This window comes from Talpa europaea, assembly GCF_964194135.1.
Source record: "Talpa europaea genome assembly, chromosome: 12".
Classification (NCBI taxonomy): domain Eukaryota; kingdom Metazoa; phylum Chordata; class Mammalia; order Eulipotyphla; family Talpidae; genus Talpa; species Talpa europaea.
In genome coordinates, this window is record NC_140079.1 from 94,971,149 (window position 1) to 95,043,237 (window position 72,089).

A 72,089-nucleotide genomic window follows, 5' to 3' on the forward strand; every position below is an offset into this window, starting at 1 on the left:
CCCCCCACCCCCAGGACCCGAGTACTGGGTTTGGTGTCATTGGTTATCTGTTCCCTCTCTGGCATCTTCTTTCTCTCCACTCTGCTCTTTCTCTGCTCACCAGCAGACACAATCACCTTTGGTGTGCTGCCTGCCAGCTGACTTTTTCTTCATCCGCTAGGTCTGGTTGCTTCTCTGTGGTGTCTGGCCTGGAACTCCCTTCCAGGATGACCAGGGGCCTCTGCATTGCTGCTGGAACGCTGATCAACCCCTAACCTCTAGCCTGCCCTGGAAAGTCTCTCCTGCTTTTGATTCTGGCTGGTGCATGATTCAGTTTCTTCTGTTTCCTCTGTCTTCCCAGCTCCCAAATCTAGGTGTTTCCTAAAGTTATGTCTGTTCTTCTGCTCATGTTTCTTTGCCTAAGCCATTATTTATCCGATGTCAGTTCCCACTTCTGTGCCGATGCTTGTCACATCCTGCCGGGCGGCTGTCCCCCTGCTGGCCATCTCAAACTTGGTCAAAATTGAACTTAATTTTCCTCCCCCAACATCAGGTCCTGCTTCTGTGTTGTTAGTGGCACCATCATTTCTGAGACCAGGCCTGATGATTCGGCATTCTGGGGGTTCTTTCTAGGCATTCATTTTCCTTGCTACATTCCTGAACTGTCGTTCTGAAGCTGCCATTGTAGGCAACGTGGACTCACTGCCTGTTGCCCAGACAGCTCTGGAAATGGTCTTTCCGCCTCCAGCCATTCCTTCTAGGTGGCAGGCTATGGAAGAAAGAAAACAGGCTTTGGAGTTTGAGTTCCTTCTCTGCCACTTATTTCCATCGTGACTTCAATTTCTTGTTCTCTCAGAGGATTGTTCTCCTCACCCGGGAAGCAGGAATAATCAGTACTTCAGTGCATCCTCATTGCCCCCTTAATGGAGTCACTTAAAATACCTGGTACTCTTAAAGTGGTGAATTAATATTAGGTCCTTCTCCCTTACTGCTCCCAGACTGAACTTTTTTTCAGACTTTGATCACAGCCATCCCTTACTCAAACATTCATTTTTGCTACTAAAATGAGAACAAGCTTCTCAAGCCTAGCACTTTCCAGCCACCTACAATATGGCCCCAAGAGTCTCACTTCTGCCCTGCTGTTGTGTCTCTTCTTTAAACACCGTCATTCTCTTTCCCATCTTTGAAAATGTTCTGGCCTAGGCATCCGTCTGATGAAATCCTTGCTACTCTTTAAGACTCATCTTGACTTTCTGCCTCTCTCTGAGGCCTGATCCCTACAACTGGGAGCGGCATCCTCTTTGGGCCTCCAGAGCATTTACACCTCTCTTGTGGCATTTTTATTATTCTACTTGCTCATTTTCTGCCTTTGCTTGGCTTTTTTCTGAGAACAAATGTCCCTTGATGGCCTGGACTATTACACCACGGAATCCAGAGAAAGCTCTCTGCCCTTTGCCATAAATGCCTTATGTTGACAACAAACCTGCCCAGGCCTGTTTCCTTCCCTTCTTTAAAGGTTCTTCTTTTCCTAACCTCCTGTTGGGTGTGACCCATCCCAGAAACAAAACCACACAAAAGGAAAACTCTTACTCAGATGAGGGCATTCTCTTATTGACACCAAATTCTGGAAATGTGTCACCTAATAGCATCCTCTCAAATATACTGTGCTACCATTTCATCAAACCTGGTTCACTATTTTTTACATCGCAGGAAATTCCCTTGTTTGAAATCACAAGCTGATTTTGTTGCCCTGACTCCCAGGGCCTCAGGGAGCAGTGTTCTTTTCATGTAGAAATATTTTCATTATGCATCCAGATCTTTAGGAATATCTAAAATTCCTCTTCTTTCTCATTCATGAATCAGTCTCTGCAACACAGAGTTAATGGTTATGCAGAAAAGGAACTCAGATGAAGTATTCATGAAGTTGAGCTTTAATCACAGATGAGAAACAGGTGTCCACTGAATCAGCATCTTAAAATGAATCTATACTTTTAAAATATTTAATCAACTTATAGTTTTTAATATTAACATCTTAGTGTCAAATTTTAGTTCTCAAATATATTATTCATCTTCTAGCTTACAAATGTTTAACTCGGGAGATATGGGTTTATCATTATAAGGGAGCTCACGTTGGCAACTTCATTTGCAAAGTATAATGTACAAAAGATTAAAAATAAGACTCTCATACAAATAGAAAAAAATAGAAGTCGAAGATCTTATTCAGTTCAATTAATGAGGAAACCAGTAAGATGTTAAAAGTGATTCAAAATAAAGGCCAAAGACCCAGTGATTGGTAGTTGATCAGAAACGAATGTGTAAAATAAATGTGAACCAATGCAAAATGGGCTCAAGTCCCTCTAGGCAATAATGTCTTCAGTGACAGTGGACAGATCATTTGTAGTGCTATCAGTTCTCTACCAGTTAACACCTAGTCTTATGATGTTGCAAAATGGCCTTCTTGCAAGAGAAAGATATAAAGAGGAATCCAAACTGGGAAAGAATTAGCACTATCACTCTTTGCAGATGACATGATAATAATATACATATAAAACCCTGAAGGCTCAGTAAAAAAACTGTTAGAAATAATAAGTCAGTAAAGTGGCAGGCTACAAAATCAACTTACAAAAACAGGTTGCACTTGTATATGCAAACAACAAAACAGAAGAGAAAGAAATCACGAAAACAATTCCATTTACCATTGCATCAAAAATAATTAAATAGCTAGGAATAAACTTAACAAAGGAGGTGAAGGACCTGTACAATGAAAACTATAAAATAATGTTTAAAGGAATAGAAGACAGAGAAATGGAAAATTCCCTGGTATTGGGTTGAAATAATTAACATCGCTAAAATGGTCATCTTACCCAAAATAATGTACAGCTCCAACACAATTCCTATCCAAATTTCAATGGCATTCTTCAGAGAAATACAACAAATATTAATAGAACTACAAAAGACCCTAAAGGGCCAAAGCAATCCTGACAAAAAAGAATGGAGGTATCACAATTTCAGACTTCAAGATATATTACAATGTTGTAGTAATCAAAACAGTATGAAAGTAGAATAAAAACACAGACCAATGGAATAGAATTGAGAGCCCAGAAATGAACCACACTTATATAGGCAGTCAATCTATGACAAAGGAGGTAAGAACACACATTGCAGAATGGAAAGTCTTCAACAAATGACATTGGGAAACCTGGACAGTTACACACAAAAGAATGAAACTAGACCATCACATCATACATAAAAATCAAGTCCAAATGAATGAAAGACTTGAATGTAAGACCTGAAAACATAAAATACACAGGAGAAAACACAGGCAAAATAATTCATGACTTTGGCTTCAGGGATGTCTTTGGGGACTTGACAATGGGAAGAAAAACAAAGGCAAAAATAAACAAATGGAACCACATTCAGTTAAAAAGCTTGCACAGTGAAAGAAACTATCATCAGGGCCTCCCTGGTGGCGCAAGGGGTTAGGACGCCACTGCAGCATGAGTTCAATCCCTGGCCAGGGAGCTGATCCACATGGCGCAGCAGAACTCTCCTGGCTTGCCTGTTGCTCCACTCAGCAGTGTATTTCAGTCAGTCTGCCTGTTCTGTTCCCTACTCTGTCTCTGGTGCATCCTCACTCCCACACCTCTGCCTGCACCCCAGTTCTTATATACATGAATAAATAAATCTTAAAAAAAAAACTATCATCCAAATAAAAAGACACCCTATGGAATGGGAGAAAATATATGCACATCATAGATCTGATAGGAGGCTAATATTTAAGATCAACAAAGAATTCATATAGATCATTATCAACAACAAAAAAGCCAAACAAAAAATGGACAAGAAGAGTGAAAGAGACACTTCTTCAGAGAAGACATACGGGTGACCAGCAGGCACATGACAACAATGATCATCGACAGGGAAATACAAATCAGAACAATGAGATATCACCTCATACCTGGGAGAATGGCCCAGATCAAAAAGACCAGAAACAAGTGTTGGCAAAGATGTGAAGGAAAAGGAGCGCTTGTACACGTTGGTAGGAATGCAGACGGGTCCAGTCCCTATGGAAAACAGTATGGAGGCTTCTCAAAGTATTAAAAAACAGATCTACCACAAGATCCAGCAATTCCACTTCTAGGTATCTGTTACAGGACAGAGAGAACCACCCTGTTACATATCTACCCAAAGTGTGAAGGAATACATGCACTCCTGTGTTCACTGCAGTACTATTTACAATAACCAAGTGACTGAAACGACTTAAGTGCCCAATGACGGACGAGTGGATTAAGAAGATGTGGTGTATCTACACAACAGAATACTCCTCAGCTGCAAAGGAGATGAATTCTTGCCATTTGTGGCAACATGGTTGGAACTGGAGGGGAATGTGCTAAATGGGGTTAAGTCAGAAGGAGAAAGAAAAATACTGGATGGTTTCACTAATATGTGGAATATAGAGAGGGTGAGACAAACCAAAACAAACCCTAGAATTGTGACTGTAGAACTGAGGCTACCAGAGAAGGAGCAGAAAAGGGGACTCTCAGAACTGTGGTGCAGGACTGTGGGTGCCTTGCTGGTGGGTGTGCAGGTAATACACTAAAAGGGTGTGGTCCTGTACCTCTAACTCATATACGGTGCTGTCAAGCAGTGTTACCGCAATAAAAAATACAAAGAAAAAGGGAAAACGGAAGCCCAAGGAAAACAAAATGCATTAAGGATTATGCTTTTAAATACTTAGGTCATAAATAAGATTTTAGACATTTTGTTTTCAACTCTTTGAATTCATATGGAGACTGTTCACTTGTCCAAATCTCACAGGGCTGATGCTTGCAGACTTGGAAAGGTTGCCAAAATAACCCTAAGATCTGGGCTTTATTATAGAAAAGATAGTGTTTCAGCATAATCACCAACTTGTAAATTTAGAAGAGAGTAACAGTGATCATTTCAGAACCTAAATTAAAAAATGCAGTTTTCTTTTAAGGTAAAAAAACAATGATCTTAGTCATAAAAAGGCTCACCACTCCAGAAAACCAGAGTCTGCGGGCAGCCCCTGCTGGGAGGTCACTCTCCACTGCTCTGGCTCTGATCCTCTGCTCGGAGAGAGTGCGCACGCTCTCTCGAATTCTCTTTGGCCTGATTCCAAGTTTTCTGTTCTTGCTTTTGACACTGTTATCGGAGAGAGGCATTTTGAAAACAAACCAATTTGTTTATTCTATGAGAGATTTGTAACTAGACAGAGGAAAAGCTGACACAAACCAGTGTCCCATTCCTGCCCCCCCACCCCCACCCCAGTGTCATCATGGGTTCTGGGGTTCAGATGGTTTGAGTTCTAATCATGGTTCTACCATTTTTTACTGGGTGACCTTGGGCAAATGTCTTAACCTCTCTGGACCTCCATTTTAACTGACATTCTACTGCTACTAAGAAAGTGTTCATTATTCTGCCAACCTCTTTATTCTGACATTAAAACATATTGAGAAATAACCTGTCTCACCCCTTTAGTTCTACATTTTAAGGCAGAAGCAAAAATAAGACATCAAAATGAGTCAATCAGTAAGCTAATATTAAATATGTTGAAGAGATTGCAACAGATTCTGAGGCATATAAAAGGAAGGACAATTCGCTTTTTTTCAACTATGACGTAAAGGAAGAAAAATGATGAGTCAGGGGTGGCAGGAAATTACTTTTTGAATTAAGATGTCCCAGGCATTGTGCTTACCATACATTCACTGCAAGTCAACAAATAAGTACCTTCAGAAGGAAAAGAAATCCACCCCCTCCCCCTCCTCCCTTTCAAGCAGACATGCTACAAAATGAAAAACTCTGAGGGGGGGGGGGCAAAAAAACAAAAGAAAAAACTCTAAGCTGGAGCCTTGGAAAGTGGGCTCCCGCCATGACAAACACAAAGGCAGGGGCTTGGCTTTAAACATTTATTCGATGCAGTAAGAGGAAAAACAAGTGAAGTATTCTCTGAATTTTTAATTATATTTACCAAGGCACTGATAAATACAGTGCACTGGAAATATAGGCCTTTTCTCTCTACATTGTTATTTTGGCTTTGCCTGCAGAAAGTTGAGGAAGAAACTGAATAAATACACATTTTATTAAAAGCACAAATACAACTGTTACAAATTGATATAAATCAATTTTGTCTCTCTCCCAGCTAAATTTTGTCATACATACTCTTAAAGTGAAAACAAAAAAATCAGGGGTGTGCGCCACCAAAAACTTGTTGATAAAGACAACAAATTAATAGTACTGACATTCAAGCTCAGACAGGAAATAGCTACAAACCAAAATAGAAAGCAAAATAATGCAGGAAAATGATAACTCTTGTTAAGTCTGGATAAATTTTGATGTCTTCAGGTCTGAGAAAAGAATTTTCCTAAAATGTTGCTCTTGAAGAGGACACATCTGGGTTAAGCTGAACACAAAAGAGAAAAGAGAATTTCCCTACAGAAGTTTCCTAAGCCAAGACAAAATCAAATTACGCTGGAAAAACAAAAGCAAAGGCCCATAATGCCTGACTCCCTCCCCTCACCCAATTGCTTCTGATTTGTGTTGGAGAAGGTTTTCCTGCAAAAGGTCCATGATTAATTCGACACTCTTATCTCAACGCAGCCGACCTAGACTTACCCGGGTGTCTTAGTGGGATGATGAACGGCACAATTATTTTCAGTCCCTCAGCTGGGAAACTGCATTCTGGGTGGACTCAGACCTCTGCAGACATCCAGTCTACGAGCCTCGGGCCGAAGAAACAGCCACTTGTTGCCAAAAGGACGCTATTTATGACCACTATTAAAAATGATTTCTTCTTGTGTAATTTTAAGGAAATATTGAAAGGCGCTGTGACTTAAACAAACAGAACTGAAGATGATTTCTCACAGTCACATACGCTCAAGGCTTTATGCAAAAATCTTATAAAATAGAATAATGCTGATCGCCAATTTTTAAAAAGTTTTTAAAAAGCTCAGTCTGAGTTCATGAGTAAGCTGGCTATTTACTATTTTGAAAGAAAAAAGCGAAGTTAACCAGATACTAGGAAAGAAGATGAGATTGATTTTGCAACTGCATGCGCGTGCACTTCCGGTTCCCTTGTCAAAGATTCCTAGGTTGTAAACATTTGTAAAAACAAAGTTGATAAAAGGAAATCCATGGTGGATGGATTGAAAACCTTCCACCACCAGAGACACATTACAATTGCCTCGTCGGGAGAGGAAGTGGCAGTGACAGCCTTTCATCTGTACTGACCGGGTTCAAGTTCATTAGGAGCTACTGTTCATAATTCAAATACACAAAATGTGCCCTGGACCTCACATGTCCAAGAGGCCCTAGACCTGCAGGGCCAAACGGCACTGGCTCTCCAGATACGAGCCTCCACTGTGCCAGATAACAGGACTGCTTTCACTGGGAGCTGTTAAGAGCTTATTTCTAAAAACGTGACTTGGATCGAAACCCTTATCCAAGAATGTGCTACGTTAGGATTCTCCTCTACTGTCACGTAAGGAAAATAAAAGGCAGGTACGATTATACAAGGAAGAAAAAAGGAAATCACATGCCGCCAGCAGAGGTGCTAGGACAGGGTGAAGGCAAATGAGATTGACCATCACCTTCTGAGGTGCTGTCTGTTCAAATGGCCTTTTAACTATGACTGAATTCGGAAATAAATAACTACAGAAGTGACAGTTACTGTAATGACCCGGCACGTTGTTTTCTATTCTAGCAGGTGTATTTTTAACCCGGGGCAAAACTGTAGCCTAAATCTTTATTCTACCTTAAACTAACCTGTGTTTGCCCCTTGTCTGCTCTTCAAACCCTTGCACAGAGTCCCCTGATCACTCCTATGGCTCCTATAAACCCCTCGGTGCATCCCTGCAGCGCTGGGTATCAAACCTCACACATGCCAAGAAACCAAGCTGTCAGGAGGTTTGGAGAAGATGGTGACAGCACTTCTGCTGAGGCCCAGACCACTGTGTGCTACTCTCCACCGTCTCCTCTGAGCGCAGGTGGTGAGAGGCCGGGGAGGCAAGGCTGGCGCCAGGAACCCGTGCGATGTGGTCAGCGGAGCTGACGCTCACATCAGCTCTTGAGGTAGAAAATTTACTACTCATTATTAAATATGTGAAGAACACTTAATAATGTTTAAATATAAAAGTTTAAAAACTACGCAAAGATGCTATGAATGCCCCTCGGGTATACCTCAGTACAAAGCTAAGTCTAAGTCAATTGGAAGGAGGTTCAGAATGAGATTGTTATTTTGACCTCTTTTCAAATACATACCTATTTCTTCAGAATGTTTCTGTGCTGGATGGTTGATTTTGCTTTTACTTTCAACCCGGCGAAGGAAAACTGCATCGTAACATCTTTGTGGGCCACTCGCTGGCTTGCGTTTGACCCTCACAGACAGAGACTCCAGCACAGGAATGTGGGTCTTGGGGATGGGAGGAGGAGGAGCTCCTATTTGGCACCCCAAGTCCTAGGGTAGAGGCTGGGAGGCCAGGGAAGAGGAGGTCTGAGAGACGCTGTCACTAGCGTGACATTTGGGCCTTAGGGTTGGGATTTAGGAGGCTGGATATCTGCAAAAACAGAATTCTAAGGGTTTCATCACTTACACTGTCACATTCTGGCAAAAGGGTAATTCATTGTGTATTTTAAAACTGGTTTTGAACAACCAAGTGACAGGACATGCCACATATTTTCAGATGGCCAGAAAGTGAAGCGGCCGGGGCCAGGTGAGGCCGTCTCGGCGTGTGGTGGGGGGCCCATGCCCACAGCTGTCCTCAGAGGTGGAGGAGGCTCAGAGTTGAGGGAAACACAGAGGGGGGACGTGGTCTGGCAGGGCCGAGAGCTTCTCCGAGTGTTGCAGGTTCCCCCGTAGACAGGGGGAGCGCACGGCTGAGGGGCCTGTCAGTTCGTGTGGGGAACAGACTCCTCCTGCCGGTTCCAGGAATGGCCTAAAAACACTTGTAGGAACGTTACCTGCTCCAGGCACAATTCAAAAGGGAACGCCCTAAGCCGCGGGGAGGCGCAGGGAGGTGGGGGCCGGCCTGGGGCAAGGGCAAGGCTCAGGGGGGCCTCTGGGCACCGGCGCGCGCTGGGCCGGCCTCCTGGGGCGCTCACTTGCCCCGCCGCCCGCGGGCCGCCAGCTCGGCGTAGGGCGTGTGGATGAAGTCGTGCAGCTGCTTGGCGTTGGCCGCGTTCCCCAGCACGGCCGCCAGCTCGGCCTGCGACAGGCGCGCCAGCTCGGCGATGCTGGCCACGCGGTTCATCAGGGCGCGGCAGTTCTTGGCGTTCACGCCCGGCATGCGCAGCAGGAAGTCCTGCGGGCCCGGCCGGTAGCGGTCGGCCTCGGGCAGCGAGTCCGCGTCGGCGGTGACGGCCGCGGCGGCCGCGGGGTCGGGCTGCGGCCGGTGGCGCTTGAGCTCCTCGAAGAGCTCGGCTGCAGCGTGCGGGGACGCGCACCACAGCAGGCGCAGCCGCGGGAAGTGCAGCGTCAGCAGCGCCAGCCGCGCGCTCACCGCTGCGCCCGCCGCCTCGGGGTGCCAGGCCCCGCGCGCGCTCAGCGAGAAGGGCTTGCGCGGGTCGAACTCGATGAGCAGCAGCGGCCGCGGGTAGTAGCGCGCCATGGCCACGCACTGGCTGTACAGGCGGCCGTTGTTCAGGGAGCCGATCAGGTCGCTGACGCTCTTGCGCTCCACGCACATGTCGGGGGTCAGGATGTAGTCGCCCACCTCCAGGGTCACCGGCTCGATGTCCACGCCCCGGCGGTGGATGAGCGCGGGGAGCTCGCTGCGGAACTCGCGCATGTCCACCACCACGCGCGGCGGCGCGCCCGGCTGCTCCTGGCCGCCTGCGGGGGGGGGGGGGGGGTGAGGAGGGCGTTGAGAGAGGGACACCCCGGGCCGGCGCCGCGCCAGGGCGGCGCCCCTGCCCACACCTCCAGGGGCGCGTGGTGCCACGTGAGATTATTCCCCGGTTTTTCTGTATTTTTGAAAAGCTTTCTTTACGCAGTTCATCAGGGCAACGTCCCTTAAACTCACAGAGCGACAGGAAGGCCAGGAGCCCACGCCGCTCCTTACTGGTCACTCAGAATGTGCGTGTCCCCCCGCAGGCCCTGCCTCCTTCACGTCAGCGCCCCAAGGGCCCCAAGGACACCCACCAAGGGTCTCTCAGTTCCTGGGACAAAGCCTGGTACACAGTAGGTGCTTAATAGTGCTCGCTGCCTTAAGAACCGCTCAGAGCCATATCTGGAGCACTTAGGGCTGCATCAGTGAGTCCAGAGAGGGCAACACGGAGGCAGCAGGGATGCAGGAGCCCCTCAGCTCAGGCTCCTCGGCTCCAGCGCCAGGATGGCTGGGATGGAGGTGCAGGGCCGGTTGTGCTCAGTAGATCGGGGACTGGGTGCTTCCAGCAAGGCCCAGGTGATGCTGAGCTGCTGGACCACACGAGGGCTGCTGATGGCGGGAAAACAGCCCTTAAAGACCATGCTCTAATCCCTGCAGCCTGTAAGATGCACCTCACGTGGTAAAACGACTTTGCAGATGTGACTAAGTTAAGGATCTTACGGCTGGGAGATAGTCTGGATTAGCCAGGCACGCCCAGCGTCCTGCCCAGTGAGGGGGCAGCAAGGAAGGTCAGACAGAGTGGCTGGCTGTGAGGGTGGAGGGGCCAGAAGCCAGGGGACTGCAGGTGGCCGGCCGCCAGAGAGGGGGAGGCAGGGGACGGCTTCTCCCCGGAGCTCCGGGGGAGCGGGCCCTGCTGACACCTGGACGGTAGCCAGTGAAACCCATCTGGACTGCAGAATTGTGAGACAACAAATTTGTGTTGTTTCAAGCCACTCAATTCGTGGTAATTTGTTATTGCAGCTATAGGAAATGTTTGAATACATGGGCTTGAGGGTGAACTCAAAAGCACAGATTTCTGCGAGTAGCCTTCTGTGTGGCACCGAATGCTCACATTCATCTTCCCTCGCACTCACTGCCTTACACTGTGGCTCCGCATGACATGTCAGCAGCCCATCTGGGGAACAGGAGCTTCCAGAAAGACACATGCTCTGAGTCAGTGTTTCCCAAATTCCAATCCAAGGACCACTTCCAGCAGAAGGCCCTGGGGCGCTGACCCTGATGCAAAGCCACCGGGTCAGGGTGCTATGGATCCAGGCCTGGGAACCAGTTTTCACAAGCACCTGGGTAACTCCTCAATGCACTACATCCTGAAGCCCACTGCCCTACCTGCGCGTGACCCTACCAAAGGTCAAGTAAGTGCAATCACACTGCTTTTCTCATGTCACCTGGCTGCTATCAGCTGCTCTCCTGGGCAGAGAGGGTTCTGGGGAGTGGGCTATTCCCGCACCATGGAACTCGGCGTGTCTTGGGGGTACAGAGATGGTGTGCGGCGTGGCTGAACACACATCACACCTCTGACGTGAGAAGTACTAAGACACACGCAGACTGAGAAAGAGGCGTGGGGATATGGCCCTAGGTGACTCCTGTACTTCTGAGATCGCCTGGCTTTTCCAGGCTAGAGGTTAGAACCTTGTCACCATTGACAAAAGTTTCTCTGCAAAAGTTCATTCTGGGTCTCAACCAACCACATTCAAAAGCAATACTGGACTGTAACTAATTTCGAAGTTGGGGGCCCAGAACATGACTCCACGTGTGTTCCAGAAGAGGAGCCTCAGATCCTGAAAGGACACGTGGCTGGTAAATGGCAGAGCTCAAATTAGGGAATGGGAGCAGACCTCAACTTTGAGGGGTTCGAGGAAAAACCAGGCCTCTGAAGAAACTTTAGAACCCCACCATGTCCATCCTGGGTGATGGGGGTGCCGGTGCTGCGGGGGACACTCACCTGCCTGGCGCGTGTCGGTGGAAGCTTGGCTCGACATGGAGCCCCTCGCTAGGTCCAGGTTTGTCTCGTCTCTGCCTTCTCTTTCTTCAGGGATGACCATGCTGGCCTTCTCCCTGGGACAGGGGAACATTCAAACATTCCTTGAACTGATTTCAAACTTCCAGAGTTTAGCTGTTTATAAATTACAGTATGGAAATGACCTATGAAGTAGGCATGTCAAAAATGCCATTTGCAGCAACATGGATGGCGCTGGAAGGGATCCTGCTCAGTGAAATAAGCCAGAAAGAAAAAGAAAAATACCGGATGGTCTCACTCATAGCAGGAATTTAGAAGACCCAAATAAGGGACCAGGAAAAAGACTAATTATAATAAAGTAAAAATCAAAATCAACAAGCAACTATAAACCAAAGACACACTACGGGTTGGGGGGAGAAGGGAGTAGGATCAAAACAAGGGGGGGTGGGAATTTTACGGTGACGATAACCAAGATGAAAATGCATACATTGTGCAAAAATGAAAAATGATTTAAAAATATATATTAAAAAAATGCCGCAGACTACTACCACTGTTTATAAGACAAACATGTCACTGAGCATTAAGAAAATTTAAATAATTATATGCCACATTTTCAGAGCAATCGTAAATAGGCATTGTTAAAAATCACTAATTATAAAAAATGAAAACACAGAACTTTGATTTAAAGAGCCCCAGAGGAAAGGCCCCATTACGCACGCTCCATTTTAAAGGTGAACCAAGGTGAATGCAAGAAAGCAAATTTCCACGGGAGATTTAAGCAAGAAAATCCACGTCTCAGGTTATGCCACAGGAGCAACACGAATTCACTCACTCGTGAATCTATGTGAAAACATTTATGGAGTGGGCCTGTGTGCCACACCAGGTGCTCTGGCTATAGACATGGCCATGCAATCAGTCTTGCCTTCAAAGCTGGTCCTGCATCTTTGAGCTGGTAGATGGACAGGATGATGCAGTCATGACCAAGGCTTATAATCAGGAACCACAGTCACGACAAGACCCTCCATAACCAAAGAAAGAGCGAGCCAGGTCTGCCGTGGCCATATTTTTCAACAGCAGTAATGTACGCTGGGGCCAGTTCAGGAAATGGCGAGAACCGGGTGTCCATCTTGTGCAGGTGTGATGGGAAGATATACAGGTGTACCTCGTTTTATGGCGCTTTACTTAATTGTGCTTTGAGGATATCGTATTTTTACAAATTAAAGGCTTGTGGCAATGCTGTGTGGGGCAAGTCTGTTGGCACTGAGGGGCACACATTCACTTTGTGTCTGTGTCACACTTTTTAGTAATGAATTATTATTATTGTTCTTTTTCAAAAATTTATTTATGCATACAAGAACTGGGGTATAGGCCAGAGTTGCAGGGGTGAGGGTGAGAGATTCACCAGAGACAGTGGCGGATCTAGGCGGATCTACTGAAATAGACTGCTGAGGGGAGCAGCGGTTGAGGCAGGAGAGGTCTGCCGTGCCATGCGGGTCAGCTTCCTGGCCAGGATTCAAACTCATGCCTCAGTGGCTGGCGATAGCTTAATAGTGCTGAGACTTTAACCCCTGCGCCACCAGGGAGGCCCCAGCAATGAATTATTTTCAAGTGAAGGTATATACATTGTTTTTTAGACACTTTTGCACACTTACTATCATGCACTTAACAGACTATTTCACAGGTAACAGACTGTAGCATAATGTAAACATAACTTTTATATGCACGGGGAGACCAAAACCTTCCTGACTGCGGGGGTGCAGGAAGATGCCCGCCTGACTGTGTGGGTCACAAGCCCCCTGAAGCCCCTCTGAGGCATCTGCCCAGGGCTGGGCCTCTGCCCTTGCAGGGCTTGCAACTGCGTTGAGGAAACAGCAATCCTGGAAAAACGATGGGCCTAACCAACTGCCACCGTAGAGACTAGGGTAAGGCGAGATGCCAGAGGAACCTCCAATAATAACTGGTCACTTTGGCCAGAGTGAAAATAACAAACATTTTCCAATGAAAGGAAATGAAATCAGATGAGGAGCAAACCTCCCACCTCCCAGCGCTTCAGAGCAGGAGCCACTGCAGACAGAACTCACCACTTGGAATTCCACACGCTTTGGAACAGTATAAAAGGCAAAGTTATAATTAGGACCCCGTTCTGTAAAGAGATGGCAACCGCTCCAGGCCCACTTCTCCATGTTCTCAGGACCGGCGTCAGGTGTCACCTGGGACACTCACCGCTTCTAGAGAACTTGAGTTGTGGACAACCCACCCCGAACTGGTTACTGCTCTTCAACTTCTTTTATACTGGGGGTTTTTCTTCTGTCTGTATTTCCACTTGCTTTGCTGGCTGGGCCACATATGGCTTGGGGACATATGATTCCCCTGTGACCTGAGCAATTGTAGGGCATGGGCGAGGGGTGGCGAGGAGCGGGGGGCTCTGAATCCACATTTCCTGCATTTGAAACCTTACTAGCTCTGTGACCTTGGGCAAATCATTCAGTGGCTCTGTCCTTCAATTTCATCTGGAAAACGGGACAATAATGAAAAAATCTACCCCAAAAGACCTAGGAGGTTTACAGAATATACGTGAGGCACTGAGTGCAGAGCCGGGCACCCACAAGCACTCTACAAATGCCAGCTGCTATTAGCACTGTCCTTTTGTTAGGCTTGGGTCCTTGTCCCCTAATTATGCACGATTATGCTAAAAACCTGATTGACCTTCAAATGATTCTAAAACTGTTTCAATGTTGTTACATTGACCGTGGACTGAAAATTGAATCTGACAAAAACAGGCTCCTGGGGACGAAAGCTGGGTGGTGAAGAAACTGCAAGTCTTCCGAGCAGCGACTCAGATGAATTTCAGAAGTTTGCCATAATGATACCTCAGCCCCGCGCTCTCACCATTTAGCACACTCATTCCAGTCACCCTGTGACAGGCACAGGGTAATAATTTAAATATTCCGAGTCCTACTTACTACTTCACTGAGAGGACCGAGGTTTCTTATCTTCGCTTGAACAGCTTCAGCGAGAGGTGAAGAGCCCGTGCTGCAGGAGAATAGGGCAGGGGCTGCTGAACTGCAGGCCTCTTCCAACCGGCATTTATTCAAGTCTCATGCTAACTTTGTGATATTTTCAAACTGTAAAATTTCAAATCATCTTACCCTTTCCTTTGAAAAGCAGTGACCTCTCCGAAACTATGTATGTTCGGAATGTTATTACTGATTTTTCTACCCCGGAGCATTTTACTATCAATACTTAGAAGTGTAATCTTTTTTCTCTTTGCTTATCGTTTGTAATCTACTGACCTTTCCTCTAGCCAAACCATCCGTTCACTGCCAGTTTGCCTGACTCACTCTTTTCTAGTTATTTTAAATAGTAGCACTGCTTTTGTTCTTATATCACCCATGGAGGGCCTGGCAGAGGCACATCATCTTATTCTCACATGAAATTGTTCTCTAACTACAGGCACAGTGCAAATACTCTTTCAGCAATGCATCTCACATATATTTTGCTTTTCAAAACAAACACTTCTCAAATTTCCCAAGTTTTCTGGGAAAGTAAGCATCTTACGATTCTACATCGTGTTACCATCTGATTGCTTTGTACCATGGGAAGATTTAGTTTATAATAAGCAGATAATCACCATTGAGAGAGATCAGAAATGATGCCAGACCATAGATAAAATTACATTACAATGTGGTCTGGAAATTATTGCCAATTGAAATGCTGGAGAAGGCCCATGTCCCAGGCTCTGCTGAGTGAGGTTTCCAGGATGTGCCAGGTTGATCCCCACTTGCTACTGAGGCTCTCCTGTGTAGAGTCACTCTTATAAACCAGGAATGGCATCTGGTCCCCAGTACTTTGCTACAATCTACTCAAAGTGCTCTTTTTCTGGATCACAGACTCCAGGGGAAGTCCTGGAGAAGAGGCAGTTGCACGGAGAAAGGCCGGAACACAAGAACTCACCAATGTGGACTCGACCGGGCTACAGCGTTGGGCAGGCAAGGGTTAACTCAGCAGTTCCCAAGAGAGGCCCTCTCCTCAGGACTGGCTTCCACCAGCTTCTGGGAGATAAGCTCTGAGCCCTTAGAACATCCTGCCTGGAAGAGGGTCCTGTATTGGTCAGATGGTTTATGCTGCGATGTGATTTATGGTGAATGCCTGTGTTTACTCTGGGGGCCGGAATGTGGGAACTCCATGTCTGCATAACTGACACCCTCCTGCCCCTCAGCAAAAAAACCAAACAAACAAACCAAAAACACCAGATGCTGAGGCTCCAGCGAGCTCCTCCACTGACAACTTCCCCTCCTCTGCTTCCCCTCACTGCTGCTGGGAGCACCAAGCACATCGGTGTGCTTACAATGGGGAGGATGCTGGAGGCCAGCATGGCTTGGGCTTCAGCAGGGCCTCCTTTCCTGCTGCTACTTTTAATCTGACCCTTCTCTGCGATAAGCCATAACTGCAGTATACCAGTTTTGTGTCTCATCTGGCCTGAGGGTGGTCTCGTGACCCTTCAAGTGAACACCAATAAATAGCCCAATGGATATATTATATTTGGGCTCTGTGTGCTCATTTGTAACTCAAGAGACAATGACTTCAATTAGCGAGGCTTCAGAAAAAAGGCATTTAAAAAGAGTGAAGGAATGGTTAGGTACAACCCAGCATCCATTATTGCCAATTCTTTGGTTCCATCTCCTGGATATCTCTTAAGTCTGTCTACTTCCCTCTGACAATCTCACCCTGGCCACCCCCTGTTCTTATCAGACACTTGCAATAATCTCCTGACCAGTTTCCCTGTTCTGATGCCAGAGAGAACCTAAAAAATATACTTATGTCGCTTTCCTCTGAGCCTTCAAAGCTGTCTTACTGCCTTTAGAGTTAAGTCCCGAATCCTCAGTTGAACCTCTTCTGCCTCTGAGCCTTTACACACATCTTGTTCAGCACAATCCCCTTCCAATCAGCACACATTCTTCACACATCAGCCTAAATATCTGCAGCGAAGCGGCGGTCCCTGATCCCCAGAACAGAGTGATCTCTGATGTATGGTCTTACTACACTTGTTTCTTCTACCTTTGCAGCTGGTGGCTCACTGCACACTTCTATTTATTATAATACTCAAAATCATTTAATGTTTTTCTTTCCCCCCAGAGGATAAGGTCTAGGAGACAGAACTTTTTCTGTACCACTTAACTCCAGCACATATATATTAGCACACGTTTTGGCACATTAATAGATACTCAATGAATACCTGTGGGCTATTTCGGTCTTGGGGAGAGGGGAGGCTTGCCAGACACAAGGGGAGATAGGGAGGTGCTAAAAATTTTGTACAAGAAGTGGCAACCTATCTAATACCTTGTTTTTTATGATACTATTTCTGAAATATTTTTTCCTAAAAATTGATAAACACAAAATTAATAATAAATGATCCCATGGAGCACGTTAACAGAAAATACAGTTTCATGGGCTGAAAGGACTGACCAGTCATTCTATGACCAGTAGCTGGAAGAAATCATGGCCAAGGTACGTCACAATTCCAAGGATTTGAAGGGGAGGGGAGGTCTGCCCACGGGGCATGCTGAGTGCATTCACAGGGACTTGATGGCACCAGTAAGGCGAGCAGCCCTGTTCCCAGGGACGCATACCCTGGACTAACTGAGACATAGATATTTTATGTACATACTGAGAAGTCATGGTCTTGGAGGATGGTTGTTCACTTGGAAATTCTGTCTTGGGCCCTGGCAGGTTAATATTGTTAATGATAATTCTGCCCTCTCACTTCCAACGTCTGAGGTTGGAAGACTGGTGTGGCCCGTTCCATGGTTCAGCCCAAGGACGTCCTGGCCAGCCCTTGTCCCTGGCTTCTGAGGCCCATTTGATATATATGATGCACCTTCCCTTGTAAGCTGCCATTGCCTTGACAACGTTCCTGGGGGAGGCTAGCAGATTCCTCTCACACCTGCAGGTGTTAAGGGGCAGCCAGTCGGCTGGTTGGCAAATATCTCCCTTAGCAACATCTTCCTTATAATAAACTGAAAATACTTTCTATTTGGATTTGGAACGTGTTGGACACTTATTCTCAAAAACATAGACACGAGTTCAGATAAACATCACGCCTTTTAAAATCTTTTTTTCCTTGGAGTGACTACATTGATGGTGAGCTGAACTGCCTAGGTGGGGAAAACTCTTCCCAGTATAAACAGCACAGCTCTCACCCAAGCACAGACAATGGAACTTGCATGAGAATTAAAAAACAAACAAACAACAAAACATACTTCAGAGGGAAAGGACAAATCTTCACATGTGGATGGGTGAGCAGGAGATTTAGGAACATGTTTCTTAGAAAAGTAGTGTTTTAGTTCTCCTTCTGTGACCTATAGTTTACAAATAGAAAAGCAGTTCTTTTGAAGAGTTTGAACACTCAGTTCAACCACTGAAAAGAAGTCAAAATGGCAGCAAAGGAAAGAGGACACGTGCAGATGGACACCCGGGGGGGACAGACCTGAGTACAGGACAGACCTGATGTGATTCCCCACAACTTCTCACCCTCATCTTTCCTGAGCGCCATTGGATACCCCTACTCTCCCAACCTGGAGAAGCTTCTGGATCCTGCATGGCCCTCAACGGAGCTGTGACTTCCGCAGTGGTCTTGCGAGCATTACCTTATGAGTTTCTCAAAAGCTTCCTTTTCCTTCCGCAAAGCAGTGAGATAGCGTTGCTCCTCGGTTGAGCCTCCGTATATCAGAAAGTAAACCCTGCAAGTCAAGACAGAGCTCTTTTAGGTTGCAAAAACATCATTTTTAATCCTTGAAAGGCACAGCATCGCACTGAAACCAGCAAGCGAGAGTGCTCAAACAGTAAATATTTGACTAAGAATAAAAGGTTCCATTAATCACATACTTACTAAAACAAAGTTGCCTAAACCCCACCTGTTAAAGGTCTCATTACCACATGGGTTTTTTTTTCTTTTGCCAAAAGGAGGACAGAGTTTAGGTAAACACTGAAATATAACTAGAGGGAGAGGATAATTCTTTCCTCATAACTATAAACAAATCAGAAAACACACAATCTCAGTGGCTTCTCTTTTTTCAATTTTTTCTTTGCGCTTCTGCCAAACAATCATTTACTAAGTTGGAGAGTAGTTATAAAAACCAGCTTATGAAGTTCATGTTTGTGAAAAGTAAGCAAATGAAATCTATATGACCTCTGTGTTCACAAGGAGTTTCTCATTTTTTTTTTTGATTCGTGTCTCAACAGAACCCAGCCACCTCACTCATTACCCAAACACACCGACACAGGAAGGCGTAGGTGCCACCAGGCATCCCCGGAGGTGATGTATTCTTTTCTCTTACTGAAGGCCAGTTTTTCTGTCTTTGTCACTACCAAGCTGACTAAAACCCCTCATTGTCCTTCTCTTCACCTTGTGAGTCCTCAAGTTTTCCTTCGCCCTCACTATCGTGGATTATATTCCTTGGAAGCCTGACAGGGAGACCACTGGCGCTCAGGCCAGAACCAGGGCGTGCTGTGGCCAAGGGAAGGTCGCTCACTGTTCCTGGGCCTCAGTTTCCTCACAGAGTGAGGGGTTGACCTACCAGACTCCTTGCAGCTGACATTTTATTTCCAAGTGTCATACTATTCTATTCGCAGGTGACAAAGCACTGTGCAGACAAGAGCTAGTGACAAAGGTGATTAATAGCAGAGCATGAAGAACTGACCAGACTAGAGCTAGCATCCCTTGGTCCAACTCAGATGTAATTATCATCTCTTCACCCAGCATTACTTCTGATCCACCTCCTCCATTCAGCTCTACTCGGAAAGGCACACCAGTTAAATCGCAGGAAGGTTTCTTTTGGCTCTGTTTTTGGTTCAGCCTAAGTTCAGGATATTAATTTTGCTGTTTATTTCCCCTCAGATATCTGGAGAGCCAGAACACTATCTTCTTTGGGAAGCATCATTTTCTCATCTGAGATTTCTGTAGCTTTTTCATCTGAGACTTCTCCGGACTCAAGAAAGCTTGGTACAACAATTCCCCAAAGACTTTATAGTTTTATGCGGCTGTAACTTAGTCACTTCTTAAAACTGAAAAGCGGACCTCCCCAGTGGCGCAGGTGGTTGAGCGCCGCACTGTGCTGTCCGCAGCCTCTTCAGCGCGGGTTCGATCCCCACTGGCCTCGGAGGAACCCACATGGCGCGGCAGATCTCTCCTGTCTCGCCCCTCAGCTGTGTACCTCGTCAGTCTGCCTGTTGTGCTCCCCGCTCTGTCTCTGGTGAATCCTCTCACCCCGCGCATCTGGCCTGTACCCCAGCACTTGTATAAATAAAAAATAAATCTTAAAAAAAAAAAACTGAAAAGAAAGGCTTTCTAGAAGACTTAAATTATTTAGCTGCATCACAACTGCATTGACTTTTGGTAGGATGTTCTAAGTTTCTCAGACTTGTCGGGGTACAGCCCCCCATGCGCCCCGACCGACCGAGGCCTACCCAGGGCCGGCGGGGACGGGTGTCCCGCCTCAGCCGCGCTCCCTGGGCCCCGACCTTGGGCCCGACCCCGGGGCCCTCACGCCCCGCCAAGACCGAGGGTGGCGCGGGCCGGCCCCGCGTGAGATCCCCAAGGGCTGTGAGGGCGAAGCCTCGAGGACGCGCCTCCCCCGGCGGCCACTTGCCTGAGCGGCCGCCCGGGCCGGCTGGCCCGGTACACCTCGAGCTGGCGCACGAAGGGGAGCTCGGCGTCGTACAGCACCACGTAGCGGGGCTCCAGCTCGCGCAGCACCCGCGTCAGCGCGTAGGGGTCGCTGCAGCCCAGCAGCGGGTGCAGGACGGTGAGCGGCTGCCGCAGGATCCCGTAGGCCGCGTCCGACGACAGGTTCAGCTCGAACGCCTCGGGCCGGCCGTCCCCGCCGCGGCCTTCCGGGCTGTCGCCCCCGTCCCCGTCCCCGTCCCCGGGGCCGCCGTCCGCGTCCGGCCCGTCCGCGCCCGCCTCCGCCGGGGCGCCCACCATCTGCGTCAGCGTCAGGCGGCGTTTCTTCTTGAGGGCCCGGCCCTTGGCGGGAGCCCGGTCGCCGGGCGCGGGGTCTTTGGGCCGTTTCTTGGCCCTCGCGGCCCTCTTGGCGCAGTCCTCTCTCCGGAACGGCGCCCACACCTCCTCGGCCTTGCTGTCCTTCTCGGCCTTGCTGTCCTTCTCGAAGGTCTTCCTGTAGAGCCGCAGCAGGAAGGCCTCGGCCCCGCCGCTGAGGTACTCCCGCAGCTGGGCGCACGTCCGGTCGTCGCTGGCGCAAATGAGCACCTGACCTGCAACGAGAAAGCAAGGTCAGGGCCCCGGCAGCGCCTGCCCCAGCGCCCTGAGGATCCCATGGAGCACGGTGACAGAAAAGACAGTTTCATGGGCTGAAAGGACTGACCAGTCATTCTATGACCAGTAGCTGGAAGAAATCATGGCCAAGGCACGTCACAATTCCAAGGACTTGAAGGGGGGGGAGGTCTGCCCACGGGGCGTGCTGAGTCCATTCACAGGGACTTGATGGCACCAGTGAGGCGAGCACCCCTGTTCCCAGGGACGACCCCGCCCCTGGGTGCTGAGGCCCACAACGTGTGCAGTTTGTTTCAAGAAAGTTCTTAGGTGTTTATCAAATGCTTCCACCTCTCTGGCAGGATTACTTAAATCTTTTGAGTAAAGTTGAAGCCAGAAATATCTTGTCTTAGGAAAAGTATAGTCGTGGTGTCATGGAGGCTTTAAAGAAGCCCTTTTTTAATTAATAATTTTGCAGAAGATCTTATACGCCAAGATAAATTCCAAATGGATTACAGAGTCAAATGTCAAATATTCACTCATAGAAGAAAAGTGACTCTTCTAACCTCTCTTTGGATGGAGATGATTTTCTTGGCTTAGAAGTAGGGGAAGAAACCTCAGAGAAGACTGGTATCTATAATCTAAGATTGACTCCGTAAGAATAAAAAAAGGGTGCACTGAAGAAGCTAAGACAAAAAAGAAGTGTTCAAAAACTGATAAAAGTTAACAACTTTAATATATAAAAAGTCAACACAAATGCAGAAATTAGCCTCAATTAGCAAAGGAAACAGATAATTCATGAGAGCAAATGATAATGAAAAGCTTACCACACAGTAGCATTTAAAGCAAGATGACACTTTTCTGCAATCAAATTAATAAAACTGTCACACACAATGTAATACACATATGTAATATACATATGTAGAACACATACATACAAATACATTTGTTCACCAAGTGAAAAAGGGGTAAGTTGCAGGGGGAGACAACAGGGAAATTGCTACACTGAGCATTTGTGCACATGCCTCTTTATGCATCTGTTGCTATTATTGCTGGAGGGTGGGGTCTTTGACGTGGAATTTCTGGATCCTAAGGCATGAGCATGTGTAGATCATGACAAATTACCCTCCTCCAAAACTGTAAGATTTACATTTTTGTCAGTGATATATAAATATTAATTTCCCCCCATTTTTTGTTGAAAAGTGCAATCTCTTTATCTTAAAATGTTTTTGCTCTCTATTAAAAAAAAAAAAAACAAGAAAAAGGGGTAAGTTCTTACACTGCTAGAAGAAATGAAAATTGATAAAAACATTACATAAGCCAATGTGGTAACTGTGTCTTAAGGACTGTGTCATTTGACTTATGGATTCTGGATCCAGAAATTCTACCTGTGCTATGACCTTAACAGTGAGAAACAGAAAACACATGAAAGAAAATCTGGAAGGAAACACGCCAAGGCTAACAGTGACTGCATCCATTTCTGCCTTCTCCATTCTTCTTCATCCTTCTCCCATTTTCTAAGTGAGAAGCATGTGTGACCTTGGCTCTAAAATCACAGCACCATAGGTTCTGGGAAAATACCACCCGCGTGTTTACTGAGAGAAGGACTGGTGCTTGCCTTTACTGTTCTGCAGGAGGTCAAGAATTCAAGCCTAAGTTTCTGTAATTGAGTTTCATTTTCCACTTGACTTTATGTTTAAGTGGAGTCGCCCTGAGTCTGCTGTGTCTCGTGCCGGCACACTTGTGTGTGAGCAGAGCAGCCCTCGGATTCGGAATTGTTTTTGATTCCAGAGCCAGGTCGGTGTCACTCCATAGAACAGTTGAGACTTCTTTGGAAAGACACTTGCTGAGAATATAAAATGTGAACTCATCAGCTTTCTCCTTGGGGATTCCAGATTTACAGTCTGGTGAATATGTATGTGGAGATTAGCTTAAATAGGAGTTCCGAGGATGCAACCAGCAAAAAAAAAAAACAAAAAAAACAAAAAAAACACACTTTCCTGAATACACAATGATTCAACCTGGAGAAAATGACATCCAATGAGAAGAAAGGAGGCTGTTGCTAGGATTTCAGTGTTCACTTGGCATTTATTCTTTTGCATTTTATAAACAAAGTACAGTAAGGTGTAGCTAAGCAGCTAATTGAAAGGGCCTCCTTGCTGGATTCTGAAAGCAAAGGCCACCATCTCCTTTTCTCCTACCTGGGCCACCAAGGGCTTCACTCTCCTTGTTTTCTGCCTCGATTTCTTTCAGTACTTCGGTCAGTGCTTCCCACTTTGGGTTGCTTTCAAGGACCAGTTCCCTTTTTGTTTCTGTGAAGAAATAAAAGACAACCTACATTTCATGGCTAGTACTTATTCCAAAGACTATTAGACTAACAGATAACACATGCTTCATTCTATAGCTGAAGAAAGTCCTCTGAGCTTTCTTCAACAGTAAGAATTCATAGAATCTGCCTTCTTGGAAAAGGGTCTACTTCTGGCTTGATTGATGACACCAGCATTAATCTAGGTTTCATGATACCCTGATAGAGGGCTATGTGCACAGTCATTAATAAGAGATGGTGCTGGGCCTCCCTGGTAGAGCACGGAGTTGAGCACAGCACTGTGAAGCTATCTGCAGCCTCAACAGCATGAATTTGCTCCCCAGATGGCCACGGAGCTACCCACATGGTGCAGCAGACCTTTCCTGTTTCACTCGCTGCTCCCCTCAGCAATGGATTTCAATCAGTTTGCCTGATCTGTTCCCCACTCTGTCTCTGGTGAGTCCTGTTATGTCCCACACCTCTGGCCTGTGCCCCAATTCTTGTATGCATAAATAAATAAATCTTTAAAAAAAAGAGATGATGCTGTGTCAGTTGTCAGCTGTGATACTATCTTTAAGTGGCTACACAAAATGAAGGTATCAGTGAGAAAAACAGTAGTTAGTACTTCTAAAATCCCCACGATGTTTATAATCTGGAACATGGAATAAAAGTAGACAACAATAAGGCCTCCTTGATGGCCTCAGGGTTAAGTCTCAGGCTACCACCATGAAGGCCCACTACAATGGCCTAGCCTGAGTTCAATCCCTGCCCAAAGAGCCAACCCACATGGCACAGCAGACCTCTCCTGTCTCACCTGCTGCTCCCCTCAGCAGTGTATTTCAATCGATCTGCCTATTCTGCTCCCCACTCTGTCTCTGGTGAATCCTCTCACCCTCCATACCTCTGGCCTATACCCCAGTTCTTCTACGCAAAAATAAATAAAACCTTTAAAAAAAAAAGTAGACAACAATCAAACTTTTATTTCTACATGTACTCAAACACATCACTATATATTTAAGTTCTGAAACAGACCTTTGCATGAGGCAGAAAGTAAGCACTAACCCAATTCCATACCTTAACAAAAAATACCAATGATATTTATTGTACCTGTTGGAATAAATGCTTACTTGCCTCTTTCTAGTATATTTAGGTTCTCTAAAAGCTACAAAGGATGCTAAATGATACACCCAGACTTTAAGTGCACAAAATAATAATTGCCAGAAGTAAAAAGAAAATGAATCCACAGTTTTTTATGGAGTAGTGAGAATAGTCTCGAATAACCTTTGGCATTTATTTGGAATCTCCTGGCAGTGGATTTTAAGATTTGCCAAGTAAATGCTTTCAACACATATTACACGTTACATATGACACAGATGCACACATTTTCACATGGCTGAAGAGTTACAATCATGCTGTAACTTGATAATTTCCACACCAAGTAGTTAAAGGCTTAGGCCTCTGAGAAACCTTTACCTTGCCCTTCTTTAATCTCCGTTTTTTCTGACACTTTGCCTTTTTTGTTCCCTTTGGCATCTGGAACCTGATAAACTCTTGCTCTAGCATTTATGAACATTGAGGCGCTGGAGTCAAAAAACAGCCAACCTGATATGAAAAGTTAAAAAAACAAAAGACTTTAATTCATGGTCCATTTGAAAGAGTTTCTGATGACCTGCAGATACACCTGGCTGTTGACCTGTTCTCCCAACCACAGCTTCCCCCTCCTGCAGCCTCTGTCCCTGGCCAGAACAGTGGTTTTCAAAGTGCAGCTGGGGGGTGGGGGGCTCCCAAGATATTTTCACAGGCTCTGCAACTTCAAAACTGTTCTCACTATAGCACCAACCCATCATTTGGCCTTTCCCCACTGTGCTGACATTCTCAGAGTTGGTGCAGAAACACAAGTGCCTGAGCATGGCCTGGGTGCTGGGGCCCAGGCATTGGTGGGGCTGGTATTCTTCCTTGCTGTGCACCCGATGTTTGTGACAAGAATGTCCCTGAAGGAGCAGTAAAAACGCTTGGCTGTACTGAATCTTGGCTCCAGGAACCACACCTGGACAATTACTGGGCTGGCCAAATACTGACAGTTGCCACAGTGAGGGGTCGGGGATAAGATGGCTGTCATGAATGTTTCCCTACATATGTCTTCTTGGCCTTGAGCACTCTCGAGGAAGAAACCCCATACTCCCTTGCTGTTTCTTTGGGGAAAATGAATTTTAAGTTCTTAACAACTAAACTTCCAGAACACGTCCTATTTCTAATTTGGGGATGATCTGTATTATATAGTCTTTCCATAAATAAAAGTGCCTGGAATGTATATGTCTGTTTATTGTTGTACAGAGCAGAAGGTAAGTAGGCGGGAACATTAGTTATCAATAAGACCTACACCCTTGGGCTGTGCACATGAACATAATCTGAAATCTCAGTACACCAGGTAGTTAGATACAGCACTGCCTGCATCTGACTCCCTAGCAAAATCCAGCACTTGATTCAAACCAACTCCTAGAATATTAGTATTTTTATACCCTACCTGAGTTCTGACCAAAGGCTTTCTCTGTTGCTCTCAGAGATTCCAGAAGATTAAGAAATGTGACACAATCATACTGGGAGAGATACTGAAGCAATGTTCGTAGAATCTTCAAATCCTGAACCAAGGATTTAGTTCTGGCTCCAAGCTGGTGCCATAAAGGGTCCAGGTAATGGCGGATTGTCTAAAACAAAGACAAAATTTTGTGTTGCTAAAACAGGTTCAACATAGCTATAAACAGTATACTTAAAAATGGTTAAGATGGTAAATTTTGTTATATTTAAATTTACCACACACAATAAAGCATCTAAAACATTATCCCCCAAGGAAGTGAAGAGAAAATTTCAGTTCATAAGATTCAATAACAGTGTAAAGCAGATCGTGTTATTTTTTTCCTTTAGAATTATTTTATTACATGATACACATGTAGAATAGTTTCTAAGTTCTACACACACTTAATTTCTTGTAAAGGGAAAATGTTACCTCTTATTATACCATAACCATGGCTAATAACTTTTTAAGACTTCTGAGAAAAATCTTATAAAAGGTTTATCCTGGCGCTGGAATGTTAACATGCAAGAAGGAACGCTCCCACACTAGGAAGATGATGTCACTGCCGCTTCGGATGCAGCCACAAAAGGGTCTGCGGCAGTTCTGGTGTCCTCTGCCATGCCACTGCATGTTGCACGACACTGAGATTTGAGTTTCCTTCCCGTGGTTATTCTTATGACTGGAAAACCTAAAGCTGTTCTGTGGCCTCTGGGCTCCCACTGTCTCTGAGTTACACAGTGAAGCCCGTGTGGCAAATGGGACCAGGGGCAGTCCAGCTTCCTCCCCCATAACCACCACTTCCCCCACTGCCTCCTAGACCATAGTTCCCCCATCATAAGGCCCCCACAGGTTCCTGCTACCACCAGATTCTCTGCTCTCCACTGGGCCATGGTTAGAAGGCTGCTGGTTATAATTTCCAAAGTCAATATAATTTCTACTTCCAGCCAGAATCTTTATTACCAGACAATGAATTTTTCATTCCCCATGTTTACATTAATACCTTTATTTATATGAACTCTCTGTATTACATTATTTATAAAAATAAACTACAGTATTAAGTACCTAATTATTAATTACATTATTAACCAGGACAGAAAACACCAGATAATCAATCATCTGTTATTATGAAGAGACACATCTGACTTCTGCAGAGTTGGCCCTGACCCTGTCCTGGATGGACAGAGACATGGGATGAGGGAGCACAGAGCACACAGAAGCCACATGGTACCAGGTTAAATACCACTGTACCTTCACTGCTAATGTCAAAGATCTGTTTGTTTATTAAATGTGAGGCATGGATGGGAACATATTTGTTAAATTAACAATGGACTAAATGTGAATAACGACTCCAGGACAACAGACACTGGGAGTGTCCTTACACACTGGGGCATGTAGCTAACTACGTGCCTCTTTCGTAAATCATCTACAAAGGCTAAATTTTTGAATGAGAAGTTATATCTATATTTAGATTTGATTACTCAAAGAATACGTAAAATACTATGTTGATTTTTACTAGCCAGGAAATGAGAAAGCAGAAATTTAGTAGAAAACAGATCAGGTTATATTTTGTTTTTCCTAAAGACAATAGTACATCTTATAAAAAGAATGTGAGGCTTTTTTTTTTTTTTTTTTTTTTGCATTTTGGTATCACCATACACTAGATTATAATAAACTTTAAAAACATAGGAATGAAACACATGAAATTAATTCAGTGTGTTACTTTATGATATGATGACTTTGGGAGAATCAGAGAAATAAGGAGTTAAGTTTTCCTTTTTACATAATATAATCAGTACACATTATTTCCAAGGACAAAGAGAGTGAATTTAAAAGACAGGTATTTGTTCTTCCCCAAAATGAAAACTTAGCTGCTTGGAATTTTTTAATAGCATTTTCTGGGTCTACATTTCAATCTCATATCTGTGCCAATATTAATTTATGATTAAAAAAGTAAGTCAGAATAAAAATTCCTTGAATTGAAGCCTTACCTTTTTCTCAACTCAGAATGTAATTTGAAGATGGGGTCTTACATTCCTCAGTAATGAAAACTCATCCAAAATATTTTAATTCCAAAAAAGAGATCATGAATTTATGTATAATTATGAAGCATTTTAATATAAAACTCTTCTACCTGTTGCTATCCCAATGTCACTTTAGATTAAAAAGGTTATTTATCCTCTTCTTAATTACACTTAAAACAAAAGCTCATCACTGTAACTGCAAAAATCAGAGTTATGTTTTGATGCCAAACCACATAGTTTTTACAAATGATTACCTTCCAGTAAGCCAGAGTGGAGCTATACTTTAAATCACCCCCAATTTAATTCTAAAATAATGGCAAATTCCTACTGAGAACACTGCAATTATTAAAATAACCTGCATTCATTAAACATACAACGTAACGCACCAAACTTAAAAAGGAAAAGAAATAGCATACCTTATCAAAAGGTTTTCCAATAGCATTTTCTAAAGATAAATCTTCGACTTCGAGTGACGGGTTATGGAATTTCAGCTCTTTCAGACATGTGTTAAGGATGTCCAGGATGGCCGTCTGGATAGCAAGCATGGCCGGTGTCATGGAAACGTGAATTTCTACGACTTCAGGTTTGTGCTGTTCTAGAAACGAGTGTACTGCTACATGGAACCTAGGGAGACAAACAGTTTTCAAATATTTTCTATAGTTTTGGAAGCAATGTATTTCTGGTCTTGGTTTAGTATTCTAAAAGTTTTTCTGGTAATTGTAATTAAGCAAAACGGAAAGCAAAATGACGTTTTTCAGGAATATTTTTAACCTCAGTGAGTGGAAGTATTATTCAAGTCAGTCTAGGGTTAGAAAACTATGACCTGGACCCAGCTCAGAGTCTGCTTTTATAAGATGCAGAGACACACAAATCACTTATACGTCATCTCCAGCTGCTTCACTTTAAGGCTTCCAAAGCCCACAATATTTGACTCTCTGGCCCCTTATAGGAAAAGTCTACCAATCCCTGAAATAAGATTAATCAAGAAAGGAAAAAGGCCGCTGCCACTCTTCTCAAGTACCAGCATTTGGCCAAAATATTTATTAGCAGAGGCGGCAGTGTTTGAAAATGGAAACCTTATGTTTTATTTTCCTGAGAAATTTACATAAATTCTTCAAAATTTTTGTGCTTTATTTCCCTGGTGGGTAATTTTCAAAGGGAAGTGGGAGTCTTAGCCAGCAAGTCTGCATCTCACCTAAAGCTGCCATATGTGTCTCCGAAAAAGAAAGTGGCTGCCCTGCGTGGATTTGATGAGCAGAGAAATAACCACCAAGTCGCTCTCCTTTGAAAAGAATCACAAAGGTGGTGGGCACAGATTCATGTGGGCCCTACCTGTTAGGAGCCTGACAGGATACATGGAGTGTAACTATGCTAAATTTCATGTCTCGTGACAGCGCCAAATTAAACAACAGTGGATCCCCTCAGAGCGCCTGACCACAGAGGCCATTACCTGGGCCACAGATACAGCTTCCTCACGAAAAGATTTCTCATCACTCTTTCCACGTGACAGAAACCCGTGTCAAAGGCAACAGCATTGTCCGTGAAGGCTTTGATGAAACCACGCTTGTTCTTCTGGCGGAAGAGGCGCAAGATGAACGCTTCCTGACAAGATTCGATGATTCTGTGAGCTCTGTACACCAAGATGCCTGGGGGAGGAGTGAGATGTTACGGAGACACAGGTCATTTTCATGCTTGCTTCATTCACGCGGCCACCTGTTTCCTTAGCGCCTCCTTGAGCAGAGGGCGAGCGCTGTGCTAGGCCAGGGACACAGCCACCAACAAAACTAAGCCCCCGCCCACCTGGCACACAATACATGATATAAAGTAAAACATTGAATAGGTTAGAGGGGGATGTACGAGCTAAGGAGAAGAAAAGAATCTGAGGAGGAGGAGAGAGAGTGTGTGTGGGGGCGGTGGTCTGTAACTAGGAAGGGTAGCCTGACCCAGGCCGTAGCTGAGTGAAGGCCACAGAGAGGTGAGCGGTGACTTTGGGACCCTCTGGGCCAACAGAGTTCCGGGAAGAAGGAATAATAAGAGCAGAGGGTGGGTGCGACAGGCTTGATGGAGGGAGAATTTCTGAAAGCAAGGTGGGCACTAATTCTCCTTTTGCATACGAATCAGAGGTAGAGGACACAAAATAGCCGCATTTTAGAAGTCTGGGCGACAATGACATCACCCATAATAATTCAGTGTTCAAAACCAGAGTATATTCAACTGAATTAGCCTGCTGATAAGAAAAACCTCTAATGAACGTATTTAATACATCTGTATGGGGGGGGGCAGTGGACATAAGAGTGATACTTTCTTTGTGAACTGAATCAAGCCAGTGACCTTCTATGTGCCTGCTGGAAATACACTTGCATATTTTTGCTCCAGTTCTCCTCACTCCAGGGTCTGGAAGATGATACGTGGAGTATTTTAACCACCCTTTCTAATAGTTCAATAGACCCAATTCAGAGTCTACTATTTTAGTGTTTAAGTTTTGGATTCAGATGGTTACAATTTACTCCAGTTAAATGAATTATTTTTCAATATAACAATATTGTTATTTAGGAATTTGTACACAAAAGATTTTCTATCAACCTAACACATGTACACAACTAATTGACTATTCAGAAAATATTTTCTACCCAGCAGCTGGGATTTTCCAAGTAGTTGACTGGGTCACACTTATTGGCCTAGACTGAAATATTATCAGTTGAAAATTTAAAGAATAAACTTCCAAAGAAGTTCACCTTCCAAAGAAAAGGTGAACCTCTAAGAAAATGTGTGTTTCAAAATGTCACTCTTTTGGAACCCAGAAGGAGGATGAGAACTAGCATAAAATAGCTTAGGTACTAGGCTTAGGTACTTTCATAGATTTTTATCTCATCTAATCCTCACAACAATTCTACAGGATAGGTCTGATCATGAGACCAGGAAAGGAAAGTAACTTGATCCATGCCATCTGATAAGTAAAAGGGAGACAAAAAATTCCAAAGTGACTCCACTTAAGGGTTTCCCCTTAAAAAAAAACAAAACAACAACAAACAAAACAAAACAAAACCCCCAAAAAACAAAAACAAACCACCACGAGTAGGTGAGACTTCTAGGGGTGAACCCAGTCCCACAAAGTATTGGTACTTGCAAGTTGGTCCACATCTACACAGCCTATTAGAATGATTTTCAGTATCAGAGGCTGGAAAGTTTGAAGGAATTAACTTATTTGTACTCCTTTCAGTTAAGCAGCAGCAGCTCCAGTTCAGCCACTAGTTGGGAGCTGATCAGAAATGGAGATGGAATTTTGCACTTCCACTTAGGAACTATCTACAAGCTATACTTTGGACATTTCCTTGATTTAGAGTGCTCTCCGCTTAATTAGGTTGCACTATACTGACATTCACAGCGCAATAGTGGCATCTAGTGGCCATTTCAAGACTCCTCAACCCCATTTTGTCAACTTAGAGCAAAACCCTATACATACCAGAACACATCAAACAATAATACTTTGCAATGTATAGAGATTGCTGGTTATAAAAAGCAGGTCCTTTTTTACTTGCTATTATTTATCAAGTGATTATTGCATACCAGGCACTACACTAATCTATTTATTTTATCCCACTTAATCCTTACAATAACTCTAGGAGGTGCTATCTTCTTGATTTAAAAAAATGGAGTATTAGGTTATACATCTGAAATAATATAATGTTATAAGTGAATTATGTGTCAATTAAAAAATTAACTTGCAAAAGCAATAAAATGATAGACGTATATTAGTCATTGATGTAATTAGTCAACAGCAGAGTATGTGGAGTAAAAAAGCCAGCACAGTTTCCAGCAACAGAAGAGTGGGTTCTACCCCAGGAGGGAGTGTCCCACTGGCCTCTACTCTAAGAACCGGCCAGCTTACTCATTTCACTCGTCAATATATATATATATTTTTTAAAGCCTGAGTTTTTTTTTTTTTTAAAGATTTATTTATTTAATTATACAAGCACTGGGTACAGTCAGAAGTGCGGGAGGGTGAGAGAATTCACCAGAGCCAGAGCAGGGAGCAGAGCAGGCAGGAGGACCGAAGTACACTGCTGAGGGGAGCAGCGGGCGGCAGGAGAGGTCTGCGCACCATGCGGGACCCTCCTCCGGTGGCCGGGGGAGCAGCCGGGGATCGAACCGCGGGGATCGAACCGCGCTGCAGAGGCTGCGGGCAGCTTTGCAACCCAGCGCTCAACCGCTGCGCCACTGGGCATGCCCCGTCAATATATTTTTTAAAGGGACATTAATAAAAAACAGAACTTGTGGTGAGGACTTGTTATAGAAAAGGAAAGAAAGAATGTAATAAATGAATGAACTGGGAGTGTTTCTGGAGAGGGAGCAGTAAAGGAGAATGGTTAAAACCACCCTTAGGAAAGAAAGGGAGTAGTAAACTGAGGCTCAAGCAAGTTAAGGAGCTTGGTTGTAGGCGGTGGAGTTACCTTTTCAAGACAGGCGAACCTGACCAGAGGTCGGGGCCACCCCTGATGGCAACGGTAACTCTCAGGAAAGGATAACACCACTTTTCCTCAATCAGCTCACCATGTACCATGTGAAGCATCCATCACACACATTCATTCATTCAGTATTTGTTGAGGGCCTTCTAGGTTCAGGGCAAGATGACAGATGTCAATAGAAATATGATAATGATGGTTATAATTTCGAGTCTGCCCTCCAGATGTTCATTAAAGATCACAGTATATCCGTGCATCGTTCATCCAACAGATACAAGTCTAGTTGCTACTAGGCCCCAGCTACTCAGCTGGGAGGAACAAGGTATTCCTGGGGCTCACAAACATGAACAAGACAGAGAGACAGACAGAAAAGTGTAACGTGGGGTTCTGGGCACTATGACTGGGCAGAAGAACAGGGTGACCTGAGGACACGCAGGGAGGGCCCCTTTGGGGACATCAGAAAAGGTTTCTCAATGGATAAACAGTAATGAAAAATAATTCCTCTGTATTAATTCTAGCTAAAACGAAACCATCCCCCAAAGAATCAAGCAACTACTTGTTTTAATTTGAAATCATAGAAATAATCTTCAAAGAGGAATACATAAAGAATATTTATAAACCTCTCGAGCCTCACTGAGTTCTCAAAGCAAATGCCAGCCACTTACTAAGTATTTACTGAACATGAACTTAGAAAACAAGGAAAAATGTATCTTTAGCTACGGATTCAGGCCACCATGTTGACTGAGCATCTAAAGGGAGTCAGGTATTAAGCAAAAGCATCCAGTGCCTGGCCACAAGCAGGTCTAGTTTAGAGTGTAGCAGAGGGGAAAGAACAAAAAAAGGGCAAATTTATTTACAAATAGTGATAAGGGGTCACATTCTTACCAGTAATTAAATCAGAAGGTATTCTATCGGTCAGGAAATCAACCACAAGAATTCGACTTGTTGCAAATATCACACCTCCTTGAGTGTAAACCTCATAGCGACTGTTACTGGCGATTTCATTTGTCACCCGGCGAGGGAGGTGTTCAATTCCTTCTATCTTCAGCTGATTGATAAAATACTCCTAAAGCAAATCGAACTTGATTAGTGGGCTATTTAATCCAGAGGAATTTTTAATAGGCTGTGGATATTTGTATTTAAAATGCTGAGCTGCCTTTCTCAAAGACAAGGAACTGGCCAGAGAATAGACAAACTAAGTTATTCCTTTATGTGGATCTACATTTAACTCAGATTTTGTTTTTTTTTGGGGGGGGGGTTTACATTGGGGAATCATTCTGCTTGACTTGTTAGCATTGTAACGAAGACTTTTAAAACACTGGATGCAAGTCTTCGGATACCTACAAAATAGGATTAGCCAATTTGCAGGCAGTTGTGTTGGACCTTCAGCTGCCACCCCATCCAGTCTGGAGGGGACTTCTGCTGAGCACTGCCCCTGACTCTGCACACCTTCAGTTCAATGCTACTTCAAGGCGGGCCTGGGCGTGCACTGGGGACACCCAGATGGATCAGTGAGGGGCCCTGCCCTGGAGGACTTTGTGGTCACTCTCTTCAGCTGACGTTTTCCTCTGGCCCAGACTCTATCAGGGCTCACCAGACTTGTCAGACCAGGCCTCTAGGTGTATCCCCTTCCCTCTGCCTCGGGGCACCACCATCTCCTCGACCCCAAGTAACCCCAGGCAGCCATCCCCAGCATCCCCAGCTCTGACTCCCTTCCCACAGCCCTCTTTTCCCTACAGGGTTCTCCCCAGCCTCAAGCACCCCTTTCAAGTCCCGGCCATCGCCCCCAGAGATTCCCCTGTCGCCTTCCCTCTTCCCTTTTAGGGTACCACTCCTCTGACCCCCGAAAGCTCCTTGATATCATTCTTCTATTCGTGGCCTCCTCCAGACATGTCCCCTTGCCCTTCAGGGATGTCACTCCTTCTCCCCAAACCCTCCTCCTCAGATGACCCCCCCTCCTCTCCGAGCCCCTCGCACCCCTGTCAGGGACCCGCGTCGGTCTCAGGGGACCCCCACTGCACACCCTCCCGCCGTGTCAGGGAGCGGCACGTCCTCGGAGGCCTGGCATGGGCGCCCGGGCCTGCGTGCGCGCGGAACGCCCCCTGCGCTCTTGGGGTACCCTCACCCCGCGGCCGCACCTCCTCGGCCGGCTGCGTGTTGAGCACCAGCACCAGGCAGGCCGGGTGGCAGTGCAGCCGCAGGAAGTGGTAGAGGAGCCGGTCGGCGCCGAGCCCGCGGGCGCACACCACCAGCCCGTCGGTCTCCAGCAGCTCCAGCACCAGCTGCCGCTCGTACTCCAGCAGCGGCGCCATGGCCGCGGGTCGGGCCGGCGCTCCCGGCTCCATGCGAGCCCTTCCGGGGCCGCGGCCGAGCGCAGCCGAAGAGAGCCGAGGCCGACACGAGCGGGGGCCGAACGCAGCCGAAAAGACCCGAGCCAGCGCGGACGCGAGCCGGCCGAGCTCAGCCGAAGAGCAGCCGAGGGCGACGCGACCGCGGCCCGAAGGAAACCGAAGAGAGCCGAGCGCCAGAAGACGAGCGCCGGCCGAGTTCAGCCGAAGAAGAGCCGAGTGGAGCCGAGTGGAGCCGAGTGGAGCCGAGTGGAGCCGAAGATTCGCAGCGTCATCAGGAGGGGCTGGCGCCGGCGACGGAATTCTTACGTGTGGCTGATGAGATTTCTGTAATGTGGATGTAGCCTACTAATTAAATACTTATTAAATCCCGTATTAGTGGGGATTTACTTTGCCTTCATGTTTCTCTCCATTATTGTAAATGCAAGTGAGCAAAATGCAAGGAGGAGAGAATTAAACTCCGGGAGCTCAGTCCCTTGACCTTGACAATTGTGAAAGTTAATTGTCCGTCTTCCTAGTGCGCCTGATGGGAAAATCTATTATTGAGCAAGTGAATATAATAAAGAGTCCAGCAGAACTTCCAGCCCAGGTGCAATGACCATCCAGTGCAGGCGTAATCAACAAGTTTGCTGACTTACGGCTCCTTCCCTTTCAAGACTCATGGCCAGGGCCTCAACACTCTTATCTACAAGGCTGGGCAGCCCCGAATGCCTGCATCTTTCCCCCCTTGCCTTGCCCCCTTGTTTGCGGACTTTGCCACAAATGGTTGTGTCTGCTGAAAAGTGATGCTATCCATCCATGTAACAGATATGGACACAGTTGTGTATAAAAGGAACCCCTGGTCTTTAAACCGGTGCTCAGACCTTAGGGGCTCCCCAGGTCTGGGACCTCACACATGAGTAATAAAGCTTCTCCCGACCTCACCATTCCTGAAGTACTGCTTGTTCTTCCTCTGCCTGGGTAAAGGGCTGGAATTTATTTTTACAACACGCTGAAAATGACTAGCAGCTGTTTCCTAGGGTGAAGTTTGGTCCTTTGCAATTGGCCTCTGCCCCTGTAAATGTTCTTGACTAAGCAGAGTAGTTTGCTAATTTTGGGCTCACTTTTCTGGAAGGACTTTGGGTACAATATGCTATTTTAAAAAGTTGCAGCCAGGTGGCTCCGCAGCACCGCGTCCCACTTCCACCAGGGGACACCTTTCGTGTTTGTTCTATACCCGGAGACACTGGGAATCCAGAGGAATTGTTGTGTGTTGAAATCTCTGTCTTCCATCCTCATTGTTTGAACATGGAAAACATAAGTAAACAAACCCAAATCCCTTCACCAAGTCCTTACCCAGAAATTACTGCTGCTAATATCATACAATCTATACTTGTTAGTCCTTACTTTTCTATCTACACTCGTTTACCATGCAGAGTTCTATGATAGATCATAAATAACCTTGGTTGAACCTACCCCCAAAGTTTGTCATTAATTTTTGACAAACTTTAATATTCTTTTACAAAATCCTTGATATGGCTGATGAGATTTCTGTAATATGAATGAAAGATACTTTCTTACCTTACCCCTCACTAGTGGACATTTATTTCCACTTTGTGGTCCAGTATTTAAATAATATTTCACGGAACATCTTTGTACATAAATTCAACCATGCCTCTAAGATACACTTTAGACATGGATAATTACTGGGATAAAGAGAAAAACATTTATAAGACGTCATTACTTTTATTGAGCCACACTGCCCTCTGAGGAGACTGTGCCAATTTACACTCACACCAGAGTTTAAAGAGGATCTGTTTTTCTACCTCATTAGTGCTTAATCCAGTACTTTCATTTTTATTTTGTGAAAATTAAAACAAGACTCATACTGATTCCTGACTGCTGGCTAAATGGAAAGGGATGGACATAGATGTCTTAGATACAGCATTTCCTATGAGACAAATATCAATCTCTCCAGTTCAGCAAGGGAGAAAAATGGATGCTCAGGGTGGTTATGTAGTGGGCAAGACAATCCAACTTGTTAGTGTGTTTTTCAGATTGAGTTCAGGGCATGGTAAGTCAGGCCTCAATACTTACGTAGCATATATATATATGTAAATGCTGAAGTTCAAACGTGATCCCTCAGCTGGGATGGGCAGATAATGACTCCCCAAAAGCATTCATTTTCTAATCCCTTGACCTGTAACTATGTTACCTTATGTAGCAATAGACTTGGCAGATGGGATGCAATTAAGGATTTCAAGATGGGGAGATTATCTCAGATTATACAGTGGTCAAAATGTCCATATAAGGGAAGGAGGGAGGTGTAGGGGTCTGGGTCAGAGGAGAGGTGGCAATAGCTGCAGAGGTTGCAGTGATGTGGACAGGACCATAAACTGAGGGAGGAATGCAGTCTTTAGAAGCTTTAGAAACAAACACACAACCTTTTCCTCTTTCTCTGTACTGAGTTCTGAGGATGAAGTGCTAGCTTCTCAAAGAAAAACAAACAAATCAAAACATGGCTGGGAGTTTATAAGACAGCAAAGCTTTTGGAGCATGATTGGTCAATATACACAGACAAGTCAAATACCTCTACACATATACATACACCTGGAGATATATTCACCCAACAAATCTTCTTTGGGCACCCACATGCATTGGGCACTGTACTAAGCACTGGGGGTTCACGAGTGAACAGAGCAGCACATTTTTGCCACCATGGAATTTATATTGTCTTTGAAGTTGTTTATTTCACCCTATTTTCTCTCCTATTTTTTTCCCTCCCTCACATCTCTTACAACCTATGGTTGCAGACAATCTGTCATCGCATCCTTTTATGAACTATCATTATTTCTCAGGCATTTCTCCTAAATATCCACTACTAGGAGGCTAGTTAAAATTCCTTCATGCATTCCCAATAAATAGGATATCACACAACCATTTAAAGCTGTATTTGGTAAGACACCTAGTATATGTTACAGCACACTAAAAAAATAAAACCTGTTGCAAGACAATAATATATATTCTCATTTATTGAAAAATCTCAGCAGATGAATAGTATCTTCTTGTGTCTGCATAGAAAAGCTCTGGAACAACCCAAAATCTCTTAACAAAAGCAGGGAGTTGAAATGAGTGGTTGGCATCAGGGTAAGACCCTTTCACTCCCGTGGATTCCCTTCTGTTCAGGTTGACTTTTATTACCACAAACTTATATTGCTTTTATAATAAAAACAAAAGAAAAAACTTCCCAGGTACTGTATAAATACTTTATCAGCACTATAAAATATTACCTTGCGAATTCCAGATTTAATATGTGTGTGGTGAGCAACAGTTGATGTCACAGGTTGGTATCTGGGGAAGCACACTTTTGCAAATTCTAACAGATTGTGTCTAGACATTATAGCTTTGCTGCTGGGCAAAAGTTTTCAAGTAAAAATGATGGGATTTTTCTCTTTTCCCTACACCAAGTGTCACAGTCATTGTCTGAAATATTCCTTATTTTTTAGACTGTTCTGATCAGGAGGACCATCTCCATGCCCACCCAGACACGCAGCAGGTGGGAGAGGCCCAGCGGGCACAGACTGGGAATGAGATGAACACAGACCTGAGGTAGGACCCAGCGCTCCTCTGTTGGCCTTAGCTGGACTCATTTCTCTTAGCAACCAGTGTTTCAGATCTACATGGAATGCCTCTAAATCCAGAGGCTGGGGCCTCCCTGGTGACTCAAGGGGTTAAGCAAGCACTGTGAAGCAATCTGCAGCCTCTGCAGCACAAGTTTGATCCCTGAGTTGGATCTCAGGTAGGCCAGGGAGCTACCCACATGGTGCAGCAGACCTCTTGCCTGCTGCTCCCCTCAGCAGTGTATTTCGGTCATCTGCCTGTTCTGTCCCCCACTCTGTCTCTGGTGAATCCTTTCTCTGGCCTGTACCCCAGTTCTTGTGTTCATAAATAAATAAATCTTAAAAAAAAATCCAGAGGCTGGACTCTGTGCTGAGAACTCAGGGATGAGTGACTTGTTCATATAGACCTGTGCCTTATCAGTCTCAACAGCTCCTACAAACACCTGCAACTCTTTAGAGCAAGACCTGAAGACCAGTGCTTGTTCCTTCCCCAGGCTGTGATTGGTTAACGCAGGACTAGGGAAGCAGGTGCAGGCCTCTAGGGTTCCGCCTGAGCCCTGAGGTCCGTGGGTGGTACCATGTTTTGTCATTTACATTAATTCTCTGAAAATGAAGTCACCTGTGCATTAATGCTGTCTCCTAAGTCTCCATTAGGTTTTGGTGAACTCATTATTATGTCTAGAAGCAGAGGGAATTTCATCATTAAGCTAATGTTTTTGCTTGGAATGGGACTTTTAATGACTCTTAATTAAAATAAAAATTTTTTTTTTCTGTTTGAAAACCTGTTCATCATTAATGGAAAAGGGGAGCAAGAATGAAGCTGAACATGGAAGCCAAATGCCTGCTCCTTTTTGCAACGACAAGTAGTCTTTTCTGAAAACGATAGTGGATTCAACAGTTAACCTTTTGCAGGGATTTTACTAGGATCCCCAAGAAGAAGACTCTCCCATGGGGAAAATAATACTTTACTCAGGCAAACTTTGTGAAGTGTGTTTTTCCTTGTTTTTGGAGGCATTCATTTTCTCTGCCTGCATCCTCCCTCTCAAAATGTAATCTGAGAAGGGGCAGAGGATAGGACTGGCGACAAGATTTGCAGAGCCGGATGTAAAATGAAAATGCTGGCATGGTGTTCAAAATACACTAAGAATTTCAAGACAGTAGAGCGTTCAACCAAGAGGGGGCGCTCTGAGTGCGGCCCCCTGTGTGACTGCACAGGTTACTTTCCTTGAAGAAGACCCTAGCACAGAGCTTTGACCTTGCCAGTGACCATGTTCTAAGAATTGTCTGTCTTTGTCAGGTACTAATGACTCTGTTGGAATCCATTTGCTCGATTTGCAGCTAAAGCCTCTTGTGGGGGAGGGAAAGTTGGGGTGTGTGGTGGGCCATTACCCTGGGTATCTTATTCACACAGGACTTAAATGTCTTTTTGATGTTTTCTCCGAACATAGTTCTACCTGCAGCTTCGTAGAAGCACAGTCAGGGATGGTAGAAGAAGATCTTAAATTTGGGTCTGGCTGCTGGACCACATTGCTTGTCGTGATCCACGCTATATATTAAAATTAAAAGGAAATAAATCTGTAATTTTACTGTTGGATATTATCATTGGAGTGGACCATGTCTACAGAATTAAATCAAATCTGTCAGTTACAAGTAATGCATACTTACCATGCCAAACACACACGTATGATACTAGGATTATCACACAATTTCAAGAAATAATAATTTGCTGCAAAATAACACCCTCCCCCAAAACCCTGTGCTTTCTCATTAGACAAAACCAGTTGGTTTTGTTAAGCGAATAAACAAAGTACAAAACAATATGTAAAACATACTACATTTTGTGTATGATAATTTTTGTGATTATAGATTTATGCTTGAATATAAATAAAGAAGATCTGTCTGGATATAAAAAACGTAGACTCTTGGGGGAAAACTGGACAGAGGAGAATAAGGAGAATAAGAGAATAAGGGAGTTTTTTCCTTCATTGTTTATATTTTAATTCTTTTTGTTGTTTTGAACCATATACTTTAAAAATGCATTAAAGATGAAATAAAATCCATGTAAATAAAATGGAATTCAATAAAAAACAAGAAATCAGTTATAAGATGGACTAAATTTGGGTGTTAAAAACATTCATTTGTTAAATGACTCTAAGTTATAATTTATCTTTCATATCTTGGCCTTTTCTTGACTTCTGAGATGCCTGATTTGGAGTTTGCCTTTTATATTTTTCTAAGAAATGCCATGGGGTGAAGGTGCTTTCTCAATAAGATAGCTTCAGGAAATGCAAAGTTGGCTCATTTCAAAAGTGGAATTTGTTATTTGGTGTAGATATAATCATTTCCCAGTTTTACCTCCACAGGGAGAGATGATCTACAGCATTGACATTTAGAGCAAGAAGTATGTTTAGAAGTCAAGGCAAGGCCTGGAATGAGAGAGAGGAAGAAACCGGGGGACAGTTTGCACATCATTTGGGTAGAGAAAAGAAATAGTGGACTCTCTTATTCCTGGAAATTACTCTTTAAGACAAACACATCAAAAGGTTGATTCTTCACCCAATCTTGCAAAAAAAAAAAAAATCCCAAAGTAAATGACATTCTTTCTCTTTCTCTCTCCTATTCAACTTCCAGGTAAGTCCCTGATTTATTTTCAACCATAAATTCTTTTTTTTTTTTGGTGGGACCCTCACCGGCCACCGGGGAACGAACTGCCGCTGCAGAGGCTGTGGGCAGCCTCGCAGCCCAGCGCTCAATTGCTGTGCCCCAGGGAAGGCCCTAACCATAAATTCTTATCAGAGAATATGACGGTAAGTACAGGGTGGCCTGTTGTGTGAAGCAGACCCCCCACCGCACCCCACCTCTCACACCACTCAAATTTTAAATACTCATTTCCCCATCTGCTGGAAATATTGGGGGCCAACCATTCTCACCGGAGTCTCTCTCCAGGACTTGCTCTCTGCAGGCAGTCGCCTCACCCAAGGTCACCTGCAGAACAAAGCTTATTAATGACTATGCCTTGCCTCTGGCTTAATGGAAGTGTCCTCCTCCAGTTTAATATGCTGCTTCTGGTCTGAAGTAGCCCATACATGTTCTTTCTCTTTTTAAGGAGTTTATTTAAGATCAGGAGTGGATGTTGGATTTTATCAAATATTTTTCAGCAGTTGAAGTGAACATATGACTCTTTTTTTGGTCTCTGGAAGAAATGAATTAGGATTTAGATTTCCTAATATTAACCACGATCGATTCCCATAGGTCTTTTAGTTCATTAGGGAAGAGCATTTTCTGGATGTCTGTGGTGGTCCTCCCAACTTATTGTAAAGGCACAGGCTCTGAAACCAGACAGCCATATCTGTGTGTCCAGGGTCTACATGGAACCCACACACGGTCCCATGTCAGTTTGTGAATTTCAGACATTTTTACCTGTTTTAAAATGGGTGCACAAAAATGAAAATCACCTTATGCTTGGGGATTAACTAAATCAACCAGGTACATAGCTGGTGTTCCATAAATATGAGGGGAAAGATACTTTTGAATAAAGTAGGTTCAAGAGCACAGCAATTTGAGAAGCATAGATGTCAGAAGACAGCACAGAAATAATTTTGCTAGCGTGGGCCACAGCTCCGAGCAACCATATTTAGTATTATTAAATGGTCAGCACTCTAATAAAATACATCTCCCCTAAACTTTTTATTCACTATGCACTTCATTTCTATATTAGGTTGCATATTAAAAGACATTATTAAAATTAAACAAAGAAAATATATTTGGATGAAACTTTCTTCCTCCAGCAATATTACTTATGATCTAAACACTGGCCTTAGTGGTCACAACAGGAGAAACAGCGGTGCTAAAGTTGGCCTCACAGAGTTGTGGTCGGCCATTCAGCATATGGACCGGGCTAGCTTCCAGCAAGGTTGAATTCCCCTTGAACTTGTTTCTTCCTCTGTAAAATGGAATAATCTTAGGTTTAAAGGGAGGAGGTATGTGAAGCTGTGAACAGCTGTTATAGTGCGTGCTAACTAATATTTCTGTATCTCAGAGGGATTTGACAATGGCATTCTTGCCTCTTGATGGAGAGTGTTCTAAAAAAAAAAAAAACCAAACAACAAAATAAAAAAGAAAAACAAACAAGCTAACAAACAAAAAAGAAGATTGCAATTAACTAAATGGAAATAGAATATTAATATTTTGGGTGAATTTATTTTGACTTACAATAAATCCAAGGGAAGAAACTGAAGAATAATTATAGAGGTTTAATTTGGCTTAAATTTAGATGCATTTTAGATTTTATATATATTTGATTCATATATAAGTCAATGAATTTGTGCTTTGCAATACATAGCACATAAGAGTATGTGTAAAAACAGCTGCAAATATTTAACCTTGGTGTGAAAAATACAATTGAAGAAGTGTGAGCCTGTACTTCTAAAATTTATACAGTGATGTAAACCAATGTTACCTCAATTAAAATAAAATAAAATTTCACTTTCTCTGTCATGCACACATACATATTCATATAATTTTATACAATGTGCAGCTGAAATCTTTTGCATGTAATAAATTTTCTTTATGTCTAAACAAACAAAAAAGGTGACCTTAATTTCTCTGCATATATATAGCAACTAGTATGATTTATTATTTTTGCCTTAATGATTTGCATAAACACAGATTTCCACCTTGATGGAATCAGCAATAATTCATTTAGCCTTTCTCATTTTTTTGCATTCTATTCTCCACTATGTAGATAGTGTTTACCATCTTTTTAGAATGTGAGAAATTGCTTGTTTATTTTGATGAAGATAATAAATTACCCTCCCATAATATTAGTGTGAGTCCCTAATCTCATTAGATAAGGGATTTAAAAGACTCCAAAATGATTCAGGAGTAGTTAATAGCATCTTAATTATCTCACATCATTTTAGGAAAAACGAAATGTCCCTCTGGGGTATAATTTGTCTCGGTAGGAATAATGACTGATGAGGATTTAGGGAATAGTTGTGCATTCATGTAGCAAATTCTTCAAAAAGAAGCACATGACTCAAGCCAGAGATATTGATGGACTCTGGAGATGTGATTTGTTGGAAGTGAGAGGGGAAAAACACTGGTTGCCAGGAGGAAGGGGGGCAGAAGTTAGGGACAGAGTGGAGAGGGCCAGGAGATGAACTGAGTTCCTTTCAAATAGAGCAAATCAGACAGATAATTTTCTGGGAGGAGTTTCCCTTCCAGGACAAGGAGAAGGAAAGAAGTGGGGGGAGAGGCTGCCTGAAGTTGAGTGAGATGGGGTGAATTATAATAGAGCTGGTGCAATGGCTTCACACTGCAGCTCATCACTGTAGATGCCCAAGCACACAAGGAAACCCAAAAATGACCTGTGGAAAAATATCAGATTTCAAGAGTAGGATTCAACTTGGCAATGAGAACAAAAATTGTCTTAGGAACTAGAGTTGCTGCACAGATTGGGAGAATCTTAGAGTTTAGGAGATTTCTAAATTATGTTTCAACACAATTCTTTGGAACATTACATTTGTAGACACTGTATTTGTGGGTGCTCTTAAAGAAGAAAGAGGTGAAGATTTGGAAGGATTGTATGGAGACAGAAAACATGATTGCTAAGTCTGCAATGGACACAATTGTCTATAGGTTGTCTTTTGCAGGAAATGGAATCACTAAAGTGGGAGACATGCTCAAGAGCTTCTCCCAAAACTCAAGGGAAAAGGATAAAGACATGAATTGATTCAGACAAGATAAAACAAGTGAAGTACAGGGAGAGAAGAATAAGAATTTCAAATGAGCATCTTGAGAAAGAATAATTCAAAGGAATGATAGATGATACTGTTTTATAAAGTTGAATGAGGACTTTGAGCATGAGCAAAGGACTAATGAAAATAGACTAACAAAGAGAATAATCCATATTAAGACTTAGAGAATCTGAAGCTTTATTTTTCTTGGAGTTGTCATTAGAAGGGATCTACAGATTGACAACACTACTGTCATATGGTAGACAGTCACAGTAGGCTGTATTCTGATGCCAAAGGGCACATAAATGTGAAAAAGGTCATCTTCAAATCAATGAAGTAGGCTATTTTAATGAGTTGTTTGAATTTTAAGGAAAAGGAAAAGAATGTGCTAAATATTCAGACAAAATGAAATACTACTTATTAAAGAAAAATAATAAGGCTGAGGTTTTTTCTTATCTGCAAAATCAATGGTCAATGACAATGGAATAACTTGTACCAAAATTAGAGAGGAAAAGATGCTGAATTAAGAGTGCAATATTGGCTCTTATGTTCATATGAGAGTGCACCAGAAAGACATTCCCAGATGTGCTCAAAATACCTACATTTAGCAGACTCATCCTGAAAATAATTCCTTACATAATTTTCCAGATAGCTAAGAGAGGATCCAAACTGAAGAAATCAAGACTGTGGACTTCAATGGCACCAGGTGGTAAATACTTAAATTGGGAAAGTTTGCTTTAAATCTAAATAATTATTGTTAATGTAGCTATAAAACAATGCAGATATTAAAAACACCTTTAAAGAGAAACATATAATATATAAAGGTATTAATCAGGTCTTTCCAGAGACACAGAACCAATAGACTGTGTACACATGGAAAAAGAGATTTATTCTAAGAAATTGGCTTACATGACTAGTAAGCCAGTCAGGCTCAAATCTGCAATGTGGGTTGATAGGCTTGGGGTCGAGTTCTATCCCAAAGGTAGATAATCTGGAGAACCAGGTGACTGACTGGTGGTGTAGATAAAGTTCAAAACAGTTTGCGGGAGAATTCCTTCTTACTCTTGATGGAGGAGGTCCTTTTGCTTCTATTCAAGCCTTCTATCAATTAGATTAGTTTCACCTATATTAGGGAGGGCAATCCATTTTACCCTACTGATTAAAATGTTAATCTTGTCCAAAAATATCCGTGCAGAAACACCTGGAATAATTTACTAAATGCCTGGGTACCCAGCGGCCCATGAAATTAATGCATAAAATTAATCATCATGATAAATGAAAGTACTTTAATGATAATAACCAGGAACTAAAAGAACAAATTATATTCCATAAAACTGGGAAATGTTGAGGAGTAGAGTGAATACATAGTGGTATGTTGGTAAACTGGCTCGCCAAAAAATAAACAGTGCAATATAACCAAATGGAGAACTGGGAACAAATATGTATGATCAGTTCTGTGAGCCAGTACAAGATGCCTCCCATGCACCTGTCCATGGATTTCTGCAAACAGGCTGAGTGCTCACCTACTTTACCTCTCACCTATTTATTGTTTGTTTGCATTTGTATGATGTACTTCCCTCTACTTATCTTCAAGTACTTCCCTCTACCTCATTTTTACCTGTCCTTTTGGTACATAAGTTTTAAGCAAAACAAGAGTTTTATTTTAAATTCCTAATGATTGCACAAGGAAATTTAACCCATTTATGTTTATTGTCAAAATAAACATGTTTGGGCTTATATCTGATACCTTGTTTTATGATAACTGTTTTTGCATTTCTATTGTAAAAAATGATTTCCTTTGCATTTTTTTCTCTCTATTCTTCAGGGTTTTTCAAGTTTGTTCTCTATACCACTTGCACTTTTCTACAAAGTCCTTTTGGCTTTAAATTATCTCCAATGTGGATTTTAACTCTTCTATTAGAGTTGAACTTTCCTTGAATTATTTTATTTCATTTGGCTATTTTTGTATTTATGCCTTATCTTCAGTTTTCCTACTTTTGTTTCATAAGTATTTCTTTTTTTTTTAAATGATTTATTTATTTATTTTTAACAGAGGTATGTTTCATTTATTTATTTGTTTGTTTATACATGCACTGGGTACAGTCAGAAGCGCGGGAGGGTGAGAGAATCCACCAGAGCCAGAGCTGGGAGCAGAGCAGGCAGAAGGACCGAAGTACACTGCTGAGGGGAGCAGCGGGCGGCAGGAGAGGTCTGCGCGCCATGTGGGACCCTCCTCCTGTGGCTGGGGAGCAGCCGGGGATCGAACCGGCGCGGCAGAGGCCGGAGGCAGCTTCGCAACCCAGCGCTCAACCGCTGCGCCACCGGGGAAGCCCTCATAAGTATTTCTTGACTTTATATCTAGATACCCTGATAGAGAGAGCCCATCTATCTGTCTGTCTGTCTATCTATCTATATCTGTAATATATATACATATGTCATCTTATAATCTATCCATCTACATCTAGATATTCTTATATATCATATAGCTATCCAACTGGGAATCTAAATAAGTAGATATAGATAGACATAAAATTGCTATAGGTACATAGATATAAAATTATTTACTATTTACAAACAAGTTTTTACAAAATTTCTGTCCATTTCTTTCAGGAAATTAATTTAAATTTATACCTTTTCCTTCAGTACTTAGGGTAATGTTCTCTTTCCTTATACTTTAGTACCTTTATATATGCCTTAAATGTGAATCATAATTTTAAGGAAGCAAGTCTTTGCATCATTTAAATAACTATTCCACTAAAATCTTACTTATATTAAGGAGACCTGAGCTATTTTATGACACTGCCTTGTGGGTCCCAATTTACAGAAAACTCAAAGGAAAGTGCATTCAGTGTTTTGTTTTTTTAAGTTACAGTATAAAAATAGTTCTCTAGAACTTATTTTCGTCTACTGAGGTCTAGATGTAATACTTCTATTTGAAGTATGTATGATGGAAAATATTTGATATAAAAATTGCTTCATGTTGCTAGTAATAGTTTATTAAATTAGAACAATTAATTTTTAATTGCGTTTTCCCAATAGTCTACTTTAAAGCTTGATATTTTAGTCTTAACTTATAAAATCTAGGGTTTCAACAACATAAATCAGTTTGGATATTTACAAATTTGTTTAGTGAAGAACTCTCAAAAAAGCAATGCTTATACACAGCTGTCCTGCTTCTTCCTGCCTTTCTCAGGAATGGTAATTTTAAAAACATCAGTACCAGAAATTTATGAATATACAAATACCTATGCTCACACATCAGACTTAGCAAGTCCCTTGAAAAGTAGAACGACTTCATATAAGATGTGTGCCGCTTCCCAAATGTTACTTGTTTTGAAGTGTTCCTATAAGAGAAATATGGAAGGTGCCTATTTTTACAGTCTTAGAAGGCACATACATTTTTGGGCGCCAGGCGTGAGAAACACCTGCTAGTGTAGGAAGAGCCAGAGAATCTCTATTTTGACTTCAGACCAGTTATCAATATTCGACATGAGCACCTGTGCTGAGAATTAGTCAGTTTCTGTTCTCAGACACCCTGCTGCATGATTCTCTGCAGTACTACCTCCTTCTTGCTGTCTGTGAGCAGATGGGGTGTGCTGAATTAATGGACTTAAGTACTAAGTATCCTTCTTATGCATCTGCAGGAATTTCTGCCCTTATGTACCAGGCAAATGTGACCAAGAAATTCCTTCTAATTACACTGCTTGGGGTAGCTCAGTGTCTAATGTGGCAATGTGCTCTTGGGACAGAATATGGACTTTAGTCATGTCCATCTGGACTGAGGTCCAGCATTGCCTTAATTAAATATGTGGCCTCAGTCACTCACATAGCCCATCATTTAAGAAGCACTTTGTCTTAGGTCACATTCCCCAGCAGCAGACCCTGAGATGAGGATCCTTGACTGTATGAGTCATGGTTCAAAAGAGAAGCAGAACCCACAGAGTAATATGGAACCAGGGATTTTTTTTTATAGGGCTGTGCTTGTAATATTGTCAAATTAACTTGATAATGACATGTTCTCTGTTCTTCTCTTTCTACCACGTTGTCTTGGGCAGGCAATGGTATCTAGGCACACGTTGAAGACTAACTGAACTAAGTAGCAACTGAATCAGCCTTCTCTCTTTCACTGGTCTGTGTTCTTTATTCCTCTCTGCTTCTTCCTCATTGGATTTTGAGGAGTCTGTTGCCTTTTTTTAAATTCCATCTTGAAGATTTTCCACTTTGGTAATCATGATTTTCCATCCTCCCATTCTTCCCAGCCTCCTGTGGTTGATGAAACCATGTGACTAGTTCTGGTCAATGGACTGAAAGTAAAAGTATTATCTGTCACCCTTGGATGAAAGCATTTCAGAGCCTCTGTGCCATTCTCCTTTCTTTCCCCCTCCATAGTGAGGCATCTGTTGAAGTACAAAAGCCACAGGTGGAAGCATCTACACATGGAGGATGGTACCCTGGAAAGCTACCCAGACCCAGAGAAGGTGTTGCAGGAGAAAGAGATAGACTTGTGTTAGGACCCTGAGACCATGGTCTTGCTTATCACTTAGTCTGCTGTTACCAACACCAGCTCGAAGATCTGATTGACCCACACAAGCTAACATCTGATTTTCTTTTTTAGCAATTATGACATGGAAATAAAGATCAGTCAGAAAAGGAAATAATTCCTGATCTAAAATTAAAAAAAAAATTTAAACTCCAGTATTTCCTTCCATCTGACCCACACTAGGAAACTATGTCAATTTTTCCCATTAGTGATCTAAATTAAAATCTCACAATCTGGTTGGAGGAAAAAAAAATTCAAGCAACGCTGACTCTATTTTATTACTGAACAGATGTATTTTTTTTTTTTTTTTTTTTTTTTTTTTGCTGAGCAATGTCATTTATTTTTTTTTTTTAATAAATTTTATTGTTATATTCCCCATACAATTGCAGCCCCCCATTCTGACCCCAATCCCTCCCCTCCCGCCCCCACCCCCCTAAAAGTGTCTCTGGTTCATAGTTTTTTGTTGATTTTGATTTTCACTTTCTTATAGTTATTCATTTTCCTGGTCCATTATTTAAGTTTTCTAGATTCCTGCTATGAGTGAGACCATCCGGTATTTTTCTTTTTCGTTTTGGCTTATTTCGCTGAGCATGATCCCTTCCAGCGCCATCCATGTTGCAGCAAATTGCATGTGTTTATCTTTTTTGAATGCTGAGTAATATTCCATGGTATATATGTACCGCATCTTCTTGATCCAGTCATCTATTTTTGGGCATTTGGGTTGTTTCCAAAGCTTAGCTATTGTAAACAGTGCTGCTATAAACATAGGGGTGCAGGTGTTCTTTGGAATTGATGTTTCTGTGTCCTTTGGGTACATACCTAGGAGTGGAATTGCTGGGTCATATGGAAGCTCTATGTTTAGTAGGTCCAGAAATCTCCACACAGCTCTCCACAGTGGTTGGACCAGTTTGCACTCCCACCAACAGTGCAGAAGAGTTCCTTTTTCTCCACACCCTCGCCAACATTTGTTGTTGCTAGTTTTTTTAATATGTGCCATTCTCACTGGTGTAAGATGGTATCTCATGGTAGTTTTGATTTGCATTTCCCTGATGACAAGTGATGTTGAACATTTTTTCATATGCCTGTTGGCCATTTGCATTTCCTCTTCAGAGAAGTTTCTTTTAAGCTCTTCTGCCCATTTTTTGACTGGATTATTTTCTTTGTTGTTGTTGAGTCTCATCAGCTCTTTGCAGATTTTTGTGATCAGTCCTTTATCATTAGTGTTGGGTGCAAAAATGTTCTCCCAGTTGGTGGGGTTTCTCTTTGTTTTTGTTATTGTCTCTTTTGCTGTGCAAAAGCTCTTTAATTTGATATAGTCCCAGCTGTTTATCTTTGCCTTCACTATCACTGCTTTGGGTGATGTGTCTGTAAAGATGTCTTTGATGTGCAAATCACGTAGTGTTTTGCCTATATTTCCTTCTATATATTTTATGGTTTCAGGTCTTATGTCTAGTTCTTTAATCCATTTTGAGTTGATTTTTGTGTATGGTGTGAGGTCGTGGTCAAGCTTCATTCTTTTGCATGTAGCGACCCAGTTTTCCCAGCACCATTTATTGAACAAACTTTCTTTGCTCCAATGCATAGTCTTTGCTCCTTTGTCAAAGATTAGTTGACCATAAATCTGTGGGTTTATTTCTGGATTTTCTATTCGATTCCATTGGTCTGTATGTCTGTTCTTGTTCCAATACCATGCAGTTTTGATGATTATGGCTTTGTAGTATAGTTTGAAGTCTGGGAGTCTGATGCCTCCATTCCCTTCTTTTTTTTTCAGGAGAGCTTTGGCTATTCGGGGTTTTTTGTGATTCCATATGAATTTCATCAATAATTGTTCTATTTCTTTGAAGAATGACATTGAAATTTTGATTGGAATAGCATTGAATCTGTATATTGCTTTTGGAAGGATGGCCATTTTAATAATGTTTATTCTTCCAATCCATGAGCAGGGGATGTCTCTCCATTTCTTTGTGTCTTCTTCTATTTCTTTTAACAGTGTTTTATAGTTTTCTTTGTATAGGTCCTTTACCTCTTTTGTTAGATTTATTCCCAAATATTTGATTTTTTTTGTTTCAATAACAAAAGGGATGGTCTTTTTGATTTCTTCTTCTTCAGATTTATTGTTTGTGTATAGGAAGGCTACTGACTTTTGCGTGTTGATTTTGTATCCTGCCACTTTACTGAACTGATTGATGAGTTGAATTAGCTTTTCTGTGGAGTTTTTGGGGTTCTCTATGTATAATATCATATCGTCTGCAAATAGTGATAGTTTGACTTCTTCTTTTCCTATTTGGATTCCTTGGATGTCTTTCTCTTGTCTTATTGCCCTGGCTAGGACTTCCAGTATTATATTGAAAAGCAATGGTGAGAGTGGACATCCTTGTCTTGTTCCAGATCTTAATGGAATTGCTTTCAGCTTTTCACCATTGAGAATGATACTGGCTGTTGGCTTGTCATAGATGGCCTTTATGATGTTGAGGTATGTTCCTTGTATCCCAAGAACTTCAAGGGCTTTTATCATGAATGGGTGTTGCACTTTGTCGAAAGCTTTCTCAGCATCTATTGATATTATCATATGGTTTTTATATTTCTTTTTGTTGATGTGTTGGATAACGTTGATTGATTTTCGGATGTTAAACCATCCTTGTGCCCCTGGAATGAATCCAACTTGGTCGTGGTGAATTATCTTATGGATACATTGTTGGATTCTGATAGCTAAAATTTTATTGAGGATTTTTGCATCAGTGTTCATTAGGGAGATTGGCCTGTAGTTTTCCTTTTTTGTGTTGTCCTTGTTCGGTTTTGGTATTAGTGTAATGTTGGCTTCATAGAACGTGTTTGGTATTGTCCCTTCCTTCTCAATTTTTTGGAAGAGTTTGTGAAGGATAGGCACTAATTCGTCTCTGAATGTTTGGTAGAATTCATTTGTAAATCCATCAGGTCCTGGGCTTTTGTTTTTGGGGAGGTTTTTGATTACCATTTCAATTTCGCTAATTGTAATTGGTCTGTTTAGGTGTTCTATTTCTTCTTTATCTAGCTTTGGGTGATTGTAGAGTTGTAGGAATTTGTCCATCTCCTCTAGATTGTTAAACTTGTTTCCATATAACTGTTCATAGTAGTTACTGATTATTCTTTTGATTTCTGCTGTGTCCGTTGTGATTTCTCCTCTTTCATTGATGATCCTGTTTATTTGTGCTTTCTCCCTTTTTTCCTTTGTGAGCCTGGCTAGGGGTTTGTCTATTTTATTGATTTTTTCAAAGAACCAGCTCTTGGTTTCATTGATCTTTTGGATTGTTTTTTTAGTTTCAATTTCATTTATTTCTGCTTTGGTTTTTATTATTTCTTTTCTTCTACTGGTTTTGGGGTTTTCTTGTTGTTCTTTTTCTAGATCTTTGAGCTTCGAGATTAGGTTGTTTCTTTGCGTTCTTTCTTGTTTCTTGATGTGAGCTTCTATTGCTATATATTTTCCTCTTATTACTGCTTTTGCTGCATCCCATACATTTAGGATATTGGTGTCCTCCTTGTCGTTCAATTCAAAAAATTTTTTAATTTCTTCTTTGATCTCCTCATTAGTCCAATGGTCTTCCAGTAGTGTGGTTTTTAATCTCCATGAGGTAGGAAAGTTCCTTGCCTTCTTTTTATGGTTTATTTCTAGTTTGATGCCTTCATGGTCAGAAAAGATGGTTGATATGATTTCAATCTTGGTGTATCTGTTGATGTTTGTCTTGTGCCCCAGTATGTGATCGATCCTGGAGAATGATCCGTGTGCGCTTGAGAAAAATGTGTACTCCGTTTTTTGGGGGTTTAGTGTTCTATAGATGTCTGTTAAGCCCAATTGCTCTAGGTCTTTATTTAGAGCTTTGGTTTCTTTACTTATTTTTTGTCTTGTTGATCTATCCATTGTTGATAGTGGTGTGTTGAAGTCTCCCACTACGTATGTGTTTTCTCTGATGTCTGTTTTCAGAGAGGACAACAGTTGTCTGATATATTTTGGTGCTCCTTCGTTTGGTGAGTATATGTTAATGAGTGTTATTTCTTCTTGAAGTATTGTCCCCTTGATCATAATGTAGTGACCATTGGGGTCTCTTTTTATCTTTTTGAGTTTGAAATCTGTTTTATCTGATATAAGTATAGCTGTTCCTGCTTTCTTTTTTGGCCCATTTGCTTGTAGGATTGTTTTCCATCCTTTGACTTTGAGCCTATTTTTATCTTTTGTAGCTAAATGTGTTTCCTGGAGACAGCAAAAGGTTGGGTTTTGTTTCTTAATCCAATCTGCGACTCTGTGTCTTTTTATTGAAGAGTTTAGTCCATTTACATTTAGAGTTAATATTGATATGTTAACATCTGTATTTGCCATTGTGTTTGTCTTTCCTTTGATTTTATTTATTTATTCTTTTAATATCTTTTTTTTTTTGGCCTTCTTTCATTGTTATTCGTCGCTCTGAGGTTCTGGCTTTAGGACTCCTTGTAGTATTTTTTGGAGTGGGGGTTTAGTTGCAATGAAATTCCGGAGTTTCTGTTTGTCTGGGAAGGTCCATATTCTTTCTTCAAAGAGGAAGGAGAGCTTTGCGGGATAGAGTATTCTTGGTTGGCATCTGTTTTCTTGGAGTCTGTTGACTATGTCCCTCCACTCTCTCCTTGCCCGTAGTGTTTCTTCGGAGAAGTCTGATGTCAGCCTGATTGGGTTTCCTTTGAATGTTATCTGTTTCTTCCCTCTTGCCAGCTTCATTATTTTTTCCTTGTCCTGGATTCTTGGGAGCTTTACTATTATGTGTCTTGCTGTATTTTTCCTTTCGTCGTGGAAGTTTGGTGTTCTTCTTGCTTCTTGTATATCAATTTTCAGCTCCTTCTTCACATTTGGGAAGTTCTCTTCAATTATCTCTTTGAATATTTTCTCTGTTCCTACATCTCTCTCCTCTCCTTCTGGTATTCCTATAACTCTTATATTTCCTTTCCTCATGGAGTCAGATAGTTCCCGAAGTCTTTCTTCGTTCTTTTTCCTTCTTACTTCTCTTTCCTTTTCTGTTTTGGTTCTTTTTATTTCTGTGTCTTCAAGATTACTTATTCGTTCTTCCATTTCATCTATTCTGCTTTCATTGCTTTTCCCAGAATTCTTTAGTTCTTCCATTAATTCTTTGATCTCCTGCATTTCTTTTACTTCCCTCTTTAGGGACTCAATTTCTTTCTTCTGACCATTGTTTTCCCTCTCTAGGGACTCAATTGCATTCTTCTGATCGTTGATTATTTTTCCCTTATCATTGTTTTCCTTTATGACTTCTGTCAGTTTTTTAATCACGGCAATTTTAAATTCTCTTTCTGGAAGGCTCAGAAATTCTTCCAAGTTATTGTCGTTGCAATCTGGGGGCTGGCATTCTTTTTGTGGTGTGCTTTTTCTCTGGAGAGTTGCTAGGTTGCGTGTGGTTCTTCTCCTCCCTACTGTCTGTTTTCTAATTTGCCGTATGCGTTGGGACACTGTGTTGTTGGGACTTGCCGGCATCTTGGGTGGGCTTCTCTGTTCCCCTCTGGTTCTTCCAGGAGTCATCTGTCAGTTTCAAGCAGCCTTTACTGGAGAAAGGTCCCTGTTCTAAAATGCCGATGTGGGGACACACTCCCCTGTGCGCCTGGTCTGCCCCGGCGGTGGGTTCCTGCTCCCCTCTGGGCTTGGACTGCAGGCCAGAGGGGGTCTGGCGTGGGCGAACTTCCCCCGCTCACCTCTGGCTCCTGGGGAAGCCTTCTGCAGGTAGTCTTTACTGAAGAAATGTCCCTGTTCTAAAATGGTGATGTGGGACACACTCCCTGCGTTTCTGGTCTCAGGCACACTATTCTGCGCGCCTGGTCTGCCCCGGCTGTGGGTGCTCGCTCTCCCTGTGGGCTCAGACTACTTGTTCAGAAGGGGCCCGGTGTGGGCTAACTCCCCAGCTGGCCACTAGCTCCTTCAGTAGCCTGTGCTGGGGTCAAGTCGCTAGGTGGCACCAGAGATCTCTCCTAGAGCCCTTGGGGAGCTGATTTTCCACCCCGTGGGACAGGGAGCAGAGCGGGGATGGTAGGGTACACCTCAACGGCTTTGGGGTGCTGTGTCTGCCTTGTGCCCCACCGTCGTGGGGAACCCATGCCCCTAATTTCGTGCCCCGGGTCTCAGTTCCAAAGCCCTCAGTTCCAGGACGCGGGCTGTAGCCCAGATCAGTGGCGCGGGAATGGCGCCTTTTGAATCCCGCTCCCCTGCCTGGGCACCTTGTTCCTGCTCACTCAGGGAGGGCCTCCGCCGTCTCCCCGCAAGCCTAGGTCGCAGGCGCAGGGCCCTCGGCAGCTGCAATCCGAGCGCCGCTTTCGCGCAAGCTTACCGGGCGGCCGGGGCTGTGTGCTGGTGCTGGTCTCCTCCTGGGGGCGGGGCTCTTTAATGGCGCCTGGAGCTCACCTCCGCGGCGGATCCTGCAGGGTTCGCCTCAGCTCCCGTTCACGGGGTGTGGTGGCTGAAATAGTTCCTTTCCACTCACAGTCCCGCTTGCTGCATCCGTTTTTCTTGTTGGGCGTTTTGGTTTGTTGTTTCCCTCGTCTCTGCCGGTCGGAGAGTGCCGCCTCTGTGGGCGGGGGAGGGGAGCAGGGTTCTGCGCTTCCCTCCCTTCTCGTCCTCTTTTATGGCAACTTTCTTCTTTGGGCAGTTTGCTGGAGTCGTCCGTTTATCTTCCGTGTCCCAGTTCTCACTGGGACCTGCCGCTTTTCCTCCCTATTAACTTTTTTTAATGGGAGATCTTACTCGCAGCGTCTCCTCGCCGCCATGTTGCTCAGCAATGTCCTGAACAGATGTATTTTTAAAGCGGCTTTGTTGCTGGAAACTCTCAGAATTTGGATAAATGACTTTGTGCTAGCATTTTCCCCAAGGTTTTGTTATTCTTTTAAAGCTCATGTTATATAAGGTGCCAGGTAAGTACCAGCGACCTGTTACTTTAGATTGTTTTAGAAAGTGCAATTGTCAGTTCTCTAGTTAACTTGACTCAAGCAAGTAGCCAAGACCATTCAGGTGGATATTAAAAAAATTCAATTGTTGATTAATATTCATTTTTTCTTTAGGAATTTACATGCATATACTGAATTCTAGTTTCTGGTAAAAGGGATGTATGCCTAAAGTTCAGGATGCCTTAGAACTATGCAAAGGATATTGGGTTTATATATGTGACAAGGCACATATATAAGCATTGACATTAGAAGACACTGACATCCGTGAATGTGGCGCTGCTATTTCCTGGTGGGAGAGAGAATAGCAAAGAATGGCTCTAATGGGCTGATTAGAGGGCTACTAATGAAACCAAGATTGACAAACACTGGGATATCTAGGGCATTCCTCCTTGACCCCGTTTCTTGATTTTGGAGTTCAGCTGTGTCATTTGCTTTAGTCAATAGGGTTTTAGAGCTTGTGATGTGAGCAGAGGCTTGCCATGTGCTTGAACAGCTGGACTTGTCCCGCATTCTAATGACCACGAAAACACTGTGCCTTTTGTTTGCCCTGGAGCAAACCTGAACCAGACCTCCTTGCTGGAGGAGAGGTATCCTGGTGATGCAGCCAAGATCAGCCAAACCGCATCCAATCTGCAGACACAAGAGCCTGAGAGGGGAGGCTTGTTTTGTAAGCCACTGAGGTGGGGGAGCAAGGTATGTGATGTATCAGTATTGTGGCAATAATTTCCTGATATATTTGGGGTTTCTTCACCTTGGAGCTCTGTCCTCTAAAAGCATCAATTCCACATTTTACATCTGGAGCACACTGAGGCAGGATTAGCCAATTTCTACTTTAAACTTGACAGAATTATCACCTCTGATGTAAAATCTGCCTCTGTTTAGCTCTGGTCTGCTTTCCATTGGTGGATGAAACAAATTAGACTGCACTGGGCTATAAGTTCATCAGGATGTTGGGAGGGTTTGTGGCTTTTGCTGGCTTCCTATTTATCTTTGTATGTTTTAACTCCTGCTTGGTCATAGCATTCCTTCAAAAACATCATTTAGTTGCTTTTGTTCTCTTCTTTTAGAAGATCCTCTGGCTGGTGTGGGAAACCACAGGTTTTGGGTTAATGGGGTTGCCACTAAAGCTTGTGAGTCAAATATAAGTTTTTACTTTAATTAATTAAGCATTTTTTCATGTGGTCTCCTTTCCTGGCTGTGAGCAGGATGTGAAGTGAGAATAGATTATTTGCCAGAATTCCTTTTCTTATATCTCTGTCTTCAAATGCATGTAAATATCTCTTTGAGGCTCAGTGTAGACAACACAGTTTTGATTCCTATCCTTTTAATGTCACATGGACACAGTCACATGATAGCATCTTTGAAGACTCAGTTTCAAGAAATTCTTCAAAGGAATCACTGATGCATTGATTGGGAAGAGGAGGTAATGTTTATCAAAATTTTATGGCCTTAAAATGTGTGTGCAGTAGAGAAAAATAGCCTTAATGATACATTATATTTAAAAATGCAATCAGAGTCACCAAATGAGTACATGTATCTAAACCCTCACCGATACAACACGGGAACATGATATATGGATTTTACATTTCCTTTTAAGCATGATTATAACAACAGAAAATGTTAAATTAACTTTAAAATCACAATAACTGTAATTTATAACTGGATTGCCTCATGGTAATGGAGGTGTGGATGGCACTTGCATACCACCAATAATTTTGAAAGATAGAGAGATTAAGAATACAGATCAACTTACCTTGATCTTCCTGCAATTTTCATGATAAGGAACCAAATTTGTCTCATTTCCTAAATGCGCCTCTTGTAATGAGGTGTTAGAGGCACATTTATTTCTGAAGTCATTAGTCTGGGCCTTTATACTCTGCAGGGTTGCTATTCCTCAGCCTCCCAGGCTGCAGTCTCATTACTGTCCAACCTGCTGCTCTCCTTAGTGTGGCCCAATAACCTGCAGCATCAGCCACGGGGGCTTAGTAGAAATGCAGAATCTCAGGCTCTACCCCAGACTTACTGCCTCAGGATCCACATTTTAACGTGTTTCCCAAGGTGATTTATATAGACATCGAGTAAAAAGCTCTGGAGTCGATTTTACCTCCATTGCCAGATCTAATTCTAGGACTTCATCTCCCTGTCACCTCAGCCCATGATCCTGGCCACCCATCCTTATATAAAGGCATCTTTAAATGTTCAAGTACATGAAGCAAGTGCTCAGCATAAATCTTGATTTGTAGGGCTCTTGAGGAGTGAGGGGGAGAACTTGGATTTGGCCCACAGTTCCCTGAAATGGGTGGGAGAGAGGATGACTGCTGAGTGTAAATGTGCAGGGGAAACGCAGGCGTGCAGGGGTGAGGGATCTCCAGGCAGCTGTCACCTGACTATCATGAGCCCACTTCTCCCCTGCAGGGCCTGCAGTGCTGGGGAGGGGCTGGCAGGGGGACATACAGGGTCTCTAGGGACCTGGGAGCTTGTAAACTGCTGACCTTGTGCCTTTTGGATCAAGAAATCTTGACATCAGACTCATAAAATGTCTTAGTTATTGAGCACACACACTCTATCAGGCACCAATCTAGCTCCTTCCATACATCATTCTCATTCAATTTCAGTCCTTCTGAGAGGTCACCTTACTTGGACCATTATACAGCAGGGGAAACTGAGGCTCAGAGAGATTGTTCAAGAGCATTTGGCCTTTGGTGGTAGAATGGGCTTTGAACTCAGGATGGCCTGACCCCAAACCCAGGCTCTTCTTGTGATATAAAGAACTAACTACTTGCTGTTTTCAGAATAATAAGCTAGGAGTTATGGTCGGGGCAGGGCTCATGGCTGTGGTTGCCTCACACACAAGGATGATGGTCAAGAGGGAAGTGACGTTGCACAAATAATGGATGCAGTGCCTGGTACCTTCCTTTCTCGGTGCCCCCAGAACTGGACTTCTCTTATATGAGTGTCTGAGTCTGGAAATCTGAGAGGGCTGGACTGTACTCCCTACAGAATTCATAATGACGGGTATGTAAGCCATTGTGGGCCCACACACCCCTCTAAGCATTGTGTTACCAGAAAGCTGGCAAAGTCAACTTGAGTTATCAGGAAAGACCCAAAGAGCTATTTAGGGCTGTCCAGATTAGGGTGAGACACTCATTCCAGCCCACCCTGACTAAACCCGAAAGCCTCATGCACAGAAAGGAGGTTTGGTAACCTAAGGTTCCCCGAGTTTTATTAACAACCATTTATATAATAAAACCCCCACCCAAGGAGGCACTTGCCCCCCATTTTCTGAACATGGATTCCATGAAGAAGCACAATCTGGTCATTAACTACACTGTTCCTGTGCAACCACGATTCTGGACACTTACTCTGTCCAAATACCAACAATCCTGTAAAAATCCTAACTCTCCTTAACAAGGGAGATAGCACTTGGTTCAAGTAACTAAAACTCTCTTTGCCACAAATCTTTGTGTTTGTCTGGTCAGTTGGAGGTGAACACCAAGCCCCTCGCATTGGATATCAATGGGAGGAGGAGCCAGATGCTGTTTTGTCGTCTTGCCTTGTGATAAGGAAAGGGAAACAGTGAGCGGGAAGCTGGCCCACCATGCCACCTGGGCATGGGAGAGAGGGGAAGGGTCTGCCTGCTTCTTGCCTTGATCACAGCATCTTGCCAACCAGTAAAATGCGCTCCGCTGTCTCAAGCTGTCATCCCCAATCAGGAAGTCTTCCTTCCAGGGGACATGGCATGAGCAGAAGGGACAGAATCATTGGGCAGAGCCAAGTGGCCAATGCCCTAACCTGTTGAGGTGTGAGCATTCCTTCCTTTTCAAGCAGGGCTCTGGGTACAATGCCAAAAAAGTTAAAGGTGTATTCTCTGCCCTGAGAACTGTTGCTTTAGTGGGAAACCAGACAGTGGAATGCTGGAACCAACTGGTACTGGCTTGTGGGGTCAACTGTACAAGTCTTTTTCCAACTCTGCATTTGATGATGCCCCATCGGTAGCCTGAGATAATGGCCACCTGGGAGTATTGGCACCCTGGGCACACCAGGGCATTTTATTTCAGAGGGCCAGTTGCTAAACATCTGTTTGCACACCTCCTAAAGCAATTCTGTACCAACACAGAAGATCCATAAGGCAGGGTAACTCATAAGTTATATTTAATATTCAGGTTAAATCCTCCCGCAACCAATATGTAGCAAGAGAAATTTTTTGAATAGACTTTTAAGCTCTGGCAACTGGTCTTCTGTTTTTTCAAAAATAATTCTAGTGAATCCAGAGTTTGTGGTCAAGGAAATTGATATGGATGATCCATCAGCCACTGAAAGGAGTTAGAAGAATGGTTAGCCCCCTTGAGCATGCATCAAAATCCCCTGGGGTTGCTTTTTAAAATTCAGATTGCTAGTCCTCACCTTCGGAGTTTCATACAGCTCTGGGCTGGGGCCCGAGAATTTGCATTTCTAACATGTCCGCAGGGTGATGAAGTTGCTGCTAGTCTGGGGACCACAGTATGACAACCTCTGGATGAGATTTGGGGACCAGTCCTGCACCATTTTAGTATGAAGGGTGAATGAGGCAAGGATTGGAAGGAAGAGAGTGACAAGAAGGCAAAATGAAGGGGTAAAGGAAGCATCCCATCACTTAAACACTTGGGTACCCAGTGCAGAGGTGTTGTACACATATTTCCCCCAGAACAGCCTTGCTCATCAATAGATGCACTCCCAGAGATGATGTCATGGCAACCGAGGCACAAAGGTCTGGAGGAGCACCACTTACTCCTCTGGGCAGAACTGAGATGGAAGGAGGCAGATGAGGAAGGAGAAATTAGACTTTAATTTTTCTTGATTCCTGAGCTTGGAAAATTATGTCATGATCTGCTTCCGATGTGAGAAACAAAATGTAAAAACTGAATACATTTGCCCTGTCTTGAATGTCAGCCAAAGGTAGAATGGTAGTCCCAATTGCCCAGGGCCTGCCTGTTCCTGGGGCACCCATCCTGCAGATCAGGTGCCAACTGAAGGAAAGGGCAAGTGGGCAGGAGAAGCAGCCAGAGCTGGCATAGTGACAAACCGCATTTTCAGTCAGCCCCACACTCAAGTTTTACGCTATTCTTTTTAATTTTCTCAGTACTGTAATTGTAAATGAAAAGCAATATTGCAACACATCCAATTATAACCAGATTCCTGTCCCCCAGGGCTCATTGAAGAGGAAAAAATATGTATTTATGGCTGTGGGGAACCATCCATCTATCTCTCTTCTTCTAGCTCCACATACAGCAGCTGCAAGACTGGAACTCTCACCCCCCTCTCCCCTCTCCAGTGATGCACTTGATCAAGTCTCAGCTAGGCATTCCGTTATACATCAGGCCCTGAAATATCGATTTCATAAGCACCGTGGTTGAAACCCACTGAATAGGATTTCTTCTTTGGTCTATCCTGGGCTCATCTGTCATTTCCAGATGAATGTCTAATTTGCATGCAACTTCTCTTTGAAATTCAAAAGTGGTGTGTGTTTGGGGGGACACTGAAAGGAGCACCTATTGCTGGAAAATGAGAAATGAAGCATTTTGTGCTTTTTTGTCTATGCTGTTCTGGAATTCTCAAGAATGAACTTCAAGTCACCTTTCCTTACGTAGACCACCTCATCTGTTCTCTTCCCACTACTTAATATATTAATGATGGCATTAGTTACATTGCTGCCAGGTGGTGTCTCTGAAATGTAGTATTAAAAAAAAAACTCATGGAAACAGAGAATAGAGTAGTAGTTCTTAGGGGCCGAGGGGTAGTGGGGGGTGGGGAGATGTTGGTCCAAGAGAAAACTTCCAGTGGAAAGTTCTGGACTCTAATGCATATCCTGGTTATTATGGTTAACCATATTGTATATATACTTGAATGGTGTCAAGAGAATAGATCTTAAATATTCTCCTCACACAAAAAAATGATAGCTAAGTATGTGACAGAGGGGTTAGCTGAGGTGGTGGTGTAATCATTTTGCCAAATATGAGTGAATCTAATCAACACATTAAATACCCTAAATGCAGACTACGCTACCTAGAAATTATATCTCAATAAGGCGGGGGAAGAAAGAAAGAAAAAGATGCTACAACTTAGACGTCTTTGAAAACATTTTAAATGAGATAAGGCAGCTATACAAGGAGGTATGTTCTATATACCACTTGTATGGAATATCTAGAATAGGCGAATTCATAGAGACAGAAAGAGGATTAGAAGTTACCTGGGGCTGGTGTGAGAGAGAGTGGAGAGTGATTGTCAGGTGGGGAGTAGGTCTTCTTCCAGGGTGATTAAAAAAAAAAGAAAACATTGTTTAAAAGTGAACAATGGTGTAAAAAATATTTTTAAAAGTATTAAATATATTTCAGTAAACTCTAAAAAAAAAATTCTGGAACTAGGTAAAATTTCAACATTGTGATAGTCCTAACTGCTGTTTCATTGTACACTGTAAATGGCTAATGTGGTGAATTTTAGGTTGAGTGTATTTTATTATCATAATGAAGGAGATGGTCTCCCTCGACTTGACTTTCTGCCCTGTTGGGCAGAAGAATGTTTCTTCCACCGTGGACAAGATGGCCGTCAGGAGAGGGACGCCTGCTTTCTTTCAGCAACTTTGGTGGAGAAAGGTGATTGCCCCATATTTTCAGCAAGAATGTTAGAACTACCTCTATCTGGTTCTTGTTTGCTGCCCTGCCCTTCCCAGAGCCGACCAAGTGATCGGGGTTATGTGATCTTCTGTAAAATTGAGGTACAGGCACGATTTCATGGGAACCAGAAATAGAAGGGATAAACTTTGAAAGGTTTGAGTAGGGTTCACCACATTGAGAGAGGGAGGCAGCAATCTCCACATGAAAGGAAAATCATGGACAGGACACACATCGGTATCCCAGGCAGAGTGGAGAGTCGGCTGTGGGAGAGTCTTTGGTGTCCACTAAGGGGTCATACGTGCCTTGTTGAGGTCTGTCCTTTACCTAGAGGTTAACAGTCAGATATAAACACTGCAGTGCAGAGGTGTTATTGCTTACACAAGTCTCCCTACCTCCATATTTCTAAATAATAATGCATATGAGGCCTGTTTTCAACTATCAATGAACTCAATTATCAATTTGAAACATTAGCATTGATTTTCTATTCTTACTGAGGATAATTTCTGTCTTTAAATTTTTGCTTCCTCATCTTCCTCTCCAGTTACTTTATAAATATTTTATAAATCAATGGTCAGGGTTTATAAGACGGCTATTATGCAAAATCATTTACAGATGAATTAAGTTTGTGTGGGCATAATCCCTACTCCCCATGCCTAGCTCCTGCACAAATTCCTAATAGTTGGTGGCACCCAGGGTAGTGCATCCAGCAAGGGGTCAGCCACAAGTTCTATCTAGTCCCCCTGAGCTCCAGGCTCTGACACTCTGCTCCCACAGAATCTACCTGTTAAGTCAGAGACTTTATGGGGGTGGGGCGAGCACAGCCCACTGGTTTTCTTTCCCCACTCTGTCCTCTAAAAGGAAAATCATCAATTTTTCACCTCCCTTCCCTAAGAGTACACCCCTTGGAGCCCCTTCAGGAAGGAACCTGCTTATGTCCTCCCTCATCCCCTTAGAGAGACTTTAATCAAGGTTTGTTTGCTTAAGGACTCTTGAGGCCAGCATCTCTGTAGCTCTCAGCAGGCCTTTCCCCTTCCTCCCACTTCTTCTGTATCTCTCAAATCATGGGCTTACTCTGCTGCGAGGCTCTCCCCACCGTTAGGGACACTTTCTTCCTCTTAAGGAATAACCCCTGTACTTGGAGCTGTCCAGGGGCTACTCTTGGTCATCACTTCCTCCTTGCCTGTTTCACCAGCAGTTGAGGAAGGTGGGGGGAGCAGAAAACAGAAGGGAGCAGTTGGCACTGCAGGCCTGAGGGCAGGATATGAAAAACATTGATTTCATAATTTCTCATGGCTCCCATGTCCTCCATTAAAGCGACTGCACTATAAATTAAGACAAAGACCAGTGAGTTGGAGAATATAGTGGACATGTTGACCAGATGTTGAACCCAACGCTGGGCTGGAAATTTCACTCAGCTATTTCCGCATGCAATGTTCACAAAGACCTGTCTACAACTCGGACATGGCCATTCTTATAAAATCCTAAATGGCTGGCTGTCTGATTCTCTCTTCAATGAGAAATAGGAACTAGAGCAATAAAAAAGTTTCCTGATAATTACGGGTCTCAGGAGGCATCTCAGACACAGGAGATAAATCAGATGTCACATACCAAGAGGATTTAAGACCTTAAACCAAATCCTAGGACATGGGGTTGAGAGCAATGAATTCCCCACCATAGTTAGGCTTTTCAATGCATTTCTAAGAATTGAAATGCAGATGAAGACCCAGATTAGAAATCCCCTTGGATGCATTTCTTAAGTTCCTCGCTCCTGCTGCAGAAAGGACTGGGAATTGCTCATGTGGCAGAGTGGTGTCAGAGTGGGAAACCTCATGTTCCCTGAATCATCAGAGGAGAACCCCTCATAGCTTTGTGAAGAATGCCAATATCCCAGAGCATGATGGCCATGGAGTTTCCTGGCCCAATCCTTACTTAGGGAGTCAGGTTTTCGCAAAGATTTCCTAAGTTCCAAAACCCTCTCTTATTTATTCTTCTCCCTTTAGACACAACAGTCTCCCATTTATGTGTGCTCAGGGTTGGTGGTGGGGGAGGGACACTAGTCAGAAGAAACTAACCTATTGGCCTGAACAACCTCCTGGTATTCCAAATAAAACCCTTTGGCACTCTTGCCCAACTTCGGTAATTCTAATTTTAGATTTTACCTGTCAAAGTATTAATTGGCAAGGCATTAGGTGGCATATAGTAAATAGTGACTTAAACATTGCAGCTTTTTTTTTTTCATGTGACAAGAAGCCCAGAGGTAAGCATCCAGGGGGAGTATAGTCAGTTGTGTTGTAATAGGACATATGATTTTTGTTCTCATGATTTCAAGATGACTGCTGTGCTTCCAGGTGTTATTTCTACATTCCAGGCAGAAAGAAGGGAGGGTGAAGAGTTAAAGTTCTCCTTGAGAATCTTTGCTTTGGGAATCTTTGCTTTGGGAAGGGCCACCTTCCCCAGGGACATCCAGCTATTATATCTCATTGGCCAGAATAGTATCTCATCGCTGCAAGGAAGTTTAAGAAGGTGACTCTTTTAGCTGGCCACATTGCTAGGTAGTTTTCTATTATTACCATCTATGGATTTATTACAAGAAAGTTGTAACACACCAAGCTGTAGAGATAGTTTTGTTTAATAAATGAGTTCCTACTCAATTATCTGGAAAGACACCTAACCACAGAGCCAATATGCCTTGGAGATCTTGAAGAAATTGGAAGGCATTATCAGAGTTGATGTTTCTTGTCTGCATCTTGCAATATTTTAATTTTCTCCCTCCATGCAATCATTAATATTACTCCTCAACTTAATAAGCATCTAATAAAACAGTTACACGCTAGGCATTAGGCTAGGTACTGAGGATATTAAGACCATCTTGTTGATGATAATGATGATGGTGGTGATGATGTTGGTGTTCCTGATACTTAATTGGGCCCTTACCTTGTGCTAAGCATTATTCTAAGTACTTTGCTTTTATGAGCTAATGGACTTAAAGCAACACTAGGGTATAGACTTTATTATTCCTCCAAATTTATGCAGGATGAGAACACTGATGCACAGAGAGGTTAAATCACATACTGTACGTCACTCAGCCAGGTAAGCCTCAAAGCCTAGATTTTAAGGAGGGTCCATGTTCTTAAATGCTCTTGAAACTCTAAGGGTCTTAATATTTCATTTCAGAGATAAGCACATAAGCAAGTATGCAGTACGTTGAAGTTATTGGTGGCCCACACAGTATTTAAAACCTTAAAAATATTAGATGCCGATACTTAGAAACTGAGGGATTTGTAGCTGGATCCCCTCCATTCTCAATAGGAAATACACCTAAGCTAAAAATCAGGAATAAGTAGAATCAAACTCTAACTACCCTTTTGTGTTCCTTCTCAGGACTGTTAACTCACTAAGTTGCATTCAACAAGAAACATCAAATCTGATTAACTGTTAACTCTCTGAATTGCATCTCGGAGTCCCTCGTTATGATCAACACTTAACAGGTTCCATCCGCATTGCTGGGAACTTGGAAAATTGATTGTGTTCCATCCCTAATGAAATCCTCTGTGCCCCTCTGGGGTTGATAGTGGCATCAGAAACAAACATCTGCTGGGCAAGTCCAACGCCTTGACTATCATCACCTGGACTGCCCAGAACCTCCTTCAACCTGAACTGTGAAGCCCCAGCTCCCCCACATTCCTTCACCCCTTGTAAAATCCAGGCACTCTCACTGTTTGGGGAGTCAGCTGTTTTGGGTTGTCTGTCTTGTCAACTCCCTTGATGGCTAGTTCAAATCAAACTCCTTCATGTAAAGATAATTCTCTTAATTCAGAGTTTGGCTCTCTGGGCACGATTGGAAGACTGGTTTTGTCGTTTACAGATGACTAGTCAGGATTCACCAGAGAAACAGAATAAATAAGATAGTCACACAGAGAGACTTTTATTAGGAGGAATCAACTCACAATTATAGATGGTGAGAAGCACCATCTCTGGCTGTGTAAAAGCCAAAAGTTCAGAAAAGCCAGTGGTGTAGCTGGCTCAAAACTTAAGGCCTGAGATCCAGGGTGCTGATGGGGTAAGTCCCTGTCTGAGTCTGAAGACTCCAGAACCAGGAGCCACTGTTTCCAAAGGCATAAGATGATGGGTTTCCCAGCTCAGACAGCAAATTCTCCCTTCTTTCACCTTTTTGTTTTATTCAGACCTTCAGTGTGTTGGATGAGGCCCACCCTCAGGGGTCAGGATCATCTTTACTCAGGTTAGCAATTCAAATGCTAGAAATACCCCTGGAGACACACCCAGAAGTAATGTTTAAAGAGGCATTCTTTTTTTTTTTTTTTTTAAATCAAGTTTCTTTCTTTTTTTTTTTTTAATTTATTTATTTATTTACACAAGCACTGGGTACAGTCAGAAGCGCGGGAGGGTGAGAGAATTCATCAGAGCCAGAGCAGGCAGAAGGACCAAAGCACACTGCTGAGGGGAGCAGCGGGCGGCAGGAGAGGTCTGCGCGCCATGTGGGACCCTCCTCCGGTGGCCGGGGAGTAGCCAGGGATCGAGCTGGCACTGCAGAGGCTGCGGGCAGCTTCGCAACCCAGCGCTCAACCGCTGTGCCACCGGGGAGGCCCAGAAGTAATGTTTAACCAGCTATCTGGCCCTCCTGCTAGCCCAGTCAAGCTGTTACCTGAGATTAACCATCCCAACTGGTTTCTTTCAAAAAGACTAAGAATATTTTGCAATCTGGGACTAGCTCTCATAGGTGTCAATAGTTGTTTAGAGCTGAAGCTTCCCTTTTCCAGGGCAGAATCTCTTCTGTTCTCCACTCCCCACCACTCCCTGCTATCTCATGGCTCATCCACATCATTCACCTATGCTTGGTCTCATGGTATTGGAGTTTCCAATCCCTACAGTCTGAAGCATGATGAGTGTACAGCAGAGAGAGTAAAATCAGAATCTTCTGGAATCACAGAGAAGAAAACTGGGAAAAGCATAAAGCTGGCCATGTCTACACTAGGTCTTCTGGGTGAGGGCATCCTTGTTAATTGGGAAGGAGAAGAGGCATTCCAGGCAGAGGAACAGCATGTGTATACAGGTAGACAGACTTGGGACCATGCAGATGATTGTTCCTTTCTGTAGCTACATTTGTGGAAATTGCCATAGTTGCAATCTATTTGTCTAATACCAAAGGGAAAAAGTCTGTACCCTATAATCACTATAACCAGCCTGGGCTTTTGGCACAACGTTAATTTCTCTCTTGTTCTATTGATCAAGCAAACAAAAACTATTTTTTTAGAAAAGATTCTTTGTGAGCCAGCATTTTGCTTCCTTGTCTGATACTTGCTTTGTATAGAAATTGATTTGTTTTCTTTCTAGCTTGCTGGGGGATTTACCTTCCTTGCCCTCATCTTAGTTTGCTCCATGGCTTGAGACTCCACACTTGAAACCTCAGGGCAGAGGAAAGAAGTCTGCAGACTGTCTGAACCTGAGTCCGATCTCCATCTTCCCTAGCTGGGTGTTTTTGGGAGATGCCCTTAATCTCTGCACTTCATTTTCCTCATCTGTAAAATGGGGTTAACTGTTGTTTCCACTTTTCAGAGTTAGTTGGAGGATTTAGTAAGTTAGGACATCAAAAGTCCTTGGAGCAATGGCTGGGCTAAGGGTTCTCAGTGCTGTGGGCTGGCGCTGCAGATGCTGGGGGGCCTGGGTCTGTGCTAGTTGTCAGGACAACAGAAGAGACGAGTTCCTAGCAGCAGGGAGCTGAGCTTCTGGCAGAAGTGTCAGGAAGGGTTGAGAGGGAAAGAGCATTTTGCTTTGTCAATTCCTTGCTTTTTCATCACGGGTGGAAAATGCCAAGCGTCGCCAACCCCCGAGTCTAAACCCTCAGTGCAGACGTGTCGCTTGTCACTGAACTTCGCTGGAAGCTTCACACTGGGGTGACAGACACAGGGGTGCATAGGCTCTGGGCCGCCCCACACTGAGATCCAGTGGGTGGGTGCTGGGGGGGAGGGCAGCGGGAGATGCCTGGAAAGAGGAATACTGCAGGTCATGTGTCACGAGCCCGTGATGAATCAGTGTTACTTCGGGTATAATTTTTTGCCTCATGGTGACAGACTCAAAGCAGAGGTATGAAAAAGGGAAAAAATCTGCAGACAGGAAAACAAGTGGGGGTTGCTGTGGACTTTGTGTCTCCAACAAGCCCCCCCCCCCATTTTTCCAGACCCTCGATGCTGCCACGCACATGGGGAAGGCAACGCCCTCGGCCTTCTCTCTGTCTCCTCACGCTGCTTTTTCCACCACAGTAGCGCTTTGCCTTCACCTTCCAGTGAGAAATGAGCACCCCGGGGGTCAGGGAGGGGGTTGAATTGATTTAGCTGGTCCTCCTAGGAAAGATGACAAAGAGGTACAAGGGTAGGAGCCAAGAAACATGTGTAAAAGGAGAAGAAAGTGGTTCAGAGTGATGCTGGGTGCCTTCTCCTCCAGGTAGGCTCCGGAGAGCAAGTGCAACGAGACACCTTCCCTTCCCATCACTAAGTATCTACTAAATGAAGCCAAAGGGCAGGAGGAAAGAGAAATAGAAAGGTCCTCCCTGCCTAGTGAACACAGATCATCAAATGCGCCAGAAAATTGGCTCCATCTAGTTAACATTTGGAATTAATCTGTCATTCCTTTTGTGTTTGTCTCCAACAGAGGAGGACCCGGTGTGGAGGATGGAGGTGAGGAGATAACACCACACAAATAATTCTTGAAGCCAGCACAGCCAAATGAAGGATGCACTTTCAGCTAGGAGACTTGACATTCAAGAGGCAATGGAGGGATAAGAAATGCAAACAGCTGTTACTTACTGGGCCGTTGACAATAAATCTTGGTCCCAGCTACTAAAATGTCGCTCTAGCGGTGGGCAGACTTCAGCTGCTCTCTTATGGAGGGGGGCTCAGGTGGGATGAATAGCTACTGCACCTCTATTTCCTACACTGATGTTTGTTGAAAGAAGTGATGAACAAACCGAGAGAGCAGAGATGTCTCTGGTTCTAGGTGAAGCCAGTTCAATCACAACTTTTCTTTGTAGCAAATCTGTGATGTGCTGTTACAGTATTATCTTTAATCATCACAGTGTTTGTGAAAGTGATGTGACCTTATGTCCGTTTTGTAAACACATCTTAAACTTAGAAATATGCATTTACAGAAAAATTGCAAAGAGAATTCAGAGATTTCTGGTAGATTCCTCTCCCAGCTTTCCCCATTGTAAATCTCCTACATCTTTAGGGTGTATTTATCAAAACTAAGCAACTGATAGTGTTAGGTAACTAGTAACCAAGTTCTAGACTTGGTTTTGCCATTAATGTCCCTGTCTTAGTCCATTTTGGTTGTGGTTCAAGCAATGGAAGTTTATTCCTCACAGTTCTGGAAGTTGGGAGTCCAAGATCAAGGTATGGGTAGATTTTTTTTAATTTTTAATTTTATTATTTTAAAAAAAGATTTATTTATTTATGCATACAAGAACTGGGGTACAGGCCAGAGGTGCAGGGCATGAGAGGATTCACTAGAGACAGAGAGGGGAACAGAACAGGTAGATTGACTGAAATACATGGCTGAGGGGAGCAGTGGGCGAGACAGAAGAGGTCTGCAACAAACAAAATGTAGTTTGCGGCCTCCCCTGGTGGCGCAGCGGTTTAGCGCTGGGCTGCGAAGTTGCCTGCAGCCTCTGCAGCACCGGTTCGCTCCCCGGCCACTAGCGAGGGTCCCACATGGCGTGACAGACCTCTCCTGTCGCGTCCACTGCTCCCCTCAGCAGTGTATTTCGTCAGTCTGCCTGTTCTGTTCCCTGCTCTGGCTCTGGTGGGTTCTCTCACCCTCCCGTGCTTCTGACTGTACCCAGTACTAGTATGCATAAATAAATAAATAAATAAATAAATAAATAAATAAATAAATATTTGAAAAAAAATCTACATTATAAAAAACAAAACAAAACAAAAAAAAAACCAAAATGTAGTTTGTTCGCTACTGATTTAAGAATAAAACCACTGAGGGCCTCCCTGGTGGCCGAGAGGTTAAGTCTCAGTGCTCTTACCACTATAGCCTGAGTTCCATCCCCAGCCAAGGAGCTGACCCACATGTGGCGCAGCAGACCTCTCCTGTCTCACCTGCTGCTCCCCTTTAGCAGTGTATTTCTGTAAATCTGCTTGTTCTGTTCCCCACTCTGTTTCTGGTGAATCCTCTTACTCCCCTGCACCTCTGGCCTACACTCCAGTTCTTCTACACAGACACACAAAAAGAATAAAGCCATGGAAGGACCTCACTAAGGAGGCACACTCACTCATTGAGCTTAATTAATGAATGTCAGAGTAAACCTTTATGCCAATGTAATAGCTTCTAGTGACCTGGCATTTAATGAAACCATAGGTAAGAAATCTCTATGCCACTGTTAGTTACTTACAAACAAATTACCTTTGTTACGTGTTGTTTTCTGGAGCAGTTTATAAAGTAATAACTCAAAACCATGTTCTCTCCTTTAGATGATCTTGACCCTGGGACATTTCTTTAAATGGATCTTGAGAGACAGAAAAAGAAAAATACGTAACCTTTCAGTGTAAGCTGAAAAAGTACTGCAGATTTTCAGACGTCTTTGAAGAATTCATAGCCTTAAGTACTCCCATATCCATGATTAATATTATTTTCAAGCTCTCTCCCTATGTCATATTTTGGGTAGGAGCTCAGTTGGGCCCAATTCACAATAAAATATGAAACTTCAGTTGCTTCATTTGCTATCCTTCACATCCCTGCTCCTTCATCATTTGAATTCACACTTCCAAGCAATCACAGGATTTTCCAAACAATCACAGGGTTTTCTAAAACAAAGTGCAAACCCTCACGCACACAGGCCTCAGGGCAGAGAACAGAATTCCATGTGTGTTAGCATATTTAATCATCCCATTTTGGGGAATATAATCCATTTTAATTTCTTTAGATCATGTTCACTTGCTTTCATTATTTTCTTTACTTCAAAGATCAACCTGACAACTATTTTTCTTCACAACAAGGCTTATGGTATTACTCTAAATCCGTCTGATTTTATGGCCTTCGGGGTTTCTTTCATGTATTATGAATTTCTCAATTGGTAGTGTTTATTAGATGGAAACTTACAACTCTTTGCAGAAGTATTATCTTGCAGAAATTGTTGCTAGGGTTTTTTGAACAAGGAGGAAATATTAATATTTTCAGAGGGAGGCTGAGGAATAGTTTGCTAAAACTACCTGGTAATAGTGTGTTGGATGATGCTTTCGAGGTGTGCATTATTTTCTTTTTGTCTCCTGGTATTTTTCTTCCACACCCCCTATTTACACAATGAATGGGTTCTGTGCTTTTTGCCTCAGGCAGGGTCTGTGGCGGACCCATGTCCTCCTGCCTTCCCACTTCAAAATCCCTGGTCAGGGAGTTGACCCACACACAGCAGACCTCTCCTGTCTCGCCCATTGCTCCCCTCAGCAGTGTATTTCAGCAGACCCACCTGTTCTGCTCCCCACTGTCTCTGGTGAATCCTCTCACCCCCTGCACCTCTGGCTTATACCTCAGTTCTTCTATGGAAAAAAAGTCCAAAAGTCATTGTTGTATTTGGAATTGAATTCCCTCTCTATCCCCTATTCCAATAGTCTAGAAGACTTCCTTGCTGGAACTTGTTGCAGCTTAGCCTTTGAAATTTTTTTTTGACACAACTTAGCAATTTTGATTTTTTCTTTCTTTCCCTTATCTGAGTTCATCCACCACTGCCTGCGGACCTGTGTTAAAGAGTAATGATAACACTGGATGTACTGGTCAG

At 43.3% G+C, this 72,089-nt stretch overlaps 1 protein-coding gene across 1 annotated transcript; it reads right to left on the minus strand.

Moving 5' to 3' along the window:
• Window positions 1-9,095: 9,095 nt before the first annotated feature.
• On the minus strand, window positions 9,096-34,818 carry ERCC4 (ERCC excision repair 4, endonuclease catalytic subunit; the record flags this gene model as incomplete). Its single annotated transcript, XM_084250233.1, has 11 exons — window positions 9,096-9,829; window positions 11,827-11,939; window positions 18,489-18,581; window positions 20,490-21,114; window positions 23,314-23,424; window positions 24,891-25,019; window positions 25,942-26,122; window positions 28,427-28,634; window positions 29,461-29,656; window positions 33,359-33,539; window positions 34,612-34,818. 11 exons carry the CDS (start codon window positions 34,816-34,818, stop codon window positions 9,096-9,098), a joined length of 2,778 nt encoding a protein of 925 aa, XP_084106359.1.
• Between the last annotated feature and the right edge of the window lie 37,271 nt (window positions 34,819-72,089).